The 65,349-nt window shown below is 48.0% G+C and overlaps 1 protein-coding gene across 1 annotated transcript; it reads right to left on the reverse strand.

The window, feature by feature from the left end:
- Positions 1-19,593: 19,593 nt before the first annotated feature.
- LOC125446991 (extracellular serine/threonine protein kinase FAM20C-like) lies at positions 19,594-60,423 on the reverse strand. The gene is made up of 10 exons (XM_048521065.2): positions 59,921-60,423; positions 49,118-49,290; positions 38,064-38,142; positions 37,524-37,616; positions 34,114-34,229; positions 32,831-33,011; positions 32,324-32,433; positions 24,772-24,853; positions 21,179-21,238; positions 19,594-19,834 (listed from the first exon to the last, which is right to left on the reverse strand). Exons 1-10 carry the CDS (start codon positions 60,421-60,423, stop codon positions 19,594-19,596), a joined length of 1,638 nt encoding a protein of 545 aa, XP_048377022.2.
- Positions 60,424-65,349: the final 4,926 nt, after the last annotated feature.

The raw sequence follows: 65,349 nt of genomic DNA on the forward strand, positions 1-65,349 counted from the left end.
GTAGCAAAGTGACCAAAGCTGAACACATTACTCCTAATGCGGCCTCACCAACATTCTATAGAACTGCAACATAACTTCCCAACTTCTATACTCAGTGCTGTAACTGATGAAAGCCAGTGTGCCAGAAGTTCTTCTCTGCCCTTTTTACCTGTGACTCCGCTTTCAGAGAACCGTGCACCTGAACTCCAAGGTCCCTCTGTTCCATTACACTCCTTATGGCCTGACAATTCACCATGAAACTCCTACCTTGATTTGACTTTGCAAAATGCAACACCTCACACTTATCTATATTAAACTCCATTTGCCATTTCTCAGCCCACTTCCCGAGCTGATCAAGATCCTGCTGCAATTCCTGATAACATTCCTCACTGTCCATGATACCGCCTATTTTAGTGTCATCCTCATACTTACTAATCATGCCTTGTACATTCTCATCCAAATCATTGATATAGGTAACAAACAGCAATAGGCCCGAAACATTGGCCTTCCTGCTCCTCTGACGCTGCTTGGTCTGCTGTGTTCATCCAGCCTTACACCTTGTTATCTCAGATTCTCCAGCATCTGCAGTTCCCACCATCTCTGAAGCAATGGGCCCAGCGTTGACCTCTGCAGCCGACCACTAGTCTCAGGCCTCCTGTCTGGTAAACATCCTTCCACTATTACTCTTCCTACCATCAAGCCAATTATGTATCCAATTTGCCAACTTTCCTTGGATTCCATGTGATCTAACCTTCTAGAGCAGTCTATCATGTGGAACCTTATCAAGGGCCTTACCGAAATCCATTTAGACCACGTCTGATGCACTGCCCTCATCAATCTTCCTGGTCACTTCGTCAAAGAACTCTAACAAATTTGTCAGGCATGATCTCCCACGCACAAAGTCATGCTGACTATTGCTAATCAATCCCTGTCTTTCCAAATGCATGTATATCTTATCCCTCAGAATCTTCTGAAGTAACTTACATACCAAAGATTTTAAGCTTACTAGTCTATAATACCCAGGTTTTTCTTTGCAGCCCCTCTTGAATAAGGGCACATTTGCTACCCTCACATGTGCTCACTGCTCACAATGTGGTGCCTTTTATGCTGGTGAGACCAAACACAGGCTAGGTGACCACTTTGCAGAATACCTCTGTTCTGTCTGTAGGAGTAACCCTGACTTTCCGGTTGTTCGTCATTTCAGTAAACCACATTGCTCTCATGTCAATGTTTCTGCCCTGGGCCTGTTCTAATGAATTACAACACAAACTCAAAGAACGGCACTTCATTTCCTTACTGGTGCACTTCACAGCCTCAAAGACTCAACATTGAATTTAATAACTTCATAGCCTGACTTCATGATTTTTGTCCTCTGTTTTTCTCACATTTTCTCCTCCTCACCAACCCCTTGCTCACAGCCTTATCTTGTTGTCATTTTGCTCACTATGCTTTCAGCTAAAAGGACAGATTTTCACTTTTCCACATCAATTTCACATTTTTTTAACCTTTCATCGCAATTAATAACCCGTTTGTCTTTTACACTGAGCCCCAACACCATCTGTTCCTCTCAGTCTTCCTCTGCCTCTGTCAAAAGTATGAAAACCAGCCAGTTTCCAGCGGTTTTTAGTTCTGAAGAAGTGTCATATGAGACTTGAAATGTTAACTTTGTTTCTCTCTCCATAGAGGCTGCATGGCCTGCTGAGATTCTCCACCATTCTCCGTGTATGCTTCAGATTTTCACATCAACAGCAGTTTGCTTTTAATTGGATGAAGAATCTGCCGGGGAATTTTGGGCAGAAAGCAGTATTGTAGGTTAGTAACAGAAAGGGACAAGGATCAAAGTAAAGTAAAGGCTTCGGTTTGCAGACTGGCTAATTTCAATCATTTGTGAATGGATTTAATTAATGAAAGATTAACAGAGAAAACCTTCACCAAAAATTGGTTCTGCTTAAAAAGTTTCTGTCCAGGCAAAGTAGGTTCCCACTTTCCAGGTGTGAGGGTTGGTTAGGGTCAAGAAATCCAGAGCTCCCAAGATAATAAATGAGATGGAGAATAAAACGAAACTGTGTAAAGGTTAGTGAGTAGGTAAACAGCATATGTTAAAACCAGGTTGAATATAGAGCATTCATACAGAAATTAGAGAAACTAATCAGCGAGGCAAAGAGACAGCACGAGAAGCAACCAGCAGTTGACAAAAAGCAGTGTACTGTTGGTCCATAAATAATGATAATGGCTAGAGGAAGGGAATGGGGTTTATCAGGGACCAGAAGGGGTTAACTTGGAGTCCAGTGGAACAGCTGAGATCCTAAAATCCTACATTACATTTTTCTTGTTCAAAAATGGGTGTAAAATGGTGTAAACCCTGTAAATTTAATCCTTGTGGTGGGAAAATTTTCTGAAAAGATCGAGGTAGCAGAAAGAGTTGATAAAGGCAATGTATTGCTATGTAGGCAGTTCCACAGTCCATACAAGCCTGCCTTATCACAGGCTTGTTAACAAAGCTGCAGGTCACGAACGAAAAGGGCCTGTGGCATGAAGTTGACTGAGTTGACAGGTTTTTTTTTGGACAGTAGGAGGCAGAGTGGAGTTCTCCAGGAGTCAGCATTGGGACCTTTGTGAAAAATCAGAAAGGCCAAGACTAGAGTTTGCTGGGCACAATTTCAGCACTTGCAGATAGCACACAACCTGGAAAGATTGTGAGCTGTGAAGAGGATAGCAAGAGAGTTTACGAAGACACAGACAGGCTGTTCAATTGTCAGATATGTGATAGATGAAATTTCATGGAGACAAGTGGGAGTTGATACATTCTGCTTGGAAAAGCAAGAAGAGACAATAGACATGAAGAGTACCATTCTTAAGGGGCTGCAGGAGCAGAAGGGACTGTATATAAGTCACTGAAGAAGACAGAGCAGGTTGAGAAAGAGATTAATAGAGTGTGTGCAATCCTGGGCTTTATAAACAGAACATAGGGTGCAAAGCCAGGAAGTTCTGATCTTCTTTTGTAAAACGTTGATTCAGCCTCAACTGCAAGAAGAATGTGAAGACTTTTGAAAACATGCAGCAATGTTTTACCAGAAAGAGAGACCACAGTGGCATGAAGAGATTGGGGCTGTTTCCTCAGAGAAGAAGAGATTGAAAGGAGATTCGATCAAGGCATTCAAAATCATGAGGGGTCTGAATAGAGGAATGGGGAGAAATTGTTCCTGTTTCTGGGTGGTTCACAAACCATGGGACGCTGATTAAAAACAATTGACAAAGAATGAATAGAAACCTTCACATTCAGGTAAATCCTCCTCTGCCATTTCTGCCAGCTCCATATTACAGACTGCACTCTGGGTCAGGGGCTCCTTCAACCAGCCAATCAGATCTGATCTCTGCAGTCCTGCCACATCCAGTGTGAATGGTGGTGGACAATATACAACTCACCTAAGGAGGACATGCCACAAGTATCCTCATCTTCAACGATCGAACAATCATACAGTCCAGAAGAGGCTGTTTTGTCCATCAGATTTTTTACTTCCAAAGGTACATTAAATTTATACTAGTACCATATTCCTGCATGTGGCCCATAACCTTCAATGGTTTAACATTTTAAGTGCTCAACCAAGTACTTTTTAAATGTATGAGGTTTCCCACCTCAACAACTCTCAGGCAATGCATTCCAGTCCCTATCACCCCCAGAAAAAGGCTTTTCCTCAAAACACCTCCAAATCTCCTGCCTTTCACTTTAAAATTGATTGACCCTTCACCTAAAAGGGACTGTTACTTTCAAGTCACCCTGTCCAAGCGTGTCACAAACTTACATTGCTCTATCAGGTCTGCGCTCAATTTTCTCTGCTCCAAAGAAAGCAACCCAGGCTTATTCAGCCTCTCTTAACAGTGAAACATTCCATCCTAGGTAACACCCTGGCAAATCTCGTTTGCACCTTTCCAGTGCAATCATATCCTTCCAAGAGTGTAGTGACCAGGCTGCATACGGAACTTAAACCGGCCGAACAAAAGTTCTGTACAGCTCCAACATAACATCCAGGCCCTTATAAATCTATGCCACAACTGATAAAGCCAAGTATCTATAATGCCTTCTTAACTACTCTTTTAATCTGTCCTGCGACCTTCAGCGATATGTGGACAAGCGCCCCAAGACTCCTCTGTTCCTCTGAGCTTCCTGTCATTCATTAAATACATCATTGAGTGATGGAGGAGCCGACTACGTCAGTACAAAAGGTAAGGTTGAAGCATTCACAATGGTCTTCAGCCAGAGTGCCAAGTGTATGATCTATCACAGACCCCCTCCAGAGGTCCCCCTATCACAGACACCAGTCTCCAACTAATTCAATTTACTTCATGTCACATCAAGGAACAGTTGGAGGCACCAAATATTCCAACAATATTATTGATCACTTGTGCTCCAGAACTTGCTGCTCCCCCAGCCGAGCTGTTCCAGTATAGTTACAACATTGCATCTACCTAACATGGTGAAAAATTGCCCAGAAACGTCCTGTACACTAAACGCAGGACAAATCCAACCAGGCTAATTACTACCCTATCAGTCTACTCTCGATCAGAAAAGTTGTGGAAGGTGTCCGTAACAGTGCTATCAAGCACCTGCTCAGCAATAACCTGCTCAGTGACGCCCAGTTTGGTTCTGCCAGGGCCACTCGAGTCCTGACCTCATTATAGCCTTGGTTCATACATGGACAAAACAGCTGAATTCCAGAGGTGAGGTGAGAGTGACAGCCCTTGACATCAAGACTGCATTCAACCCAGTGTGGCATCAAGAAGCTCTAGCAAAACTGGTATCAGTGTATATTGGGAACAAACTCCCCACTGGTTGGAGTCGTACCTGACACATAGGAAGATGTTTGTGGTTGTTGGAGGTCAGTCACCTCAGCTCCTGGACATCTCTACAGGAGTTCCTTTGTGTAGTGCCTTTGGCCCAACCATCTTCAGCTGCTTCATCAATAACATTCCCTCAGGTCAGAAGATCAGAAGTCGGGATGCTCATTTGCCAGGATGGTGCAGCGTCAACACTGAAGAAGCTTGAGACCAGCCGCCACTGACACTCAGCAGCAGCAGGCTGTACTATCCACAAGACAGGTTGCAGAAATTCACCAATGATCCCTAATCAGCATCTGCCAAACCCAGGACCACTTCCATCTAAAAGAACGAAGGCATCAGGTACATGGGACCACTACTCCCTCCAAGTTCCCCTCCAAGCCACTCACCATTCTGACTTGGAAATATACCACCGTTCCTTCAGTGTTACTAGGTCAAAATCCTGGAAGAATCTCCACCACCACCCCCCCCCCAACCCCACCCCCGGCCCAGGGCATTGTGGGTCAACTTACAGCACAGGTCTGCAGCAGTTCAAGAAAGCAGCTCACCACCACCTTCTAAAGTGGCAACTAGGTACGGGCAATAAAAGTTGACCCAGACAGTGATACCCATCTCCCAAGAGTGACTAAAAACCTGCCACCATAAATGTTCTTTTCTCCATCCCCTTTAAACACTCAAAGGGACATGCTGCTCCACTCCTCTGTTAACTCAACACCTTATACCCTTCCCTGCAGAGGGAGACAGTGTAACTCCTCATCCTTTACTCCATTCCCCACCCTACCCAGCAGCACTCCCCCCACCCATCCATCCTCACCATCTGAGGCCCCCAACCTCTGCTACCTGGTAAAGTAGCTACCATTGTAAACCTACTTGACAAAATTTTCTGATGAAGGGACTCGGCCTGAAACGTCAGCTTTCCTGCTCCTCTGATGCTGCTTGGCCTGCTGTGTTCATCCAGCTCTACACCTTGATATCTACGATAAAATTGAAACTGTCTTTGACTTTCTAGTCACTGTGTAGATTTTTCTGACACTGACAAGTCTGCGCTCAGTATCTACTTTATGAAGCATATCTGTTCAGCCTGACAGTGTCATCCCAAGATTCCCATCAGCATTTCAACTCATTGTCTTGCTCTCAGACAGTCATCTGTGTTCTCAGCTTCCAAACATGTTCCAAAAATGACCTCCTCCCCCCACTTCAATGGGCAGAACCTTGGTTTACTTCTTGCTAATTAACAGACCCCTAAACTCAACACTGAGTTGCTAACCTCTGTCATATACTGATGAGCTAGTAATCATTAGGCCCAGGATGCTGAGGTGCAAATCCCACCACAAAAGCTGTTGGAATTTAAATGCAGTTGGAAAAGTGAAGCTAGTTTTTTGAATGCTATCGTCTGAATTTGTTGTTTTCCAAAAACCCAAACTAATATCCTCACAGAGAAGAAAATCAACCATCCTTACCCGGTCTGGCCTGCATGAGACATATCGCAAGGTGCTTGAACATTAGCCAACTTCTGAAATAACCCCAGTGAACTATTCAGTTCAAGGAGCATTAACAGTGAGCAATCAAATGCCTACATCTGACTCAGGAATGAATACAGGAAAAAAAAAGTTCCCTTTTTTTATAAACAGAAACAGTGAGTATTTGCTGTGCTGTTTGGTTTCCAACTCTGGTGGATCTATCTTTAGTTATTTGTTTTGTTATCGTCCCGCATTGCTACACCATCACCATTTTCATCATTTCATCTGTCCTGGCTTCTACCATATCACAGAGCTCTCTCCTGCTCCCCCAACTCTCAATGCTATTGTTACTCCACGCCCCTCACTCGGGAGCTGCTTCCCTACGTCCCCTGGTTCTGATGAGAAATCATCATCACCCTGAAATGCAAGCCTTGTTTTTTTCTCTCTCTATAGGACTACCTGATCTGCTGTGTTTTCCTAACGGTTTCCCAGGATCTGTATGAAAGACAAGTGACTGAAAGCTTAGGGAAAGATTTGGGTAGTTTAAGGAAAGTGTTAAGAAAGGAGAGAGATAGAAAGGGAGATGCACAGATTTAAGGAGGGAATTTGAGAGCTCCAGGCTGATGCTGCTGATAGCATGGGCAGGAACGGGGGAAGCAATGGAAATCAGGGAATGCTGAACAAATGGATACTGGGGTACACACTGACCACTAGTGACTGGCCATTGGGGCAGACACTGACCACCAGTGACTGGGCGTTGGGGCAGACACTGACCACCCAGGAGACACAGTTTGATGAACTGCAGACTGAAGTCAATTTTGACTTTGCTACCACCTTGTGGACTGACTCCAAGCTGCATGAAGGAGCTGTCACTGGGAACGCATATCCACCCAGTTCCCTTCCTCTGGCTCTAAACGAGCAGAAATATTTCTAAAATGGTGGAAGGAAACACTTCTGCAGTTTGTGTCCCTCTTTCAGAGTCCGAGAGGAGATTTACCAAGATGTGCCTGGACTGGAGAGTTTTAGATACAAAGAAAGATTGGGCGGACTGGGATTGTTTCCCATGCATCAGGGGAAATTGAGAGGGGTCGTGATTGACTGCATAAAGTTATGAGGGACATAGGTAAGGTAGACAGGCAGAAACATTTCCCCTTGATAGTGGGGAATAACCGGGATCATAGACTTAAGGTAAATGGCAGGATATTTAGAGGAGATGTGAGGAAAAGCTTTTTCACCCAGAGGGTGGTAGGAAACTGGAAAAAAACTGCCAGTAAGAGTAATAGAGGTGGAAACCCCCGCAACATTTATGATATATTTAGATGTGAATTTGTGAGGTTAAGGCAGATAAGTCTATTGGCCAAGCACTGAGAAATGAAATGAAATCCTGTGGGAGGTGTTTGCTCCTGACCAATGTGCACATAATGGACTGAAAGGCTTTTTATGTGCTGTCGGTCTGTATGACTCTATTCTTCAACTTGTACATGTCAAGTCCTCCTAGAATCTTATACATACATATATCAAGTACATCATCTCTGCCTCTTCTAAACTCCAGATCACTTCATAGAACATAGAACATAGAGCAGTACAGCACAGTACAGGCCCTTTGGCCCACGATCTTGTGCTGAACTTTTACTTAATCCTAAGGTCTATCTAACCTCCACCACTACCTTTACACTATCATCCACATGCCTATCTAATAGCTGCTTAAATGCCCCTAACAAGGCCGACTCCACTGCCGTCTCTAGCAATGCATTCCACACCCTGAACACTCTGAGTAAAGAATCTACCTCTGACGTCTCCCCTGTATCCACCTCCACTCACTTTAAAACTATGCCCCTTGTAATAACTACCTCCACCCCAGGAAAAATTAGTCTCCGGTTGTCCACTCTGTCTATACTTCTGATCATTTTGTACACCTCTATCAAGTCACCTCTCATCCATCATCATTCTAAAGGGAGAAGCCCTAGCTCTCTCAACCTTTCCTCGTAAGACCTTCCTTTCCATTCCAGGCAACATCCTGAAAATCTCCTTTGCACCTTTTCCAATGCCTCCCCATCTTTCCTGTAATGAGGTGACCAGAACTGGACACAATACTCCAGATGTGGTCGAGCCAGGCTTTTGCATAGCTGGAGCATAACTTCACATTTCTTGAACTCAATCCCTTTATGAATGAAAGCTAACACACCATACGCCTTCTTAACAACTCTATCCACCTGGGTGGCAGCTTTCAGGAAACTGTGAACATGAACCCCAACATCCCTCTGCTCCTTCACACCGCCAAGAATTTTTCCGTTAAACCCTGTATTCTGCTTTCAAGTTTGTCCTTCCAAAATGAATCACCTCACACTTTTCAGGGTGAAACTCCATCTGCCACTTCTCAGCCCAGCTCTGTATTCTATCAAGATAATAAAATGTGAGGCTGGATGAACACAGCAGGCCAAGCAGCATCTCAGGAGCACAAAAGCTGACGTTTCGGGCCTAGACCCTTCATCAGAGAGGGGGATGGGGAGAGGGAACTGGAATAAATAGGGAGAGAGGGGGAGGCGGACCGAAGATGGAGAGTAAAGAAGATAGGTGGAGAGAGAGTAGGTGGGGAGGTAGGGAGGGGATAGGTCAGTCCAGGGAAGACGGACAGGTCAAGGAGGTGGGATGAGGTTAGTAGGTAGCTGGGGGTGCGGCTTGGGGTGGGAGGAAGGGATGGGTGAGAGGAAGAACCGGTTAGGGAGGCAGAGACAGGTTGGACTGGTTTTGGGATGCAGTGGGTGAAGGGGAAGAGCTGGGCTGGTTGTGTGGTGCAGTGGGGGGAGGGGATGAACTGGGCTGGTTTAGGGATGCAGTAGGGGAAGGGGAGATTTTGAAACTGGTGAAGTCCACATTGATACCATGTGGCTGCAGGGTTCCCAGGCGGAACATGAGTTGCTGTTCCTGCAACCTTCGGGTGGCATCATTGTGGCACTGCAGGAGGCCCATGATGGACATGTCATCTAGAGAATGGGAGGGGGAGTGGAAATGGTTTGCGACTGGGAGGTGCAGTTGTTTGTTGCGAACTGAGCGGAGGTGTTCTGCAAAGCGGTCCCCAAGCCTCCGCTTGGTTTCCCCAATGTAGAGGTAGCCGCACCGGGTACAGTGGATGCAGTATACCACATTGGCAGATGTGCAGGTGAACCTCTGCTTAATGTGGAATGTCATCTTGGGGCCTGGAGTGGGGGTGAGGGAGGAGGTGTGGGGACAGGTGTAGCATTTCCTGCGGTTGCAGGGGAAGGTGCCGGGTGTGGTGGGGTTGGAGGGCAGTGTGGAGCGAACAAGGGAGTCACGGAGAGAGTGGTCTCTCCGAAAAGCTGACAGGGGAGGGGATGGAAAAATGTCTTGGGTGGTGGGGTCGGATTGTAAATGGCGGAAGTGTCGGAGGATAATGCGTTGTATCCGGAGGTTGGTAGGGTGGTGTGTGAGAACGAGGGGGATCCTCTTGGGGCGGTTGTGGCGGGGGCGGGGTGTGAGGGATGTGTTGCGGGAAATCACCCCATCCCCCTCTCTGATGAAGGGTCTAGGCCCGAAACGTCAGCTTTTGTGCTCCTGAGATGCTGCTTGGCCTGCTGTGTTCATCCAGCCTCACATTTTGTTATCTTGGAATCTACAGCATCTGCAGTTCCCATTATCTCTGTATTCTATCAATGTCCCTTTGTAACCTAGAACAGCCCTCCGCATTATCCACAACATGATCAACCTTAGTATTATCCGCAAACTTGCTAACCCATCCTTCCATTCCATCACCCAAATCATTTACAAAAAGCACAAATAGAAGAGGACGCACAACAGGCCCTTGTGGTAAACTACATCAGCTCATCCTTCTGGCAATGCATCAGCCCTTCAACACTGACACTCCAACAGTACAGCACTGCCATGGAACTATCATTCTGACATTGCAGCATGTCCTCAGCACTGACCAGTCAACAGTGTGGCTCCTTTAGCGCTGACCCTCCGACAGTGCGGCGCTCCCTCAGCACTGACCCTCCGACAGTGCCCGCTCCCTCAGCACTGACCCTCCGACAGTGCGGCGCTCCCTCAGCACTGACCCTCCGACAGTGCCCACTCTCTCAGCGTTGACTCTCCGACAGTGCCCACTCTCTCAGCATTCACCCTTCAACAGTGCCCACTCCCTCAGCACTGACCCTCCAACAGTGCCCACTCCCTCAGCGCTGACCCTCCGACAGTGCCCACTCTCTCAGCGTTCACCCTTCAACAGTGCCCACTTCGTCAGCACTGACCCTCCACTAGTTCCACTCTCTCAGCGTGGACCCTCCGACAGTGCAGCACTCCCTCAGCGCTGACCTTCGGACAGTGCGGCGCTCCATCAGCACTGACCCTCCGACAGTACAGAGTTCCCTCAGCACTGACCCTCCGACAGTGCGGCGCTCCCTCAGCACTGACCCTCCGACAGTGCCCACTCTCTCAGCGTTGACTCTCCGACAGTGCCCACTCTCTCAGCATTCACCCTTCAACAGTGCCCACTCCCTCAGCACTGACCCTCCAACAGTGCCCACTCCCTCAGCGCTGACCCTCCGACAGTGCCCACTCTCTCAGCGTTCACCCTTCAACAGTGCCCACTTCGTCAGCACTGACCCTCCACTAGTTCCACTCTCTCAGCGTGGACCCTCCGACAGTGCAGCACTCCCTCAGCGCTGACCTTCGGACAGTGCGGCGCTCCATCAGCACTGACCCTCCGACAGTACAGAGTTCCCTCAGCACAGACCCTCCGACAGTGCCCACTCTCTCAGCGTTGACTCTCCGACAGTGCCCACTCTCTCAGCATTCACCCTTCAACAGTGCCCACTCCCTCAGCACTGACCCTCCAACAGTGCCCACTCCCTCAGCGCTGACCCTCCGACAGTGCCCACTCTCTCAGCGTTCACCCTTCAACAGTGCCCACTTCGTCAGCACTGACCCTCCACTAGTTCCACTCTCTCAGCGTGGACCCTCCGACAGTGCAGCACTCCCTCAGCGCTGACCTTCGGACAGTGCGGCGCTCCATCAGCACTGACCCTCCGACAGTACAGAGTTCCCTCAGCACAGACCCTCCGACAGTGCGGCGCTCCCTCAGCCCTGACCCTCCGACAGTGCCCACTCTCTCAGCGTTGACTCTCCGACAGTGCCCACTCTCTCAGCGTTCACCCTTCAACAGTGCCCACTCCCTCAGCACTGACCCTCCACCAGTGCCCACTCCCTCAGCGCTGACCCTCCGACAGTGCCCACTCTCTCAGCGTTCACCCTTCAACAGTGCCCACTTCGTCAGCACTGACCCTCCACTAGTTCCACTCTCTCAGCGTGGACCCTCCGACAGTGCAGCACTCCCTCAGTGCTGACCCTCTGACAGTGCGGCACTCCCTCAGCATTGACCCTCCGACAGAGCCTACTCCCTCAGCACTGACCCTCTGACAGTGCCCGCTCCCTTAGCACTGACCCTCTGACAGTACAGACCTCCCTCAGCGCTGACCTTCCGACAGAGCCTACTCCCTCAGCACTGACCCTCCGACAGTAGCAGCGCTCCCTCAGCACTGACCCTCCGACAGTGCCCACTCCCTCAGCGCTGACCCTCCGACAGTGCCCACTTCTTCAGCGTTCACCCTTCAACAGTGCCCATTTCGTCAGCACTGAACCTCCACTAGTTCCACTCTCTCAACGTTGACCCTCCGACAGTGCGGCGCTCCCTCAGCGCTGACCCTCCGACAGTGCGGCGCTCCCTCAGCGCTGACCCTCCAACAGTGCGGCGCTCCCTCAGCACTGACCCTCCGACAGTGCCCGCTCCCTTAGCACTGACCCTCTGACAGTACAGAGCTCCCTCAGTGCTGACCCTCCGACAGTGCCCGCTCCCTTACCACTGACCCTCTGACAGTACAGACCTCCCTCAGTGCTGACCCTCCGACAGAGCCTACTCCCTCAGCACTGACCCTCCGACAGTAACAGTGCTCCCTCAGCACTGACCCTCCGCCAGTGCAGTGCTGCCTCAGCACTGACCCTCCGACAGTGCGGCGCTCCCTCAGCACTGACCCTCCGACAGTGCGGCGCTCCCTCAGCACTGACCCTCCGACAGTGCGGCGCTCCCTCAGCGCTGACCCTCCGACAGGGCCTATTCCCTCAGCACTGACCCTCCGATAGTGCCCGCTCCCTTAGCACTGACCCTCTGACAGTACAGAGCTCCCTCAGCGCTGACCCTCCGACAGAGCCTACTCCCTCAGCACTGACCCTCCGACAGTGCCCGCTCCCTTACCACTGACCCTCTGACAGTACAGACCTCCCTCAGTGCTGACCCTCCGACAGAGCCTACTCCCTCAGCACTGACCCTCCGACAGTAACAGAGCTCCGTCAGCACTGACCGTCCAACAGCGCCCACTCCCTCAGCGTTGACCCTCCGACAGTGCCCACTCCCTCAGCACTGACCCTCCGACAGTGCCCACTCCCTCAGCACTGACCCTTCAACAGTACAGACCTCCCTCAGCACTGACCCTCCGACAGCACCCACTCCCTCAGCGCTGACCCTCCGACAGTGCCCACTCCCTCAGCACTGACCCTCCGACAGTGCCCACTCCCTCAGCACTGACCATCCAACAGTGCCCACTCCCTCAGCACCGACCATCCGACAGTACAGAGTTCCCTCAGCACTGACCCTCCGACAGTGCCCACTCTCTCAGCACTGACCCTCCGACACTGCGGCACTCCCTCAACACTGACCCTCCGACAGTGCCCGCTCCCTTACCACTGACCCTCTGACAGTAACAGTGCTCCCTCAGCACTGACCCTCCGCCAGTGCAGTGCTGCCTCAGCACTGACCCTCCGACAGTGCGGCGCTCCCTCAGCACTGACCCTCCGACAGTGCGGCGCTCCCTCAGCACTGACCCTCCGACAGTGCCCGCTCCCTTACCACTGACCCTCTGACAGTACAGACCTCCCTCAGTGCTGACCCTCCGACAGAGCCTACTCCCTCAGCACTGACCCTCGGACAGTAACAGTGCTCCCTCAGCACTGACCCTCCGACAGTGCGGCGCTCCCTCAGCACTGACTCTCCGACAGTGCGACGCTCCCTCAGTGCTGACCCTCCGACAGTGCCCACTCCCTCAGCACTGACCATCCAACAGTGCCCACTCCCTCAGCACCGACCATCCGACAGTACAGAGTTCCCTCAGCACTGACCCTCCGACAGTGCCCACTCTCTCAGCACTGACCCTCCGACACTGCGGCAATCCCTCAACACTGACCCTCCGACAGTGCCCGCTTCCTTACCACTGACCCTCTGACAGTAACAGTGCTCCCTCAGCACTGACCCTCCGCCAGTGCAGTGCTGCCTCAGCACTGACCCTCCGACAGTGCGGCGCTCCCTCAGCACTGACCCTCCGACAGTGCGGCGCTCCCTCAGCACTGACCCTCCGACAGTGCCCGCTCCCTTACCACTGACCCTCTGACAGTACAGACCTCCCTCAGTGCTGACCCTCCGACAGAGCCTACTCCCTCAGCACTGACCCTCGGACAGTAACAGTGCTCCCTCAGCACTGACCCTCCGACAGTGCGGCGCTCCCTCAGCACTGACTCTCCGACAGTGCGACGCTCCCTCAGTGCTGACCCTCCGACAGGGCCTATTCCCTCAGCACTGACCCTCCGATAGTGCCCGCTCCCTTAGCACTGACCCTCTGACAGTACAGAGCTCCCTCAGCGCTGACCCTCCGACAGTGCCCGCTCCCTCAGCACTGACCCTCTGACAGTACAGAGCTCCGTCAGCACTGACCGTCCAACAGCGCCCACTCCCTCAGCGTTGACCCTCCGACAGTGCCCACTCCCTCAGCACTGACCCTCCGACAGTGCAGCGCTCCCTCAGCACTGACCCTCCGTTAGTGCGGCGCTCCCTCAGCACTGACCCTTCAACAGTACAGACCTCCCTCAGCACTGACCCTCCGACAGCACCCACTCCCTCAGCGCTGACCCTCCGACAGTGCCCACTCCCTCAGCACTGACCCTCCGACAGTGCGGCGCTCCCTCAGCACTGACCCTCCGACAGTGCCCACTCTCTCAGCGTTGACTCTCCGACAGTGCCCACTCTCTCAGCATTCACCCTTCAACAGTGCCCACTCCCTCAGCACTGACCCTCCAACAGTGCCCACTCCCTCAGCGCTGACCCTCCGACAGTGCCCACTCTCTCAGCGTTCACCCTTCAACAGTGCCCACTTCGTCAGCACTGACCCTCCACTAGTTCCACTCTCTCAGCGTGGACCCTCCGACAGTGCAGCACTCCCTCAGCGCTGACCTTCGGACAGTGCAGCGCTCCATCAGCACTGACCCTCCGACAGTACAGAGTTCCCTCAGCACTGACCCTCCGACAGTGCCCACTCTCTCAGCGTTGACTCTCCGACAGTGCCCACTCTCTCAGCATTCACCCTTCAACAGTGCCCACTCCCTCAGCACTGACCCTCCAACAGTGCCCACTCCCTCAGCGCTGACCCTCCGACAGTGCCCACTCTCTCAGCGTTCACCCTTCAACAGTGCCCACTTCGTCAGCACTGACCCTCCACTAGTTCCACTCTCTCAGCGTGGACCCTCCGACAGTGCAGCACTCCCTCAGCGCTGACCTTCGGACAGTGCGGCGCTCCATCAGCACTGACCCTCCGACAGTACAGTGTTCCCTCAGCACAGACCCTCCGACAGTGCGGCGCTCCCTCAGCACTGACCCTCCGACAGTGCCCACTCTCTCAGCGTTGACTCTCCGACAGTGCCCACTCTCTCAGCGTTCACCCTTCAACAGTGCCCACTCCCTCAGCACTGACCCTCCACCAGTGCCCACTCCCTCAGCGCTGACCCTCCGACAGTGCCCACTCTCTCAGCGTTCACCCTTCAACAGTGCCCACTTCGTCAGCACTGACCCTCCACTAGTTCCACTCTCTCAGCGTGGACCCTCCGACAGTGCAGCACTCCCTCAGTGCTGACCCTCTGACAGTGCGGCACTCCCTCAGCATTGACCCTCCGACAGAGCCTACTCCCTCAGCACTGACCCTCTGACAGTGCCCGCTCCCTTAGCACTGACCCTCTGACAGTACAGACCTCCCTCAGCGCTGACCTTCCGACAGAGCCTACTCCCTCAGCACTGACCCTCCGACAGTAGCAGCGCTCCCTCAGCACTGACCCTCCGACAGTGCCCACTCCCTCAGCGCTGACCCTCCGACAGTGCCCACTTCTTCAGCGTTCACCCTTCAACAGTGCCCATTTCGTCAGCACTGAACCTCCACTAGTTCCACTCTCTCAACGTTGACCCTCCGACAGTGCGGCGCTCCCTCAGCGCTGACCCTCCGACAGTGCGGCGCTCCCTCAGCGCTGACCCTCCAACAGTGCGGCGCTCCCTCAGCACTGACCCTCCGACAGTGCCCGCTCCCTTAGCACTGACCCTCTGACAGTACAGAGCTCCCTCAGTGCTGACCCTCCGACAGTGCCCGCTCCCTTACCACTGACCCTCTGACAGTACAGACCTCCCTCAGTGCTGACCCTCCGACAGAGCCTACTCCCTCAGCACTGACCCTCCGACAGTGCGGCGCTCCCTCAGCACTGACCCTCCGACAGTGCGGCGCTCCCTCAGCGCTGACCCTCCGACAGGGCCTATTCCCTCAGCACTGACCCTCCGATAGTGCCCGCTCCCTTAGCACTGACCCTCTGACAGTACAGAGCTCCCTCAGCGCTGACCCTCCGACAGAGCCTACTCCCTCAGCACTGACCCTCCGACAGAGCCTACTCCCTCAGCACTGACCCTCCGACAGTAACAGAGCTCCGTCAGCACTGACCGTCCAACAGCGCCCACTCCCTCAGCGTTGACCCTCCGACAGTGCCCACTCCCTCAGCACTGACCCTCCGACAGTGCCCACTCCCTCAGCACTGACCCTTCAACAGTACAGACCTCCCTCAGCACTGACCCTCCGACAGCACCCACTCCCTCAGCGCTGACCCTCCGACAGTGCCCACTCCCTCAGCACTGACCCTCCGACAGTGCCCACTCCCTCAGCACTGACCATCCAACAGTGCCCACTCCCTCAGCACCGACCATCCGACAGTACAGAGTTCCCTCAGCACTGACCCTCCAACAGTGCCCACTCTCTCAGCACTGACCCTCCGACACTGCGGCACTCCCTCAACAATGACCCTCCGACAGAGCGGCGCTCCCTCAGCGCTGACCCTCCGACAGGGCCTACTCCCTCAACACTGACCCTCCGACAGTGCCCGCTCCCTTACCACTGACCCTCTGACAGTACAGACCTCCCTCAGTGCTGACCCTCCGACAGAGCCTACTCCCTCAGCACTGACCCTCCGACAGTGCCCACTCCCTCAGCACTGACCATCCAACAGTGCCCACTCCCTCAGCACCGACCATCCGACAGTACAGAGTTCCCTCAGCACTGACCCTCCGACAGTGCCCACTCTCTCAGCACTGACCCTCCGACACTGCGGCACTCCCTCAACACTGACCCTCCGACAGTGCCCGCTCCCTTACCACTGACCCTCTGACAGTAACAGTGCTCCCTCAGCACTGACCCTCCGCCAGTGCAGTGCTGCCTCAGCACTGACCCTCCGACAGTGCGGCGCTCCCTCAGCACTGACCCTCCGACAGTGCGGCGCTCCCTCAGCACTGACCCTCCGACAGTGCCCGCTCCCTTACCACGGACCCTCTGACAGTACAGACCTCCCTCAGTGCTGACCCTCCGACAGAGCCTACTCCCTCAGCACTGACCCTCCGACAGTAACAGTGCTCCCTCAGCACTGACCCTCCGACAGTGCGGCGCTCCCTCAGCACTGACTCTCCGACAGTGCGACGCTCCCTCAGTGCTGACCCTCCGACAGGGCCTATTCCCTCAGCACTGACCCTCCGATAGTGCCCGCTCCCTTAGCACTGACCCTCTGACAGTACAGAGTTCCCTCAGCGCTGACCCTCCGACAGTGCCCGCTCCCTCAGCACTGACCCTCCGACAGTACAGAGCTCCGTCAGCACTGACCGTCCAACAGCGCCCACTCCCTCAGCGTTGACCCTCCGACAGTGCCCACTCCCTCAGCACTGACCCTCCGACAGTGCAGCGCTCCCTCAGCACTGACCCTCCGTTAGTGCGGCGCTCCCTCAGCACTGACCCTTCAACAGTACAGACCTCCCTCAGCACTGACCCTCCGACAGCACCCACTCCCTCAGCGCTGACCCTCCGACAGTGCCCACTCCCTCAGCACTGACCCTCCGACAGTGCCCACTCCCTCAGCACTGACCATCCAACAGTGCCCACTCCCTCAGCACCGACCATCCGACAGTACAGAGTTCCCTCAGCACTGACCCTCCAACAGTGCCCACTCTCTCAGCACTGACCCTCCGACACTGCGGCGCTCCCTCAGCACTGACCCTCCAACAGTGCCCACTCCCTCAGCATTGACCCTCCGACAGTGCCCACTCTCTCAGCGTTCACCCTTCAACAGTGCCCACTTCGTCAGCACTGACCCTCCACTAGTTCCACTCTCTCAGCGTTGACCCTCCGACAGTGTGGCACTCCCTCAGCGCTGACCCTCCGACAGTGCGGCGCTCCCTCAGCACTGACCCTCCGACAGTGCGGCACTCCCTCAGTGCCGACCCTCCGACAGTGCGGCGCTCCCTCAGCACTGACCCTCCGACAGTGCCCGCTCCCTTAGCACTGACCATCTGACAGTACAGAGCACCCTCAGCGCTGACCCTCCGACAGAGCCTACTCCCTCAGCACTGACCCTCTGACAGTACAGACCTCCGTCAGCGCTGACCCTCCGACATAGCCTACTCCCTCAGCACTGACCCTCTGACAGTACAGACCTCCGTCAGCGCTGACCCTCTGATAGTGCCCGCTCCCTCAGCACTGACCCTCTGACAGTACAGACCTCCCTCAGCGCTGACCCTCCGAAAATGCCCACTCCCTCAGCACTGACCCTCCAACAGTACAGAGCTCCCTCAGTACTGACCCTCCAACAGCACCCACTCCCTCAGCGCTGACCCTCCGACAGGGCCCACTCCCTCAGCACTGACCCTCCAACAGTGCCCACTCCCTCAGCACTGACCATCCGACAGTACAGAGCTCCCTCAGCACTGACCCTCCGACAGTGCCCACTCCCTCAGCACTGACCCTCCGACAGTGCCCACTCCCTCAGCACTGACCCTCCAACAGTGCCCACTCCCTCAGCACTGACCATCCGACAGTACAGAGCTCCCTCAGCACTGACCCTCCGACAGTGCCCACTCCCTCAGCACTGACCCTCCCACAATGCCCACTCCCTCAGTGCTGACCCTCCAACAGTGCCCACTCCCTCAGCGCTGACCCTCCGACAGTGCCCACTCCCTCAGCACTGACCCTCCCACAATGCCCACTCCCTCAGCACTGACCCTCCAACAGCACCCACTCCCTCAGCGCTGACCCTCCGACAGTGCCCACTCCCTCAGCACTGACCCTCCAACAGTGCCCACTCCCTCAGCACTGACCCTCCGACAGCGCCCACTCCCTCAGCACTGACCATCCGACAGTACAGAGCTCCCTCAGCACTGACCCTCCGACAGTGCCCACGTCCTCAGCAATGTCGCCCCAACAGTGAGCACTCCCTCAGTAATGTACCTCCGACAGTCCCCACTCCCTCAGCTCTGACCCTCCGACAGTGCCCACTTCCTCGGCACTGACTCCCCAACAGTGCCCACTCCCACAGCACTGACCCTCCGACAGTGCCCGCTCCCTCGGCACTGACAGAGGCATTGAATCCGTGGCAGGTACAGCTTGGACAGCGTGCTCTGTTGTGTGAGTCTCCAAGTTGGCAGTATGAAATTAGCAACTGAGACAGTAACACAAATCATATTTTATTTTGAGTTCAAACGTGATGTTGCTGCTGAAATCCAGATATTCCTGCATGCATCCACCCCAGCATTTATCTGAGTGTGTCAGTCCGGGGTTGGAGAGTTGCCTCTGTGATGCTGATGGAGCGGGGTCACACAATGGGGACAGTTCCTACTAACCAGTTTGGGGGAGGGGTCCAGAGCCTGAGATGGAGTGATAGAAGTGGACAGGAGTTGGGGGCGGAGGGTTACATGGTGTGTGAGAGACAGGGATTACTGGAAATGGGGTCGGGTATATGGTACTGGGGAGTTTTGGTGTGTGTGTGGTTGGGGGGGATGGTGTGTTTAATGATGCAATGAGAGAGCTGCAAGACAGAGTAACTGTGTGTCCAGGCTCTGGTTCACTCTGGCAGATAGACAGAGTGTAAACAGAAAAGCCCTTACCCCATCCCGGTGAGCATTACCCTCACCGTGTTAGTGGCTGACCGGCCATGCTCCCATCTCATTTTGCAGGACCTTGTGTCCACCCTGCTGCTGGAGACAATCTCTGATGGTCTGCAGGATGGTGTGCAGTCTGCGGTTCAGAGCTGTGAGGTGTTGCTCACTCAGGACCGGCTCCAGTCGGTCACTCAGCAGAGACTCCCGCATCACATCACTCAACTTGTAGTGGTCAGTGGCCAAAAGCTGCAGCCGGTGAAATGTCCCTCTGCGGATCCTGTCGGACAACATGAAAGATCAAACCTAATGCAGGACCAGCATGGAAAGCTTTACCATCACTGAAGACCAATCTCGCCCTGCGCCCAAGGTCACTGAGTCACTGGGGTCATGGTGGGAAGACTGTGTGGGGGTGGCAGGGTGGGGTCAAAGGACAGTAACTGCATGGGGATGTCAAAGGTCAGTGACTCTGGGGCCAAAGGACAGTAACTGAGGGGGGTCAAAGAGGACAGTTGGGAGGTCAAAGAGCAATAACAGTGCAGGGGTCAAAGGTCAGTGGCTGTGGAAGATCAAAGGTCAGTGATTACAGAGGAGTCAAAGGGCAGAGACTGGGAGTCAAAGGGCATTGACTGTGGGGGTCAAAGGGCAGAGACTGTGGGGTCAAAGGTCAGAGACTGTGGGGGGTCAAAGGGCAGAGACTGTGAGAATCAAAGGGCAGAGACTGTGGGGGTCAAAGGGCAGAGGCTGTGGAGGGACAAAGGGCAGTGACTGTGGGAGTCAAAGGGCAGAGACTGTGGGGGTCAAAAGACAGAGACTGTGGGGGTCAAAGGGCAGAGACTGTGGGAGTCAAAAGGCAGAGACTGTGGAGGGTCAAAGGGCAGAGAGTGGGGGGGCCAAAGGCCAGTGACTGTGAAAGTCAAAGGGCAGTGACTGTGGGGTGGTCAAAGGGCAGGGACTGTGAGAGTCAAAGGGCAGAGACTGTAGGGTGGTCAAAGGGCAGAGACTGTGAGAGTCAAAGGGCAGAGACTGTGGGGGGTCAAAGGGCAGACTGTGAGGTGGTCAAAGGGCAGAGACTGTGGAGGGTCAAAGGGCAGAGACTGTGAAAGTCAAAGGGCAGTGACTGTGGGGTGGTCAAAGGGCAGTGACTGTGCGGGTCAAAAATCAGAGACTGTGGGGGGTCAAAGGGCAGTGACTGTGAGGGGTCAAAGGGCAGTGACTGTGGAGGGTCAAAGGGTGGTGACTGGACGGTCAAAGGGCGGTGACTGTGGGGGGTCAAAGGGCAGAGACTGTGGTGGGTCAAAGGGTAGTGACTGCTCTCTGAAAGAATGAAATAAATTGTGACCGAGCTGATCAAGGACAAATTTACTTAGCGTCTAGAATCAATGGGTTGATTCTAAGGAGTGACTTCTTAAATTCTTGAGTGGGATGTGGACATTAGTGACAAGGCCAGCTTTCATTACCCATCCCTCCTTGCCCTTGAGTGAAGAACAGACTGAGTCATAAAGAGCTTGCTCCATCTGAGCAAGACATGAGGAGCCCTGAGCAGAGCACGAGCTCCTACCTGCACTGGTTGTAACCGGGAAAGAGGGAGCTGTGCAGAGGGCAGGCGTGCAGTTAGCCTTACCTGCAGCATTGTCTGAGAGGGGCCAGGATTGAAGGTTCATCTTGAGAATGCCGTCCAAACCTTGAGAACAAGAGAAGATACTGATAGATCATTTTACAGATCCACAGTCACACTCCTCCCAACACAAAGTCACACATAAAAACTCAACAAGAAAAGCACAAACTGAGAAACTCATTGCACCAGTTCTGTTAATGAAACACTTGCAGGAATTTTCACAATGAGATGGGACTTTGTGGGAAATGGGTGAAGCGAAAGTCATTGCTAATCCATTCATCCAGTTAACGTGATTACTGTCATCAAAATGGAAAATGCTGGAAATACTCAGGAAGTCAGGCAGCCTCTGTGAAGAGAGAAAGCGTGTAACCTTCTCAGTTGGACAAACCTAACAGCTTCAAGTAGGAGCTGGGAGGGAGGAGGGATCTAAATTTCACTTTCTCTGCTTTGTCCATATAGAAATTCATCTGCACACGTTCTTGTCATATAAAAGATAATTACAAATGAGGGAAGAATGGCAACAAAAGAACGTTGCTGAAAGGAAACAGATCCTGTCGAAGTTTGTCATCTTGACCTCATCAGGATTCATCAGCAATTCACAGCAAATACTAAAGTATAGGGAAAAAGACAGCAGAACAGGGTCTGAGTGATATGGGTCACAGCAAGATTTCAGGCAGAAACAGATGTGAAATCGAGCAAGGCCTACCTCAGCATGGGGAGCATTTTATTCCATCGTTTCTGTTTTTGCCAGGCATTGAGGTGAGTTTCTCACTCAGATGGGTAGTTACATAGAAGGCAATGGGCCCTGACAACATTCCAGCAATATTACTGAAGTCTTGTGCTCCAGAACATGCTGCCCCCCTCGCCAAACTGTTCCAGTACAGTCACAACACTGGCATCTACCCAACAATGTGGAAAATTACCCAGGTATGTTCTGAAGAAGACCAAATGCAGGATAAATCTAACCTGGCCAATCATAATCTACTCTCAATCATCAGTAAAGTGATGGAAGGTGTCAGTAACAGAGCTATCAAGCAGCGCCTGCTCAGTGATGCCCAGTTTGGGTTCCACCAGGGCCACTCAGCTCCCAACCTCATTACAGCCTCGGTTCACACATGGACAAAGTTTTGAATTCCAGAGGGTGAGGTGAGAGTGACAGCCCTTGATATCAAGGCTGTGTTCGACCGAGCGCGGCATCAAGGAGACCCAGCGACCTGGAATCGATGGGAATCGGGTGGAATACTCTCTGGTGGTTGGAGTCATACCTGACAGATAGGAAGATGGTTGTTGTTGGAGGTCCATCATCTCGGCGACAGGACACCTCTGCAGAGCTTCTCAGGGCAGTGTCCTAGGCTCAACCGTCTTCAGCTACTTCATCAACGACTTTCCTTCCGTCATAAGGTCAGAAGCGGGGATGTTCACCGAGGATTGCACAATGTTCAGCACCATTCGTGACTCCTCAGATACTGAAGCAGTCCGTGTTCAAATGCAGCAAGACCTGGACAATATCCAGGCTTGGGCTGACAACTGGCAAGTGACATTCGCACCACACAAATGTCAGGCTATGACCATCACCAATAAAAGACAATCTAACCACCATTCCTTGACATTCAATAGTGTTCCCATCACTGAATCCCCCACAGTCAACATCCTGGGGGTTATCATTGACAAGAAGGTCAGCTGGACTCACCATATAAACACAGTGACTACAAGAGTAGGTCAGAAGCTGGGAATACTGCTGCATGTAACTCACCTCCTGACTCCCCCAAAGCCTGTCCACCATCTACAAGGCACAAGTCAGGAGTGTGATGGAATAGTCCCCACTTGCCTGGATGAGTGCAACCCCAACAACACTCAAGAAGCCTGACACCATCCAGGACAAAACAGCCTGCATGATTGGCACCACATCCACAAGCATCCACTCCCTCCACCACCGACACTCAGTGGCAGCAGTGTGTTCTATCTGCAAGATGCACTGCAGAAATTCACCAAAGGTCCTCAGACAGCACCTTTCAAACCCACAACCACTTCCATTTAGAAGGATAAGGGCAGCAGGTACATGGGAACACCACTACCTCCTGCAAGGTCCCCTCCAAGACACCCACCATCCTGCCTTAGGAAAAAAATCTCTGTTCCTTCACTGGCGCTGGGTCAATATCCTGGAATTCCCTCCCTAATAGCATTGTGCAGGTGGACTGCAGCAGTTCAGGAAGGCATCTTACCACCTCCTCATCAAGGGCAAACTAGGGAAAGACAATAAATGCCGACCCAGTTAGTGGTGTCCATGTTGCACAGGTGAATAAAAAAAATTACTAAGCCCACTGTTTTATTGCTAAATCTTTGCTTTATTACTGGACCTTTCATTTTATGACTGAACTTTCTGTTTTATCACTGAGCCCGCTGTTTGTTACTGAGAGCTGGTTTTTCTTTGAACTTCCCATAGTTACCAAGACCCATTTGTTATTTCTGAGCCCTGTGTTTTATGACTTTTTTTCACATATTTTCGCAATCAACTTGTTCAAAGGTGATATTACACATTTCAGGAATAGCTGGGACTTGTACCCAGCCTCCTGGTCCAGAGGTGTTTTATTACTGAGCCCTGTTTTTATTACTCACACCTGCATTTTGTTACACAGTCCTGCCTTTTACAACTGGCCCTGTGCTTTACTCTTCTGTGTCTTGCTTTTTTTCTCATTTCAGTACATTTGGAGGCCCGTGGAAACCAGGTCCCTTGTGGCCTCAAACAAAACTTCAATGAGGATGTTTAGACAAGGTGGATAGCAAGAAGCTTATTCCCAGAGTGGGGGACTCAATTACTAGGGGTCATGAATTCAAAGTGAGAGGAGGAAAATTTAGGGGAGCTATGCACGGAAAGTTCTTTACGCAGAGGGTGGTGGGTGCCTGGAACGCATTGCCAGCGGAGGTGGTAGACACAGACACGATAGTCTCCTTTAAGCTGTATCTGGACAGATACATGGATACAGACCCTTAGAAATCAGATGACAGGTTAGACAGAGGATCTCGATCGGCGCAGGCTTGGAGGGCCAAAGGGCCTGTTCCTGTGCTGTAATTTTCTTTGTTCTTTGTTTGTCCCAGTGATGTGCAGGAGAGACACATATCAAAGTCCCAACTCTGGGTTAACATCCCTGCAGCTTTGCGGGACGTCTGAACTCTGACAGAAAGTTTAGAATGGAGCCCAACAATGGACCAAGATCTAAATATGTCACCCTTTCGACCAATGCCACAGTTAACTTGCATCACATGTGTTATGTTGTAATTGTATTCCTTTGGATTCAACTGGGACAATCGAGAGGAGTTCCCAGTTTTGGGGCAGTCCAGGGTTTCTTTAAATGTCACCTCAGCTTGCAGCCTGGACAGAACATTACATTTTTCTTCAGCGCTTCCACACTGAGGAACACTAAGCCCAGAGTGAGCCACCACAGTCAAACACATGTTCCAACTGGATAGAAGATGTTACTGTGACTACGGTGTGTTTATGACTGAGCTCTTAGCCTTGGTGTACTGTGTGGTACAGTCTCAGAGACACCCACAGTGGCATCATCGGATCCTGGGAATGTTTAGTCACGCCTGGTACTCACGCTCGACCGTTGTCCAAGTGAAGGATGAAGCTCTCATTCCCAAATTTCTGGAATGTTTCGTAGTGATGTCGGTCCATGTTTCCTGCAGAAGGGAGAAAGACCAGGGAGAGCAGTTAGTCCTGATTGGGAATGGAGTCAGCACAGAATAAAACATGCTGCATTCAGGGATTTACTACAACAGGAACACTCCCAGCTTGGATCATGTCACCCCTTCACAACAGGAGCCTGCACACAGGGTCTGTTTGGAACAGGCCTCTGTTTGACTTAGTCATTTTTTTCTCAGTTCATTCACCAGATGTCAGTGTCACTGGCTGGACCATCCTTTACTGCCCTGGAAAATGTGGCGCCAAGCTACCTTCTTGAAGCACTGCAGTCAATGTGCTGAGGGGCACCCACATTTCAATAGCAAGGGACCCAGAGACATAGGTAACAGTGATATAATTCCAAGCTGGGATGGTGAGTGGATCAGAGGGGAACTTGCAGGTGGCTGGTGTTCCCACATATCTGCTGATCTTGTCCTTCTAGATGAGTTAGTAATTTTGGAAAGTGCTCTTGGAAGAGTTTGGACTGATTGTGCTTGGTATTTTACAATTTCCTGACCCTTATTGGCTGATGGGTAGGCCATTCAGCTGATCAAGTCCATTTACCATTCAACGAGATGATGGCCGATTCGATCATCATCAATCCCACTTTCCTATCTTTTCCCCATAATCCTGGCTCCCCTCACTCTTTAACATCAGTCTCTCTCAGACCTGACTATGTTTAACTACCCATCCTCGACAGCCATCTGCAGTAAAGAATTCCACAGATTCCCTCCCATCTGAGAGGAGAAATCTCTCCTCATCTCTGTCTTAAATGGTGACCCCTTTAATCTGAAATTATCTCCTCTGGTCCTATTTTCTCCCACAAGGGGAAATAGCCTATGCGCATCTGTTATGCCAAGTGCCCTTTTATGTTTCAGTAAGTTCACTTTCTCATTTTTTTAAATCATAATGAGTACAGGTCCAATCTAATTAACCTTTCATTATGGGATATCCCTCCATACATGGGAATAGCTGAGTGAACGTTCTCAGGGCTGCCTCCGGTGCCAGTATGTCTTTCCTCAGATAAAGAACTAAAACTGTTCACAGTATTCCAGCTGTGCTCTGCCTAGTGTCTTGTATAGCTTTGGTAAGACCACCTGTTTTTATACCCCATTCCCTTGAAATAAGGGGCAGAATTTCTCTTGCCTTTCTTACTCACTGATCTAGGCTGCTAGTTCTTCGTGATTCAGCAGTGAGACCTCCCAAATCCCTCGCTGCTGTGGCTTTTTGAAGTCCCTCCACAGTACAATTTATAGTACATTCACCTCCCTCATCCAATTCATTTAAATATAACATTTAAAAACAGTGATCCCAGCAATGATCCCTGTGTTACTCCACCGGAAACAAGTTTCCATCCTGAAGAACGTCCCCCTTGATCCCAACTCTCTATTTTCTATCAGTTAGGCAATCCTCTCTCCATGCTGATGTACTATTTCCAACATGATGGCTCTTAACTTATTAAGTAGCTTTATGTGTGGTACCTCATCAAATATCTTCTGGAAATCCAAAATATTACATCTACTGGTTACCAATTTTCTATGCTGCTTGTTACTTCCTCAAAGATCAGTAATAAACCCAGCCAGCGCAATTTCCCTTTGTGATGCCTTCTAAATGTTCTGCTATTATATCCCCTAAAGTAGACAGCAACACTTTTGTAATGACAAATATTAAACTAAATGATGTATGTTTACTTGAATTTTCTCTCCCTCCCTTTTCTAAATAATGGTGGTTTTCCAATCCTCTGGAACTTTTCCAGAATTGAAGGGCTTTGGGTAGTTTATTGGCAGTGCGTCCACTGTCTCTGTCGCTACTTCCTTTAATGTCCTACAATGCATCCCATCAGGTACAGGAGACTTAAGCTTCATTATTTTTCTTAGTGTTTCTCTCTAGTGAGTGGTACTCTGTTTATTTCCTCCCCACCTTTCGCCCTTTGCAACAGTATTTTTGAAATGCTGTTGGTGGCCTCCACTGTGAAGACTAATGTGTTTGTTGAACTTTTCTGCCATTTTATGGTTTCCCATTATTATTTCCAAACTGTTATTCAATCAGTTCACTTTGGCCTCTCACTTGCTTTTTGATTATCCAAAGAAGTTCTTAGTGTCCATTTGCACATTCCTTGTTAGTTTACCATCATAGTTTAATTTCTCCCTATACATTTCTTTTCAGTCATCTTCTGTTGGCTTTTAAAACATTCCTAATCCTGTGGTTTGCCACTAATCTGTGCACATTGTATGTTTTTCCTTCAATTTGATACTATCCTCAACTTCCATGGTTGGTTTACCCCATGCTTAGAATGCATCTTCTTCACTGGGCTATATCTTTGTTGTGGGCCATGAACTACTTTCCAAAATATTTGTCATTTTTCATCAACAGTCTCCACTGCTTAACTCCTTTCCCAGTCACCTCTGTCATTATTCCTTTGTACTTCCACTTATTTAAGTTTAGCACCACTGTTTCCAAACCAAGGGTTTCTCTCTCAAACTGAATGCTAAATTCTATCATCTTATGGTCACTGTTTCCTAGGAGAACTTCTCACACTGAAACATAGAAAATACGGCAGAAGCAGACCATTTGGCCCCTTGAACCTGCTCTGCCATTCTGCATAGTCGTGGCTGATCATCAAACTCAGTACCTTGTTCTTGCTTTCTCTCCAAACCCTTTGATCCCTTTTACACTAATCTATATGAATCTGTATCTATAAGTCCTTCCTAAAAACCTCAACCATTTTCCGTACAAGGAATACCATAGGGTCACCACTCACAGGGTGAAGAGGTTTCTCCTCATTTCAATCCTAAATGGCCTACTCTGTATCCTTCAACTGTGATCTCTGGTTCTCGATTCCTTGGTCAACAGAATATCTATCCTGCACTTACCCAATCTAGTCCCGTTAGAATTCTATAGGTTTCTAGGGAATTTCACCCTCCCTCATCTACCATTCTTCAAAACTCCAGTGAATGTAATCCTAACCAATCCATTCTCCCATCGGATGTTAGACATGTCATCCCAGGAATTAGTCTGGAAACCTTCCTTCCACAGCCAGAATGCTCTTCCTTAGATAAGGAGACAAACTGCGCACAATATTGCAGGTGTTGTCTCAACAAAGTTCTGTACAAAAGACATCCTTGCTACTGTATTCAAATTTTCTCATTAAAAATACTGACATATCTGATAATGTGTATCTATAAGAGGGACTTGTTCATTGAATAGGATCCCTACAGTGTGGAAACAAGCCCTTTGGCCCAATAAGTCTACACTGACCCTTGGGGCACCCCACCCAGGCCCACGCCCCTATAGCCCACCTCATCTACACATCCCTGAACACTATGGGCAAGTTAGCATGGCGAAACCACCTAGCCTGCACATCTTTGGACTGGGGGAGAAAAGGCACACAGACTCAGGGACAATGTGCAAACTCAGTCACCCAAGGGTGGAATTGAACCCAGGTCCCTGGCACTGTAAGGCAGCAGTGTCAACCACTGAGCCACCATGCCACTCCATCTGTCCTGTTTCTTTTACAAAGAAGTGTCATAAACCTGTCTGCTGCACAGAAAGCAGAGTTTTTTGGGGTTTTTTTAAACAAGATAAAAGAAGCATGAGTGGGTGGAGTCAGACTGACACAGATTTTAGCCTTCAGTTGAAGTGGTTGGGGTTTTGGAGTTGAAGATGCCAGACACAGCTCTCTCTGTGCTACTGCAAAAGTTTGTGCTTTTTCTCTGCTGCTTGACTTGTTCTGTCGATGTTTCTCTTCCTGCACTGGATTGGATAGCAAGTGAAGGGAAATCTGTTTTGCTGAACTTGCCATTCCTAAAGGTGTATGTATGGAATGCTGTTACATTGGAACAGCTGATGAGCAGTAGTTAAATCATGTATTATTTTGTTAAGTATTTTGACAGAATTAAAGTTATGCCAATTTTTTTGTTTGTATTTAAGTGTGGCATAAGGATAAAGTGAATTTTGCTTAAAGCCTAGTAGCTTGACCAATCAAATCACATCTGGAACGCTGTACCTTCTGCTCGCCTTTAAATAAGGTAAAACTTGGGCTCTAGGCTATCTGCTTGATTTGTTTAGTGAGGGATTGGCCCGGCCCATTACACATATCATTTGCCTTCTTCACTACCCACTGAAGCTACATATTCACTTACAATGACTGAAGAATGACAAGACCCAGGTCTCATTGCATCGCTCCCTTTCCCAAACTATTGCCATTCAGATGGCAATAGTTTTTGCTAAGTGAATAATCTCACATTATCTGCACTTCACCTGCTATTCATTAACCCACTCACTTCAACTTGTCCATATCCCACTGAAGCATCTCTACATCCTCCTCACAGCTCACCCTCCCACCCAGCTTTGTGTCATCAGCAAATGTAAGATACTATGTTTGGTTCCCTCATCTCAACCATTAATCAATATTGTTAATGGTGGAGTGCGAGCACTGACCCTGCAGTACCCCACGAGTCACTGGCTGCCGCTCAGAGAGACCAGTTTATTCCTGTTCTTTACTTTCTGTTTGCCAAACAGCTCTCTATCCATGTTAATTCTGTGCCCTTTAATTTTAAATGTTAATCTCTTCTTTGGGACCTTACCAAAAGTCTTCTGAAAGTCCAAGTGAACCACATCCATTGGTTCCTCCTTTTTTACCCTACTGTGTACATCCTCAAAAAATACCAACAGATTTATCAAGCATAATTTCCCTTTTGTAAATCCATGCTGACTGTGTCCAATCCTGCCACTATTTTCCCAGTGTTCTGCTATTAAACTTTTTATGATGAACTTCAGCATTTTCCCCACTACTGATGTGGTCGATAACTCCTTCCTTTCTCTCTAATCTACATCCTTTTTTAAATAGTGGGATTACATTAGCTACTCTCCAATCCATAGTGACTGTTCTAGAGTCTATGGAATCCTGAAGGATGACCACCAATATATGCATTCATTTTCAGGAATTGCCCAGGAATGTAGATTATTAGGCCCTAGGGATTAATTGGCCTTTTTAGAATAGAAACCCTACAGTGTGAAAACAGGCCATTCAGCCCAACATGTCCATACCGACTCTCTGAAGAGCATGTCATCCCAACTCACCCCTTAATCTAATCCTGTAACCCTGCATTTCCCATGGATAGCCCACTTAACCCACACATCCCTGGGCACTATGGGCAATCTGGCATGGCCAATCTATCTAGCCTGCACATCTTTGGACTGTGGGAGGAAATCCACACAGATACAGGAAGAATGTGCAAACTCCACACAGGCGGTCACCCAAGGTGGAATAGAGCCCGGGTCCCTGGTGCTGTAAGCCACTGTGCTGCCCATTCCTTCTTGCCTGTTCTTTCGAGGGTCACGTAACATGAATATTAACTTAACAAAGTGTGAAGCGGGATGAACACAGCAGGCCAAGCAGCATCTCAGGAGCACAAAAGCTGACCTTTCGGGCCTAGACCCTTCATCAGAGAGGGGGATGGGGAGAGGGTTCTGGAATAAATAGGGAGAGAGGGGGAGGCGGACCGAAGATGGAGGGAAAAGAAGATAGGTGGAGAGGGGAGTGTAGGTGGGGAGGTAGGGAGGGAATAAGTTAGTCCAGGGAGGATGGACAGGTCAAGGAGGCGGGATGAGGTTAGTAGGTAGAAAATGGAGGTGCGGCTTGAAGTGGGAGGAGGGGGTAGGTGAGAGGAAGAACAGGTAAGGGAGGTGGGGACAAGCTGGGCTGGTTTTGGGATGCAGTGGGGGGAGGGGAAGAGCTGGGCTGGTTGTGTGGTGCAGTGGGGGGAGGGGACGAACTGGGCTGGTTTTGGGATGCGGTGGGGGAAGGGGAGATTTTGAAGCTTGTGAAGTCCACATTGATACCATTGGGCTGCAGGGTTCCCAAGCGGAATATGAGTTACTGTTCCTGCAACCTTCGGGTGGCATCATTGTGGCACTGCAGGAGGCCCAGGATGGACATGTCGTGTAAGGAATGGGAGGGGGAGTTAAAATGATTCGCGACTGGGAGGTGCAGTTGTTTATTGTGAACCGAGCGGAGGTGTTCTGCAAAGCGGTCCCCAAGCCTCTGCTTGGTTTCCCCAATGTAGAGGAAGTACCTCCGCTCGGTTCACAATAAACAACTGCACCTCCCAGTCGCGAACCATTTTAACTCCCCCTCCCATTCCTTAGACAACATGTCCATCCTGGGCCTCCTGCAGTGCCACAATGATGCCACCTGAAGGTTGCAGGAGCAGCAACTCATATTCACCTTGAGAACCCTGCAGCCCAATGGTATCAATGTGGACTTCACCAGCTTCAAAATCTCCCCTTCCCCCACTGCATCACACAACCAGCCCAGCTTGTCCCCGCCTCCCTAACCTGTTCTTCCTCTCACCCATCCCTTCCTCCCACCCCAAGCCGCACCTCCATCTCCTACCTACTAATCTCATCCTGCCTCCTTGACCTGTCCATCCTCCCTGGACTGACCTATTCCCTCCCTACCTCCCCACCTATACTCTCCTCTCCACCTATCTTCTTTTCCCTCCATCTTCAGTCCACCTCCCCATCTCTCCCTATTTATTTCAGACCCTCTCCCCATCCCCCTCTCTGATGAAGGGTCTAGGCCCGAAAGGTCAGCTTTTGTGCTCCTGAGATGCTGCTTGGCCTGCTGTGTTCATCCAGCTCCACACTTTATTATCTTGGCTTCTCCAGCGTCTGCAGTCCCCATTATCACTGATGAATATTAACTTCCCAGCTTTGATCACTTTGTAACCTGACACCAGAGGTGCACCTGAGATCTGGAGTCAATGTCGAGATTGCTCAAAGCCACTGCCCTGCATCACAGACAACCCCTCCCCTTCACAGACACCCTGTCCCCTTCGCAGACACACCTTCCCGCTCACAGACACCCCTCCCCACACAGGTCACCCAACCCCCTTCACAGAACCTTACCCCTCACAGACACCCCTCCACACATCAGATACCCATCCCCCTTCATAAATACCTCCCCACAACACAGACGCCCCCTCCACCTTCAGAGACACTCCCTCCCTACATTGGACACTTGTTCCTCTTCATAGACACCCCCTCCCCACATCAAAGACACCCCCTCCCAACATGACAGACAACCCCTCCCCACATCAGATGCACCTTCCGCTTCAGAGACGCCCACTCCCCACATCAGACAACCCCTCCCCACATCACAGTTACCCCTTCCAACATCACAGACAACACCGCCCATTCACAGACAACCGCTCCCCACATCACAGACAACCCCTCCGCACATTACAGACACCCCTCCTCTTCACAGACAACCCCTCTCCACATCACAGACACCCTGTCCCCACATCAGATAAACCCTCAACATCAGAGACACCCACCCCCCACTTAACAGACATCCCTCTCACATCACAGACACCCTTCCCCACATGCACACACCTCCATCACACTCTTACAGACCCCCTCCCACCCTCACTGACCCACTCTGCCCCAGTTGGAAGCGCTCTCACCCATCAGGAAGTCCAGGACGGTCATGTCGATCACGTCCAACAGTCGGCTGCCATGTTTGTAAGGTGGTGTTTTCTGAACATGGTCACAGTAGGAGGGGTTCACTTCCCACCTGAAACAGAGAGAGAGCTCAGAGGATGAGCAAAAAGGGGGAGGGGAGGGGGAAAGTGAGAGATGGATGCGGGGACAGAAGGCCAAGTGAGAAGGGAGGAGGTAGGAGGGGAGAGAGAGAGAGAGAGAGAGAGAGAGGGAGAGAGATAGAGAGAGAGAGAGAGAGATGGGGGGAAAGAAACAGAGAGGGGAGGGGAGATGGGGCAAGTGGGAAAGAGAGCGGGTGGGAAGAGAAAGGAGGGGAGAGATGGGGACAGGGAGGGGAGATAGAGGGATTAGGCACAGAAGAAGGGGAGGGGACGGTGAGGGAGGAACTGAGGTTTCCTGAAGGTGGAGTGAGCTGGATTGGGGTAGAGGTACTTATCAGCGTGTCTCGGGAGCTAAGGGCCTACACTCACTTGGCCTTCTTACTCTTGTGGTAGGAGCGTCTCCAGGGATTCCTCCAGGAGAGGCGTTTAGCGATTTTCACGTCAGGCAGGTAGGCAGCCATTGAGCCCTCCATCAGCTCTGGTGTTCCACACAGAGGGTGTTCCATGTCACAGTAATAGGAACACTCACCATAGAAACAAACGTTGTTCGCTAAGAGAGTGAGAGAACTGTTAATGCCTACACCAGCAGCAGATCTCTATACCCCTGCATTAATCCATTGTCCCCACATCCATCCCGTAATCCACATATTCCTTTAACCGTGTCCCCATACACACCCTTTCTCATGACCTCATACCCCTCCCTGTGTCCCCATCCCCTTCCCCATGTCCCATCCCTGTCCCTGTATCCAAATACACCCCTTCCCCATGACACCAACCCCCACCCCATGTTATTATACACCTGCTCCCCAAATCTCCATACACACCCTGTCCTTGTACCTATACACCTTCTCCCCGTATCCCGACATACTCACGCCAACTTTAACCCCATCCATCTCCCCGTGACCCCAGCCCCTCCCCATGTATTCAATTACCCTCCCTGTGTCTCCATACATCCCCCCATGTCCACATAAACCCCCTGCTCATACCCTCATTAACCCATCCTAACCTTAAACCTATTCCCCTCCCTGTATCCCCATACAGCCCCTCCCCATGTTCCCATATACCCACCCTTTCCTTAACACTACCCTCTTTACCGTGTCCCAAAACACCACCCAACCATGCCCCCATCCCCCATCCAAGGTCCCCATGTCGCCAAATACTTCCCCCGTGTTTTTGCCACTTAGTGACCAACCCTCTCAATTTCTCCACAGACCACACTCATCCCATGTCTCCACATTCCCTTTCCAGTGACCCCACAAGCACTGGGAAGCCAACACCTGTTTCCCAGCCCTGGACATCGCAACGTTCTCAGTGTCTGTACACCCTGTGTCCTGTAATACCCACCATTTATTGCAACCATCCCTGCCCCAACATTGTCTCTATTCCCTCAGTGTCCCTGACCTCCCCCATCAATGTCTCACAACTTCATCTGGCCTTACTGTAGAGTGTCACCCTCAGATATGACTCCATTTCCCTCCCACTCTATCTCTCTGTCTCCCAGTCTCTCTCTGTCTCTCTTTCTTTTGTCTGTCCATCTGTCTCTTTCTCTCTCTTTCATTCCCTTGTCTCTCTCTCCTCTATCTCTCTATCTCTGTTGCTCTGCAACACCCCCTCCCCACCAACCACCTCGCTTCCCTCTCTCCCTGTCTCACCTGGGGAGATGAAGAAAGTCCTCTCGAGGTGTTTGTCAAATGTCCGCTCTCTGATCTCCTTCACCACATTGACCAAACGACCTGAAACAGGAGGAATTCTTCGGAAACCTAAAATTCTTCAAAGCATAAACACTGAGGATTAACCTTCCCTCAATGCTGTTCCTCAATAACCCTCCACCCTCCCTACATGCACATAGACATAGACACACACGTAGAGTCTTAGAGATATACAACACGGAAACAGACCCTTCAGTCCATCTCGTCCATGCTGACCAGATATCTTAAATAAATCTAGTCCCATTTGCCAGCATTAGGCCTATATTCCTCTAAACCCTTCCTATTCATATACCTATCCAGATGCCTTTTAAATGTAATTGTACCAGCCTCCACCACTTCCTCTGGCAGCTCCATCCATACACGCACCACCCTCTGCGTGAAAAAGTTGTCCCTAGGTCCCTTTTAAATCTTTTCCCTCTCACCTTCAACGATGCCCTCTAGTTTTGGACTCCCCTACCTCAGGGAAAAGACCTTGGCTATGCACCTTATCCATGCCCCTAATGATGTTATAAACCTCTATAAGGTCACTCCTCAGCCAATGATGCTCCAGAGAAAATAGCCCCAACCTATTCAGCCTCTCCCTATGGGTCAAACCTTTCAGTCCCGGTAACATCCTTGTAAATTGTTTCTGAGCCCTTTCAAGTTTCACAATATCTTTCCTATAGCAGGGAGACCAGAATTGCACACAGTATCCCAAAAGTGTCCCTAACCGATGTCCTGTATAGCCACAACATGACTCCCAACTCCTGTACTCAATGCACTGACCAATAAAGACGTGCATACCAAATGCCTTCTTCAGTAGTGAGAGATAGTAGGAGGGTCTAGGCCCGAAGCGTCAGCTTTCCTGCTCCTCTGATGCTGCTTGGCCTGCTGTGTTCATCCAACTCTACACCTTGTTATCTTGCCTTCTTCACTACCCCGTCAACACGCGACTCCACTTTTGAGGAACTATGAACCTGCACTCTGAGGTCTTCTTGTTCAGCAACACGCCCCAGGACCATACCGTTAAGTGTATTAGTCCTGTTCTGATTTGCCTTTCCAAAGTGCCGCAATTCACATTTATCGAAATTAAACTCCATCTGCCACACCTTGGTCCTTTTGCCCAACTGACCAAAATCCCATTGTACTCCCAGCTAACCTTCTTAACTATCCACTACACCTCCAATTTTGGTGTCACCTGCAAACTTACTAACCATAACTCCTATGTTCGCCTCTGAATCATTTATATAAATGATGTAAAGCAGTGGACCCAGCACCGATCCTTGTGGTCACAGTTCTCCAGTCTGAAAAGCAACTCTCCACCACCACCAGAACTCTATGGGAAGCTAGGGAAGTAATTGCTGGGCCTCTTACTAAAATATTTTTACCATCGATAGCCACAGGTGAGGTGCTGGAAGCCTGCACATTAGCTAAAGTGGTGCCACTATTTAAGAAAGGTGGTAAGGGCTAATAGTTGGAGCAAATTCTGAGGGACAGGATTTACGTGTATTTGGAAAGGCAAGGACTGATTAGGGATAGTCAGTATGGCTTTGTGCACGGGAAATTGTGTCTCACTAACTTGATTGAGTTTTTTGAAGAAGTTACAAGGAGGATTGATGAGGGCAGAGATGTGGGCATGATCTATATGGACTTCACTGAGGTGTTTGACAAGGTTCCTCTTGGTGGGTTGGTTAGCAAGGTTAGATCACATGGAATACAGGGAGAACTAGTCACTTCCCTAGCTTCCCATAGAGTTCTAGAGTACACACAATCAGGGTCCAGGGATTTATCTACTTTTATGTATGTTAAGCCGTCCAGCACCTCCTCCTCTGTAATATGGACACTTTTCAAGATGTCACTGTTTACTTCCCCATGTTCTCTATCATCCATATCCTTCTCCACAGTAACACTGTTGGAAAATGCTTGCTTAGTATCCCACCCATTTCCTGCGGTTCCACACATAAGAGGTCTTGTTGATCTTAAGTGGGCCCCATTCATATATTTGTAGAATCCCCACACACACACAGACACACACAGACACACACACACACACACACACACACACACACACACACACACACACACACACACACATGCACTCCAACGTACAGTCCTTAAAATTCCAACGGGAACTTATTAAATTGAAATAAGTTTATTGGTCAGCCGGGTAATGATGCACTCCAGCCCCAATAGTGTCCACCAAATACACAGAGCTTGAAGCATGCTTGTGAACCACCATGTACACCTGGCCCCGATCACCCAGGCTCAGTCTATCTGTGAAGGAGAGGCAGGCAGACGGGTACAACAACCTGTGGCCCACCCCCCTTCCCCACATTTACTGCATGAATTACAATAGCCACGTGTGCAGGTCAGTTTTTACTGACGTAAAGGGAAAGCTCACTGATCTCATTATTATTCTTATATTACCACTGATCCAACCTCAATCTCCCCAACGCCTACTAATACAGTTACCATGGTTACTGACCTTCAGGTTGAGCAGTTGTTCCTCATTTTCTCCGCTAAGGTGGTGTAATTTTGAACTATTCAGTCAAACATAATGCTGCAAAACTTTCACCATCTCTGTCCGAGACCAATCGCTCAACCCCCTCTTGCCAGAGAATTCAGCCTCAACACTGCCCAGGCCGTAGCGCCCAGAACTTATCACCACGTCCAACCAAGGCCTAAAGGTCTCCTCAGCATACGGGTTCTTAACGTTCATTGTTACTCCTTCAGAAACTCGCACTGTTGTATTATTTCTCCTTCTCAACTTGTCCTGCTCCCTTCAACAACTTGTGCATAAATACACCCACAGTCTTCTTTACTCCTTTTGAAAGTGCCCTTTATTTAGATCCTCTTCCCACTCAAAGACTGATACACTGACCACTTGGAGACCATCTCAATACATCTCACAGACAGAGGAACAATTATTACCCAGGTATTCCCACAGCTTCTCAAGTCCCAAATCCAAGACCCCTCCACCGGATTAACTGGACTGATCTCTCCCCTTCACAGACTGATCCCCTCCCTACAAACTAAACCCCTCCTCAAACACTGGCCCCCATCCTACAGACCCATCCCTGCCCCATGGACTGAGCTCCCCCACATAACAAAGCCCCCTCTCCATAGGCCCCAGTCCTCCCGACAGACAAGCCTCTCCCCATGATCTGACTTCTCCATCCCACAAACAGAACCCTTCCCCACAGACATCACTCCTTCCCATAGACTGGCCCTCTCCTCCCCAAAACCTGACCCGTATATGGACCGAGCACCTCCCTCCCACAGACTGACCACCTCCACTGGCATCTGGCCCAAAATGACAATGGGGGTGAGCAGCTGGTTGCTCAGAGTTGTGGAGCAGGTCTTGGGTCACTCACCGATCCAAGTGAAAAGCAGCAATCTCCGCATTGTGACGTTCAAAATCCGAAAAGTAGAACAGGTTGACAGAGGTTTCCTCTTCCCGAGTCTGCCTGAAAGGGTTAAAACTGATTAACCAACGCGAACAGGCTCAGAAATCAGGGACACTTCGACACTGCAACGTGTTTTGGGGAGCAGAGAAGCACAGTGGATGAGTGTCATTGGCCCAGCTCAGGCCAGTGACCTCTGGCAGGTCCATGTACGGAATCCAGTAACCTGAACCCAGGGCAGCCCAACGTCCATTCTGTCCAGGGCTGGGGAGTCCCCTGGTTATTCAGAGATGTCTGCACTGTCTGGTATACCCTGAGCGGGATCAGGTCAAACCTGGGTCTTGCCAGGGCCTATCAGTGTTATCACCTGCCATCAGGCCAACTGACAGTGACGTGAGGCCTGTTCTCAGGCCAACAGCATGGACCAGGCCAGTTGTGAGGCTGATTGGGCCTGTGCTTGGGCAGGCCAGGCCTGTCTTCCTGTTCAAGGCTGTCATCTGGGTGACTTACTTTATTGGTTTAAACAAAGCTTTGCCATGATCCTCCAACGTTATTGTCAACTTCAGCTGGGTCCCGCCATGTTTTTGAACTAGAAAAGCAAAGTTCAGTTCATTACTTTCATATAAACGCTGCTAACCACGGTTCATTGCGCAGCAGCACTCTGTCTCCACAATACCACCTCCCCCCCGCCGGGTACCCACTGTCCAGCAGCACTCTGTCCCCAAATTACCCCTTCCCCACTTTGGTACCCACTGTCCAGCAGCACTCTGTCCCCAAATTACCCCCTCCCCTCTTCGGTACCCACTGTCCGGCAACAGTCTGTGTCCAACATTACACCGCCCCCACTTCGATACCCACTGCCCAGCAGCACTCTGTCCCCAACATTACCCCCTTCCCTCTTCAATACCCACTGCCCAGCAGCACTCTGTCTCAAAATTACCCCCTCCCCACTTCGGTACCCACTGCCCAGCAGCACGCTGTTCCCAGCATTACCCCCTCCCCACTTCGGTACCCACTGCCCAGCAGCACTCTGTACCCAAATTACCCCCTCCCCACTTCGGTACCCACTGTCCAGCAGCACTCTGTCCCAACATTACCCCCTTCCCACTTCAATACCCACTGTCCAGCAGCACTCTGTCTCAACATTACCCCCTTCCCACTTCAATACCCACTGTCCAGCAGCACTCTGTCCCAACATTACTCCCTTCCCACTTCGGTACCCACTGCCCAGCAGCACTCTGTACCCAAATTACCCCCTCCCCACTTCGGTACCCACTGCCCAGCAGCACTCTGTACCCAAATTACCCCCTTCCCACTTCAATACCCACTGCCCAGCAGCACTCTGTCTCAAAATTACCCCCTCCCCTCTTCAATACCCACTGTCCAGCAGCACTCTGTACCCAAATTACCCCCTCCCCACTTCGGTACCCACTGTCCAGCAGCACTCTGTCCCAACATTACCCCCTTCCCACTTCAATACCCACTGTCCAGCAGCACTCTGTCTCAACATTACCCCCTTCCCACTTCAATACCCACTGTCCAGCAGCACTCTGTCCCAACATTACTCCCTTCCCACTTCGGTACCCACTGCCCAGCAGCACTCTGTACCCAAATTACCCCCTCCCCACTTCGGTACCCACTGCCCAGCAGCACTCTGTACCCAAATTACCCCCTTCCCACTTCAATACCCACTGCCCAGCAGCACTCTGTCTCAAAATTACCCCCTCCCCTCTTCAATACCCACTGTCCAGCAGCACTCTGTACCCAAATTACCCCCTCCCCACTTCGATACCCACTGTCCAGCAGCACTCTGTACCCAAATTACCCCCTCCCCACTTCGATACCCACTGTCCAGCAGCACTCTGTCGCCAACATTACTCCCTTCCCACTTCGATACCCACTGCCCAGCAGCACTCTGTCCCCAACATTACTCCCTTCCCACTTCGATACCCACTGCCCAGCAGCACTCTGTCCCCAACATTACTCCCTTCCCACTTCGATACCCACTGCCCAGCAGCACTCTGTCCCAACATTACTCCCTTCCCACTTCAATACCCACTGTCCAGCAGCACTCTGTCCCAACATTACCCTCCCCCCCGACTTCAGTGCCCACTGTCCAGCAGCACTCTGCCCCCAACATTATTCCCCCCGCTTTTGGTACCCACTGTCCAGCAGCACTCTGCCCCCAACATTACGCTCACACCCCCCCCCACTTCGGTACCCACTGTCCAGCAGCGCTCTGTCTCCGCTTTGCCCCAACCCCCTTTGGTGCTAGCGCCACTCATGTGCTAACAGGTTATCAAGGATATGCAGAAATGTCAAGTGGAGGTTAAAATCAGATCAGCCATGATCTTATTGAATGTCAGAACAGGCTTGAAGGGCTAAGTGGCCTACTTTTGCTCCTTATTTGTATATTTCTAGATATAAAATAGTTATTTAATAGATAAAGCCTCACTCACACCACATCCAAACATGGCATTCTTTACCCTTGTGCCTGGCCCTCCATGGCACTCCATCCCTGGTCCAGCCTCATTTCCTCTCTGACCCGGTCTCACTCTCCTTTGGCTTGTCCCTTCACTCTCAAAGCCACTCAGACTTGGTCTCATTCCTGGGCCTTGTTTCTCAGTCCCCTCATGGTCAGGTGTCACTCCTCTCCAGCCCCAATAGGCCTCACTTTCCCCTGGGTCTGACTCTTTGCTCACCAACACCCACCAAAACCCAAAACCAGGCCTCATTCCCCCCACTGCAGGCCTGGACTCCTGATTCTGGATGGCAACAGAAGTTTCTTGATCCATGGCAGCACGGGTAATATACACACTGACCCAATGCATACCCAGACATGCACACAATTCACATGAGTAAAAATATCTGCACCTGAAAATCACAGCTGAGCATGTGCACCCAAACCCAGTTGTTCACCCACAGTGTCCTGCTGAGTGATATAACCAGGGCCGTCGAGAGATGCATTAAATTAAATAGTCATTGGGATGGTGGAAAGACACTTGATGTGAGTGGAGATAGGGTAGTTCATAATAACTATGGCTTACAGGTGAGTGATGTTTCTGGGCTTGAAATGCAGTTAGTTTAATAAAACATCATCAAGGCAGTAGGGCAGGTGCAGAATGTAGGAGACGGTAAACGTCCATGTCATCTACAGCAACCACATCTATACTGAGTGTCAGCAGCTCAAGGAACTTTGGCTCTGAGATAATAAGCCAGGGTCTGAATTTTAGACATTGCGATGTGCCAATGAGGTGAAAAGTTACTAAGACACTTCCTTCCAGGAAGTAACCGTACCCTCTTTGCTCAATACTTCAGATCTGGTGTGTGGTCAGGGCAGGAGGGTGTGAATGTAAAGCAGGCATGGAGACCGAGAAGGCGGTGTGGGAAGAGCCTGTGTCCTTGCAGTGCGTGTGGGCAAAAGCGGGGCCTGCAGAAAAGTTGAACAAATTGACCATAGCACCAAGGTGTAGGAAGCCATTCAAGTACAGGGGGTAAAAAGGAATGCAGTTGTAGTTCAGGGACAGGAAACAGTGAGAGAGACGCTGCGCAGCTAAGAGCATGTTGCCTTCCCAGAAACTGGATTAAAAATATTTCTTTTGAGCGGAGAGGAGCCTGGAGTGGGAGGGGGATGATCTAGATGTTGTGATCCATGATGGCTCTGATGGTACCAATAGGACTAGGAAACAGGGATCATGAGCAGTTAGGGGCTAAATTAAAAAGCAAGGTGTAGAATCAGTTTGGACAGAGACAAGAAATAGGATGGCCAAAATTCACTTATGGGAGAGATTTATAGGCCACCTGACAGGAGTTACACTGTGGGGCAGTGTCTACAGGAAGATATAACTGGGGTGTGCAAGAAAGAGACCACAAAAGTCATCAGTGACTTTCATCCTCATGTAGTTTGGGCAAACTAGATCGGCAAATATAGCCTGGAAAATGAGTTTGAGTGTATTTAAGTCAATTTCTGAGTGATACGTTCTTGAGCCAACCAAGGAGCAGGCTGTTCTAGACAATGAGACATGATTACACAATAGCCTCGTGATTATAAGTCTAGAAGACAGCAACCTTAACATAATAGAATTTTGTGTTTAGTTTGAAATGGAGAAGTGTGGGTTAAAGGCCAGTACTTTAAATCCGAATAAAGTTAATTACAGGGGCATGAAGATAGACCTAAGCTAAAGTGAATTGAAAAACTGGGTTAGAAAAGGTGAGGCATCAGAGATGCAGTGGCAGACTTTTATGGAGATACTTAATAACTCTCAACGGTGATTTAACCCAAACAGAAAAGGATTTGTGGCTAAAAAAGAAAGTAAAGAACAATGTCAACATGAAAGAAATACTATGATTCTAAAATAATGGTGGGTCAGAAGAATGATCTGATTTAATGAGCCAGCAAAAAATAACTAAAAATAAGACAGATATAGAAGAAGACAAAAGAAAATTAGTTTGATGGTAAGAGTATTCATTAGTATTGAAATCTGGAAAAATAAGTAAAGCTAGTGCTGGTCCTCTAGAGGGATTCTAGGTCTGTAGCTCTGCAAAACAAGGAAATGGCAGAGACATTGAACATATTGTTTGTTTTCAAAATATTTCCCAGAGACACTAAAAAATCAAGTGGTGAAGGAGGGGGAAGAATTTAAACAATGATTTTTGAAATAATTCCACAGAGGCCACTATCCTCTCACAAAGTCGCTTTTTATTTACACGCGGAGAGTCCTTGGCACTGATCCAGCTCCCTGAGAGCCAGCTCTCACAGTAAAAAAGATGTCTGACATTCCTGTTCTTATCTGTGAGCCAAGGCTCTCTGACTAAACCAGGTTAAGAGCCCCAATCAGGGAACTCATACTCTATGAGGTCCACCTGGCTGACCTTGTTATAATCACTACAGTCCCTCTTAAACACACATAATTTGGTATTCACCCATGTGTTGAACTTTCTCTTACCTCATTGTATCTCCTAAAACATATTACTTCACATTTATCCAGAATGAATTCCATTTTCTACTTTTCTGGCAAACTGACTAGATGATCTATATCATTGCTGCATTTTGCACCTGGAGCACTGGATGAACTCACTGTGGAGTATCCGAGGCTGAGAATACCATGGATAGCATGTTTTTCGAGTTGGCCACACCACCACTCAGGGCTACACAGACAGAGATGAGTTGGGTGACCACCAGAAAGACGAAGCCCCCTCTCACATTGATATTCCACGTTAGATACTGTTAGAGAAGAAGAGTGGCCTCCCAAGGGAAAGCAGCAATAGTTGATCAGTGGCACCATGACATTGTATAGCAGGAGGTGACGGTTACTGATAGGCGACTCTATAGTCAGGGATACAGATGATCAAGGCACCAGGATGGTGTATTGCCTCCCTGGTGCCAGGGTCAAAGGTGTCTCAATGAGAGAGGGTGAGCAGCCAGATGTCATTGTCCATACTGATACTTATGACATAAGAATAAAGAAAAATGAGGTCCTGTAAAGTGACTTAGGGAGTTAAGTAGAAAGTTGAAAGCAGGACCTCTAGGGTTATAATCTCAGGATTACTCCCTGTGCCACAAATGAGTGAGCACAGAAGTAGGGAGCTAGTACAATTGAATGGGTGGCTAAAGAGCTGGTGTAGGACTTAAGGATTCAGGTATCTGGATCATTGGGATCTCTTCCAGGACAGGTGGGACCTGTACAAGAAGGACAGGTTGCACCTAAACAGAAAGGACTATTTGAAAAAGCATAGCGTGATTAAAGGGAGTCAGAATGGCTTTGTGAGGTGCAGGTCATGCCTCACAAATCTTATTGAGTTCTTTGAGGAGGTCACAAGACAGGTTGACGAGGGTCGAGCAGTGGATGTGGTGTACATGGACTTCAGCAAGGCATTTGATAAGGTTCCCTACAGCAGGCTCATTCATAAAGTCAGGAGATATGGGATACAGGGTGATTTGGCTGTCTGGATTCAAAATTGGTTGGTTGACAGGAGGCAGAGAGTGGTTGTAGATGGTAAGTATTCTGCCTAGAGGTCAGTGCTGAATGGTGTCCTGCAGGGCTCTGTTCTTGGGCCTCTGCTCTTTGTAGTTTTATAAATGACTTGGATGAGGAGGTTGAGGGGTGGGTTAGTATGTTTGCTGATGACACAAAGTTTGGAGGTGCCGTTGATAGTATCGAGAGCTATTGCAGGCTTCAGCGAGACATTGACAGTATGCAGAGCTGGGCTGAGAAATGGCAGATGGAGTTCAACCTGGATAAATGCGAGGTGGTGCATTTTGGAAGGTTGAACTTAAATGCTGAATATAGGATTAAAGGCAGGGTTCTTGGCAGTATGGAGCAACAGTGGGATCTTGGTGTTCCAGTGCATAGCTCCCTCAAAGTTGCCGCCCAAGTGGATAAGGTTGTTAAGAAAGCCTATGGTGTTTTGGCTTTCATTAACAGGGGGATCGAGTTTAAGAGCCGCGAGGTTATGCTGCAGCTCTACAAAACCCTGGTGAGGCCACACTTGGAATATTGTGTCCAGTTCTGGTTGCCCTTTTATAGGAAAGATGAGGAGGCTTTGGAGAGGGTGCAAAGGAGGTTTACCAGGATGCTGCCTGGACTGGAGGGCTTGTCTTACGAGGAGAGGTTGACTAAGCTCGGACTTTTCTCTCTGGAGAGAAGGAGGAAGAGAGGTGACCTGATCGAGGTGTACAAAGTAATGAGGGGCATGGATAGAGTCGATAGCCAGAGACTTTTCCCCAGGGCAGGATTGACTGCCACAAGGGGTCATAGTTTTAAGGTGTTAGGAGGAAGGTATAGAGGAGACGTCAGATGGAGGTTCTTCACCCAGTGAGTTGTGTGCGCATGGAATAGTTTGCCAGTGGTAGTTGTGGAAGTGGAGTCATTAATGACATTTAAGCGACTGCTGGACATGCACATGGACAGCAGTGAATTGAGGGGAATGTAGGTTAGGTTATTTTATTTTTGGATTAGGATTATTCCACGTCACAACAAGTACTGTGCTGTACTTTTCTATGTTCTATGTTCTATGTAAATCCTGGCAGGGAGGTTTGCTTGTGGCACTCAGGAGTGTTTAAATTCATGTGGCAAGGAGCAGGAACCAAAGCAGTATTTCAGCATGTGGAGTGTTTGAGGAGAAAGTGAAGGTTAAGTTTAGTACATCTAATAGGAAGAACTGACAGGGCCAGGCTAACATACATCGCAGGACTGGCAGTCTGAAGTGTATTTATCTTAATGAAAGGTGTTTCACAGGTAAGGTAGATAAGTTTAGGACCTGGATTAGTACATGGAACTACAATGTGTTGGCCATTGCAGGAACTTGGTTGCGAGAAGCGCGAGACTGGCAACTTAACAATGTTCCACGGTTAGACATTTCAGATGTGATAGAGAGGGATGTAAAAGAGGTAAGAGAGTAGCATTACTGATTGAGGAGAATGTCACTGCTGTACTAAGACAGGATACCTGGGAGGACTCATCTAGTGAGGCCATATGGATAGAACTCAAGAATAAGAAAGGTGCAGTCACTAGGTTAGGGTTATAATATAGGCCTCTCATTGGCCAGCAGGAGACAGAGGAACATGTCAAATACTAGGGGGCATAGGTTTACGGTGAGAGGGGAAATGTTTAAAGGAAATGCAAGAGGATTTTTTTTACATGGAGGATGGTAGGTACCTGGAACATGTTTCAGGGGACAATGTAGAAGCAGCTACAACAGCAACTTTTAACAGGCATTTAGACAGACACATGTACAGACAGGGAATAGAGGGCTCTGGAGCATGTATAGGCAGTGGAATTAGTTTAGGATAGTATTATGGTTGGCACACACATAGTGGGCTGAAGGGCCTGTTCCTATGCTCTACATTTCTATTAGCATGTGTAAGCAGATCATGTAAAGATGCAGAGGATGTTAAAAACAGGGTGCTGTTAAAGTGGATAATTCTTATCTTCTTAAACATTGACTTGGACTTCCTTTGTACCAGGGACATAGATGGGGAAAAAATTGTTAGGTGCGTCCAGAAGGGTTTCTTGAAACAATATGTAGATAGGACCATAAGAGACTTTGTACTGGGGATTGAGCCATGGTCAGGTAATCAAAGTCCCAGAGGGGGAGCATTTTGGCAACAGCGATTGTAATTCTTCAAGTTTTAAGATAATTATGGATAGGACTGAACCTTAGGTGAAAGCGCAAAATTGAGGAAAGGCTAATAAAACAGTATTAAGCCTCTGGAGAGGTGCAAGAGACTGGAGGACAGCCAATGTGGCACCATTATTCAAGAAGGGAGCAAGAAATAAATCAGGAATTTTAGGCCGGTCATTCTAACTTTGGTGATGGGGAAACCATTAGAAATAATTCTGAGGGGCAGAATTAATTTGCATTTGGAGAGGTAGGGATTAATCAAGAACAATCAGCATGGCTTTATTAAGGGGAGGTCAAGCCTGACCGACTTGATTGAATTTTTCGAAGAGGTGACCAGCTGTGTATATGAGGAAATTGCTTTTTATGTAGTCCAATGGATTTCAACAAGGCTTTTGTTAAGGTCCTGAGTGGGAGACTGACAGTGAAGGTAAGAGCCCATGGGATCCAAGGAAATTTGGCAAATCAGATCCAGAATTGGCTGAGAGGCAGGGAGTACAGTGATGTTTGAAGGGTGTAGTCTGACTGGAAGTCTGTATCCTGTGGGGTCCCACAGGGGTCAGTGTTGGGGCCATTGCTGTTTGTGGATTATGTAAATGTTTTAAACCTGAATGTAGGAGAGTTGACCAGTAGGTTAGCAGATGATGCTAGGCATTTGTGGGTTGGTAAATGATAAGACTTGGACGATAGGAGGATATAAGCAGGCTGATCAGATGGGTTGATTAGTGGAAAATGGAATTCAATCCAGATAAATGTGAGGTGATGCACCGGGGCAGGATGAACAAGGTAGGGGAATACATAATGAATGGTAGGACCCGGGATGTACCGATGATCATGTACACCGTGTGCATGTATACCAATCCCTTAAGGTATTAAGACAGGTAGACAGCGTGGTTAAGAAGGCATATGATGTACTTCCCTCTATTAGTTGAGGCACAGAGTTTAAGAGGAGGGAGGTCATGCTGGAACTGTAAAAAACATTGGTTAGGCCACAGCTGGAGTATTGTGTGCAGTTCCGAAATCCACATTACAACACATAATAGCACTGGAGCATGTGCAGAGGCGATTTACCAAAATGTTGCCGAAGCTGGAGAGTTTTAGGTGTGAAGAAAGATTGGACAGACTGGGGTTGTTTTCCTTAGAGCAGAGGAGATTGAGGAAACATGATTGAGATGTCTAAAATTAAGGGGCATAGGCTGGAAAGGAAGAAAATGTTTCCCTTGATGGAGGGATCAATGACCAGGGGATGTAGATTTAAGGTAATGGGTGGGAGGTTTGGATGGGATGTGAAGAAAAAGACTTTCACCAAGAGGGCGGTGGGAATCTGAAATTGGAGTGGTAGAGGCACAAACTGTCATATCAATTAAGAAGCATTTGGACATACACCTGAATGCCAAGGCATTCAAGGCTAAGGTTCAAGTGCTGGGAAATTGGATTAGTATAGTTAGCTGGTGTTTTTGACTGGCATGGACATGATGGGCCAAAGGGTCTTATTCCATACCGTATATCACATGACTTTCTGAACCTGGCTATTGCATCTAACAGGAAACCATAGGGATAGATGTATCTTTTCCAGGTTGGTAATCTGTAACTAATGGAGTGTCACAGTGCTCAGTAACTTGGTCTCCACCGTTTGCAATCTGCATCAGTAACTCAAATGAAGAGATTGAACGTAAATTATCTAAATTTATTGTTGACACCAACATAGTAAGTACAGACACTGCAAAATGATATCAACAAAACATGGCAGGTGGTGTATAATGTAGGAAACAGTGAGCTTGTCCAATTTGTCAGAAAGAATAGGAAAGTAGTACATTATACAGCTGGAGAGAAATTTCAGAATTCAGAGGATTCAGGGTGTTCTGGTATATGAATCACACAAAGTTAGTGTGCAGGTACAGCAAGTGATTAAGAAGGCAAAAAAATGTTTGCACCAATTGCAAGAGAAATGGATCCAAAGGGAGATTTACTGCAGCTGTACAGAGCTTTAGTGAGACCACATGTGAAGTGCTGTGGACAGTTTTAGATTCTGGTAATTGGTCTGTAATATCCTATTTTCTGCCTCACTCTCTCCTTGAATAAGAGCAATAAATTTGAATTTTTTCAATCCACTGGAATCTTTCCAAAATCCAGGGGTTTTTAACCAATGAATCTCAGCTGTCAGTTCCCTTAAGACCCTAGGATGTAGACATTCATGCCCTGGGGACCTATCTGCCTTCAATCCCAATAGTTTGCTCGCTACTTTTTTTTCTCTCATGATGGCAATTCTCTGGAGTTTCAAAGAATGAGGAGTAACCTCATTGAAACTAACAGACTCCTTACAGGGTGTGACAGGGTACACCATAGATAAGATGTTTCCTCTGCCTGGTGACTCAAGAATCAAGGACATAATCTCAAGTTGAGGGGCAGGCCATTTCAGACCATGCTGAGGAGGAATTTCTTCAATCAAAGAATCGTGAAACTTTGGAGTAATCTATGTCCCAGAGAGCTGTGGAAGAGCAATCATTGAGCAGATTCCAGACAGAAATAAATAGGTTTTTGGACACTTAAGACACCAAGGGTTGTAGAGATTATGCGGAAAGTAACATTGAGATAACCTACCATGACTTAATTGAATGGTGGAACCAGTCGACGTACTATATGGAGATAACAAGGTGTAGAGCTGGATGAATACAGTAGTCCAAGCAGCATCAGAGGAGCAGGAAAGCTGACATTTCGGGATTTCTGAAGAAGGGTCCAGACCTGAAACGTCAGCTTTCCTGCTCCTCTGATGCTGCTTGGCCTGCTGTATTCATGCAGCTCTACACGTTGTTATCTCAGATTCTCCAGCATCGGCAGTTCCTACTATCTCTGCTGTACTATACTGGATTTCCAAAAGGCATTTGGTATAGGGCCAGATGAAAAGTTATAAGGAAAAGCAAATTCTCATAGTTGTGGTATCAAATGAGTATGAAATGAGGAGAATGGACAGAAAGCAAAGAGTGGGAACATACGGGGTATTTTCAAATTGGCAGGCTGTCTAATGTATTAACGATTGGATATTTACAATTATATTCCTTATGAGCTATATTATTTACCATATATATTAATGACTTGGATGAGCAGACAGCAGGATCTATGGCAAAGTTTGTTGAAAATACAAAGGGAGTGTGAGCTCTGAAGAAGACACCAAGAAGCTCCAAAGAAACATGAACAGATTATTTACCACCTTGTTGCTAATCACTTAGAGGATAATATGGGGGAATGTGATGATATTTACTTTGGACGTAAAGAACAGTCGTGTAGAATATTGCCAGGTGCAAAACTCGTAAATGTTGATGTTGAGAGACCTGGGCAAGTTTGCACAAGAAGCACAAACAGTGAGCAAACAGGTACAACTAGCAAACAGAAATGCCAATGTTCTCATCACATCAATAACAAAGGAGAAAAAAAATCCCTCTTACCAACATTGACAATCTTGCTGGTGCAGAGCTCTTTTAATAAAGGGGCAATGATGCTGCTGTTCTGTGAGTACAATTCATAACGATTAATTCCAAGGAAGAATTTCATCCAATTTGTATAACTACCAGGCGAAGAATCATGAACTGGAAAGGCATATTCCTGCTCATGACTGACCCTGGGAAAAGAGAAAAATGACTTCAAACTCTGCAAAATGTAACAGGCATCAGAATACTAAATATCAAAATGAAATGAGCAGACAGTACACATACTGTCATATGTAAGAACATCATGCACAGGCCAAAGTATAATTGAGCTCCATGGACATGAGGTATGTGAGGTGACCATACACAGACTGTGGCGTATCAGGGTATCATGAATAAACTATGGTATAAGGTGACCAAGAACAGGAGATGGTAAGTTAGAGAAACGTGGTGTCTTAGTGTATGACAATCAGAATGTGATTTCTTTTTCAATTCATTCGCAGGACATGGGTGTTACTGGCTGGGTGAGCATTTGTTACCTGTCCCTAGTTGTCCCTCAAGAAGTTGGTGGTAAAATGCCTTCTTGAACTGCTGCAGTCCATGCATTGTACCTAAACTCACAATACCTTTAGGGAGGGAATTCCAGAAATTTGACCCGGTGACACTGAAAGAACGGTGATATATTTCCATGTCAGGATGGTGAGTGGATTGAGCAGGAACTGCCAGGTGGTGGTTCTTCTTTGAATCTGCTGCCGTAGTCCTTCTAGATGGTTGAGGTCATGGGTTTGGAAGGTGTAGTCAAAGGATCTTCAATGAATTTCTGCAATGCATCTTGTAGAACACATACATTGCTGCTACTAAGCATCAGTGGGGGAAGGAGTGAAGCTTGTGGATATAGTGCCAATCAAGTGGGCTGTTTTGTCCTGGCTGGTGTCAAGCTTCTTGAGTGATGTTAGAGCTGCACTCGTCCAGGAATTGAGAGTATTATACAGGAAGGAGGTGGAGTGTTTAGTGACATGCTGTCAAGACAACAATCTCTCTGTCAACATCAGCTGGTCATTGACTTCAGGTACCAGAATGGAGGACACACCCCTGACTGTATCAATGGAGCTGAGGTGGAGATGGTCGATAGCGTCAAGTTCCTGCAAGTGATGATCACCAACAATTTGTCCTGGACCTCACATGTCAATACAATGGCCAAGAAGGCACAACAACATCTCTACTCCTCAGGAGGCTAAGGAAATTGGCACGTCCACAAAGATGCTTGCCAATTTTTACTGACGCACCATAAAAAAAATTCTATCTGGATGCATCACAGCATAGTATCGCAACTGCTCTCCCCAAGACTGAAAGCAACTGCAGAGGGTTGTGAGCACAGCCCCATTCAACGCACAAACTAGCCTTTAGTCCATTGACTCCATTTATACTTCCCACTGCCTCATGAAAGGAACCAACATAACCGAAGACCGCTCTGATCCCAGTTGGACTCTCTCTTCCACCCTCTTCTGTTGGGCAGAAGATAGAAAAGTTTGAATGCACGTATGTTTGAATAGCTTCTTCCCCACTATTATCAGATTTTTGAACAGACTTCTCAAATGTTAATTCTGATCTCTCTCTCTCTCTCTCTGCTCTGTCTCTGCGGCTGGTAACACTACACTCTTCTGCTATAACAAAGTGTGGGGCTGGATGAACACAACAGGCCAAGCAGCATCTTAGAGCACAAAAGCTGACCTTTCGGGCCTAGACCCTTCATCAGAGAGGGGGATGGGGAGAGGGTTCTGAAATAAATAGGGAGAGAGGGGGAGGCAGACCGAAGATGGAGAGAAAAGAAGATAGGTGGAGAGGAGAGTATAGGTGGGAAGGCAGGGAGGGGATAGGTCAGTCCGGGGAGGACAGACAGGTCAAGGAGGCGGGATGAGGTTAGTAGGTAGGAAATGGAGGTGCGGGTTGAGGTGGGAGGAAGGGATAGGTGAGAGGAAGAACAGGTTAGGGAGGCGGGGATGAGCTGGGCTGGTTTTGGGATGAGGTGGGGGAAGGGAATGAGCGGGGCTGGTTTTAGGATGCAGTGGGGGAAGGGGATGAATCTCCCCTCCCCCTACCTCATCCCAAAACCAGCCCAGCTCATCCCCGCACCCTAATCTGTTCTTCCTCTCACCTATCCCCTCCTCCCACCTCAACCCGCACCTCCATTTCCTACCTACTAACCTCATCCCGCCTTCTTGACCTGTCTGTCCTCCCTGGACTGACCTATCCCCTCCCTACCTCCCCATCTATACTCTCCTCTCCACCTATCTTCTCCTTTATTCATCTTCAGTCTGCCTCCCCCTCTGTACCTACTTATTTCAGAACCCTCTCCGATGAAGGGTCTAGGCCCGAAACATCAGCTTTTGTGCTCCTGAGATGCTGCTTGGCCTGCTGTGTTCATCCAGCCCCACACTTTGTTATCTCGGATTCTCTAGCGTCTGCAGTTCCCATGAACTCTGTTCTGCTACCTTGATGCACTTTGTATGGTACGATCTGCTTGTATAACACACAGAACACCACTTTGCACTGTATCTTCGTCCTTGTGACAACAATAAATCAAACTCAAACTCAGAATTGTACCTGATGGATGGCGGACAGGGTCGGGGGAGTCAGGATGTGAATTACTTGTTACAATATTCCTAGCCTTTGACCAATTCTTGTAGCCACTATATTTATATGGTGAGTCAATAGTAACTCCCTGGATAGTAATAGTAGGGATTCAGAGTTGGTAACACTATTGAATGTCAAGGGCCAGTGGTTAGATTCTCCCATTGGAGATTATCGTTGTCTGGCACATGTGTAGTGCAAATGTTACTTGCCACTTGTCAGCCCAAACCGCGATATCATCCAGATCTTGCTGCACTTCAACATGGACTACTTCAGTATCTGAGGCATCACAGGTGGCCCTTCACACAGTCAGGAAGGAGGAAGCACATCCAAAATGAGATACAGCTCAAGACAGTGTTTATTTTAGCGATTTTGGAACAGCATGAATTGGGAAATCTTTCTTTTCTTTCTCCATTTTAAACTTTTTTAAAAGTAAGTATTCCAGGTATAAGTGTAATAAGGTAGCCAACTCAGCTAACTGAGATAGAGTTATCAGTCAATCACCTGAAGCCTGAATAGGGCCTCACTACTATTGAAGTGAGAATTATTTCATCTTACCTCAGCTGTAGTTAAGAGAAGGTCTGTTGAAACTTCAGAATCAATGAGCTCTGCAAGGCCAGAAAAGACAGTTCGCATCTCATCCAAAAGGAGGGACAGTCTGAGTCAAGATGTATTTTGGAGATTTTGGAGCAGCATGGGAGTCCAGGGAAGAGCTGCTTTTTGCTCGCTTGATTGGTTCATAGCCTATTAATGGCCCAGGAATGGGGGCTCAACAAAGCAAAGAGTGACATCAGAGGAAACCCACACTGTTGAGACAATCAGTAGGAATCAGTCTCGGAGCAGAACCTGTGGGCAAGGATCTTGCACCAAGTGAAAAACATCCTCATTCTGAACAGGGAGAAACAGTCAGGGTGAAGTCACAGGGAAGCAGTGAGATGATTGGCTGCTTAGGAACCACCTTTAGGGACTGAGTGACTAGTATCGGGAGGGAGACAGTGTGTGAAGTCTTTATCTTTGTGGGTTGCAGTTTGTTAGGAGAGGTGACAAATTTGATTTGGTGAGTAACGGGTAATGTTAACTAATTTGTTCCTAATTTATTGTTTATAGATGGTAAGGATCACAATGGCAGGAAAATTTGGTCCCATGAAATGTTCCTCTCACAATACTTGGGAAATCAGGGACACTTCCAGTATTCCATTATTGATAAAGAAAGCCATCACTGTAGCAATGAGGGAGGATGTCCGAGAAGGCTCTTCAAATGAGGCCATTTGTGTAGAGCTTAGAAATAAAATAAAGGGGTAACTACTTTGCTGAGATTATGTTACAGGTCTCCCAACAGGCAGAGGGACATAAAGAAGCAGATATGTTGGCAAATCACAGACAGAGGAGAAGGGAAGGGGGTTATAGTAGTGGGAGATTTCATCTCTGCTAACATTAACTGGGATTGCCTTAGTGAGAAAGAATTAGAAGGGATGGAATTTATAAAGTGCACCCAGGACAGCTTTTTGAGCCATTACGTAGATAGTCTGATTAGGGATTGGGTAGTGCTAGACCTAATCCTAGAGAATGAAGTGAGTTAAGTTTTTGAAGTGTCAGTGGAAAAGATTATGGTCAATATCCGCAAAGTCTGTACATTTTAAAGGCAGTATAGGAAGGGGATAAGGATAGTGGGTCAAAATTAGGAGAAGGTCAATATCAATATCATTTGACAGGATCTGGCAAACATGGACTGGATGCAACAATTTACAGGCAAGACTATATTTGGAGATCCAGAATCTTCTAGAAGTGGTATAGTGATGGTTCAGGATCAGCATATTCCTTTAAAAGTGAAAGACAAGGGCAGTAGGTCAAGGGAAACCTCGGTTGTTAAGGGATATTGAGAGTTTGAAAAAGAAAAAGGAACTATGTGATGGTACAGAGCATTAAAATCAGAGGAGGCCCTTCAGGAGTACAGGCAGCGTAGAGGGGTTCGTCAGACACCGATCCTGTCTGGTTAATTTAACTGAGTGCTTTGAAAAGGTGACCAATTATATTGATGAGGGTAATGCAGTTGATGTAGTTCACATGGACTTCAGTAAGGTCTTTGACAAGATCCCACATGGAATGATGATCCAAAAGCTCATGGGATCCAAGGCAAGTAGGCAAACTGGATCCAGAATTTGTTTGCAAATAGTAGGCAAAGGGAAGAATTGTTGTTGTGAATGGAAATCCGTGACCAGTGATATAGCACAGAGATCAACACTGGGAGTCTCAACAATTTGGATATGAATGTAGAAGGTATAATTAGCAAGTTTGCAGATGACATGTAAATTGATAGTGTTGTTGATAGTGAAGAGGACAGTCTCAGGCTACAATCTGATATTGATCAGCTGGTAAATTGGGCAGAGCAATGGCAGATGGCATTTAATCCACATAAGTCTAAGGTGATGCAGTTTGGGAGGTCTAATACGGGAAGGATTTACACAATGAATGATAGGATCCCAGGGAATACTGAGGAATAAGGGAACCTTGGTATACGCGTCCATTCATGCCTGAAGTGTCAACACAGGTAAACAGGGTGATGAAGAAACCATAACCCACAGATAAGACACAGAGCAGGAAATCAAAGGGTCAGCACAGTGCCACAGTGGTTAGCACTGCTGTCTCACAGTTCCGGGGACCCGAGTTCAATTCCAGCCTTCGGTGACTGTCTACATGTTCTGCGTGGGTTTCCTCCAGGTACTCTAGTTTCCTCTCACAGCCCAAAGATGTGTAGGTTAGGTGGATTGGCCTTGCTAAATTGCTCCATAGTGTTCAAGGATGTGCAAGTTAGATGAGTTGGCCATGGTAAATGTGGGGTCTGGAGTGGAGTATGCTCTCCAGACAGTCAATGCAGACTTGGTGGGGCTAATGGCCTCTTTCCACACTGTATGGATTCTATGATTCTTGCAGTGTCATGGCCAGAACTGTACTTAATATTCCAAATGTGGCCTAACTAAAGTTCTGTACAGCTGCAACATGACTTGCCAAGATGTGGCAAGCTTGCCTTCATTAACCTGGGTGTATGAGCCAGGAAATCTTGTTACAACTTTATGAAACATTGGTATTTATCTTTGACCCTCATAATTTTCTACATCTAATCATATTCCCTCTGCTCTATGGCAAGCGGCACAGTGGATCAGTGGGTAGCACTGCAGCCTCACAGTGCCAGGGACCCGTGTTCAATTCCAGCCTCGGGTAACTGTCTGTGCAGAGTTTGCACATTCTCCGCATGTCTGCATGGGTTTCCTCCAGGGTCTCCGGTTTCCTCCCACAGTCCGAAGATGTGCAGGCTAGGTGGGTCGGCCATGCTAAATTGCCCATAGTGTTCAGGGGTGTGTGGGTTATAGGGGGATGGGTCTGGGTGGGATACTTCAACGGGCAGTGTAGACGTGTTGGGCCGAAGGGCCTGTTTCCACACTGTAGGAAATCCAAAAAAATGCAACCCCAGTGTGACCAATCTCTCTTCTTAATTAAAACTCTCCAGCCAAAGCACCTCCTCCGCATCCTCTCCAGTGCTATCACATCCCTCCTAAAATGTGGATTCCAGAACTGTATACAATACTCTAGCTGCAGCCTAACCAATGTTTTATCCAGTTCCAGAGAATTTATCCAGAGAATTGATAGGGCATGTGGACTTGATCTGTACAGACTTCAATAAGGTGTTCGACAATGTTCTTCACTGTAGACTGATTAGCAAAGTTAGATCAATGTTAGGAATACAGGGAGAACTAGTCTTTTGGATACAGAACTGGTTTGAAGGTAGAATACAGAGAGTTGTGATGGAGGGTTGTTTTTCAGACTGGACCAGCTGAATGCCATGAGGATCAGTGCTAGGCCCACTGTTTTTCATCATTCATATAAATGATTTGGATGTGAACGTAGGCGGTATGGTTAATAATTTTGCAGATGGCAACAAAATTGGAGGTTTAATGGACAGTGAAGAAGGTTACCTCAGGATACAATGGGATCTTAATCAGATGGACCAATGGGCCGAGGAGTGATAGATGGAGTTTAATTTAGGTAAATGTGAGGTGCTGTATTTTGGAGAGCAAATCAATACAGGACTGATACACTTAATGGTAAGGTCCTAGGGAATGTTGCTTAACTAAGAGGCACTGGAGTGCAGGTTCATAGTTCCTTGAAAGTGGAGTGGCAGGTAGATGGAATAGTGAAGATGGCATTTAGTATGTACGTCTTTCTTGGTCAGTGCATTGAGTATAGGAGTTGGGAGGTCATGTTGCGGTTGTACAGAACATCGGTTAGGGCCACTTTTGGAATACTGCATGCAATTCTGGTCTCCCTGCTATAGGAAAGATATTGTGAAACTTGAAAGGGTTCAGAAACAATTTAGATTAGATTAGATTCCCTACAGTGTGGAAACAGGCCCTTCGGCCCAACAAGTCCACACTGCCCTATGGAGCATCCCACCCAGACCCATACCCCTACAACCCACACACCCCTGAACACTACGGGCAATTTAGCATGACCGATCCACCTAGTTTGCACATCTTTGGACTGTGAGAGGAAACCGGAGCACCCAGAGGAAATCCATGCTGACACGAGGAGAATGTGCAAACTCCGCACAGACAGTTACCCGAGGCCGGAATCGAACCTGGGGCCCTGGTGCTGGAAGGCTGCAGTGCTAACCACTGAGCCACCGTGCCACTCAAAGGCGGCAAGGATGTTGCCAGGGTTGGAGGGCTTAAGCTATAGGGAGAGGCTGAATAAGCTGGAGCTATTTTCCCTGAAGTGTCAAAGGCTGAGTGGTGACCTTAAAGAGGCTCATACAATCATGAGGGAATGGATAGGGTGAATAGACAAGGTCTTTTCCCTGTGGTGGGGGAGTCCGAAACTAGAGGGCATAGGTTGAGAGGGGAAAGATTTAAAAGGGTCCGAATGGGCAACTTTTTCATAAAGAGTGCAGTGTGTGTATGGAATGAGCTAGCACAATCACATTCACAAAATTTAAATGGCTTCTGGATGGGTATATGAATAGGGAGGATTTAGAGGGAAATATGCCAAAAGATGGCAAATGAGATTAGATTTATCTAGGATATCTGGTCGGCATGGTTGAGTTGGACCAAAGGGTCTGTTTCCGTGTGTATATCTCATGATTCTGTGACTATACCATTTGCCTTCATGACTACTTTATCCAAATGATACCTTAAGGGACCAGTGGACATGCACACCAAGGTCCCTCTGATCCTTGGTGTTCCCCAAGGTCTTATTGTTCATCACACATTCCTTGCCTTGTTGCCATCATGTACTCCTCCTGCCCTGTGTGGGAAGTTGGGCACATGTGGCAGCACAGTGGCTCAGTGGTTAGCACTGCTGCCTCACAGGTCAGGGACCCAGGTTTGATGCCACCCTCAGGCAACTATCTGTGTGGAGTTTGCATGTTCGCCCTGTGACTGCATGGGTTTCTTCCGGGTGTTCCAGTTTCCTTTCCCAGCCCAAAGATGTGCAGGTTAAGGTAGAGTGGCCATGCTAAATTGCCCACAGTGTCCAGCGTGAGATATGCAGGAATAGGGGAGGGCGTATCCTTGATATACTTGGCCATTGAAGATGAAGTGTTTGGTAGGGCATAAGTATATTAATATGAACGAAATTAATGGAAAACCCATGGGCTCACCTATCTCGGGGCTCATAGCGAAAGCAAAGATTGGAGTGCACAGTCCTCCCCCACAATCTGGCCTAATCTATGGGCTAGATACATGGACAATACCTTTGTGGTCATTAAATGAGCAAAGTTGGAAGAAAGACACCACCAGGGATCAAGATCACCAGGGAAGAAGAGAACAACAATCAACTCCTGTTTCTAGACATAATGGTGGAATGAACAAACAATGAGGAATTCCTGACCAGCATACACAGAAAGACGACACAGGCAGATCAAATCCTGTATTACAAAAGTAATCACCACAGCATCCACAAACAGAGCTGTGTCAAGACTCTGTTTAAACGGGTGATAACCCACTGCAACACCCTGGAGTAGCACAAAAATGAATAGGAACACCTAAACAGAGTCTTTGCAAACAAGGGTTATCCTAATAGCTTTGTCTGCCGATGTCTGGCAAACAAACAACACCAAGAAGGCACTGTACGCCCCAACACACTAGCCATCCCATTCCATGTTAGAAACACATTAGAACTGACTTTCAGACTCCTATGACCTCTTGGAATAAGGATAGCACACAAACCAACAGCCACTCACTTCACCAGTTACACTCAAAGACAAAATACCCCATACCCACAATGAGCAGGACAACTGTGATACATAATACAGAAACTGCGAGGCACACTACATAGGACGAATGGGCTGGAAACTTGCCTCCAGGATACATGAACACCAATTCACAGCAAAACAGCACGACCAACTCTCCCTCGTTTCAATACGCTCTGACATAGAAGGACATCAATTTAACTGGGACAAAGTTACAGTATTTGGACAAGCAAGACAAAGACATGCACAGGAGGCCTGGTTTTCAAACACCGATGCAATTGACAAAAATGTTGACATAGACGCCATCCACATACCACTATGGTACAAGACTGGAAACATAGCTGCCCACCATGACAGACCGAGCCACATAAATTCAGGGCAGGGTAGGGCAAAACAACAGTGTTTCAATTAAGGCTATACAGCACTGACAACGTCACCTAGAAGGGAGATGAAGTGTTTGCATGAAAACCAGTCAGCTCAGTGAACCAACCAACAACTCCAACCACAACCCAAGCTACAGATCTTTGTTAAAAAGATAGGTTAAGTAAGTGGGATAAAATTAACTGGGACATTGAGTAAAATGAAGGAAAAATTCAAGCTGTTCATTTTGGAAGGGAGAACAGAATATTACTCAAATAAATAAAAACTGCAACACAAATGAGCTTGAGGGTACTTGTGCATAAAACATAGAAAGCTAACACACAGAGGCAGCAGGTAATCAGGAAGGCTGATGGAATATTGGCCCTTATTTCAAGGGGTTTGCAGTATAAAAGTAGGGAAGTCTTACTGCAACTGCGCAAAGTGCTCGTGAGACCATGTCTGGAGTACTATGAGCAAGTTTGGGCCCCCTATTTAAGGAACTATTAGATGATATTAGGGCACTGTGCACATACTGTGTGAGCATACATTACATACAATGTGCTCTCAGTGTAGTGTACACTTTGTTTTATGCAGGAGTAATTGAAGACATTGGCAGGAGAATAAAAAACAGAACATGGTTTCAGTGGTGAGAGATTGCAGAGCTCTGAGATGCAGAAGGACTTGGGGATCCTAGGGAATGAATCATCAAAGGTTGATATACAGGGCATTGGGACAACAGTAGTAGGTTTTATTTTACTGGGGGGATTTGTAAAACAAAGTTGTGAAGTTATGCTTCAGTTATTGGTAAGATTATATCTGGAGTACAGTATAAAGTATTAGTCTCCCTATTTCAGGGAGAATGTGAATGTGTGGCAAGCAGTTCAGAGGAAGTTACTGGGCTGTGGTGTGGAGGGTATTGACATATAAAGAAACTTGCTGCATATGCTGTTTGGCATGCAGGTAGTTCTCTTCAGTACCTTCAACAAGTTACCTCTCAGCTTTAGGTATCCCTGGTGCTGTGCCTGACATGCCCTCCTGCAGTCTCCATTGGACCAGGGTATTGTCTTATAAGGAAACATTGGACAGGCTAGGCTTGTATCCTCTGGAGTTTTGACTTGATTGAAACATACAATATCCTGAGAGGTCTGGCCAATGTGTAGAAGGTTTCCTCCTGTGGGAGAATCTGGAACTATGGGTTACTGTTTAAAAATCAGGGGACAACCAATAGAAAAAGAAATGATGTGAAACATTTTCTCTTCAAGGGTGGTGAGCCTTTGGTGAGTCTTTTCCTGAAAATGTGGCAGGTACAGTGTCCGTAATTATTTTCAAGGCGGAGGTGTATAGATTCTTGCGAAGTAAAGGAGGTGAAAGGTTACCAGGGAATGAAGAATGTGGATTTAAGGCTACAAACAGATCAGTAATGAGCTTATTAAATGGCAGAGCAAGCTTGAGGGACTAACTGGTGTACTCCTGCTTCTTTTTTGTATGGTTTGTCCTTCAGAGTATCACACTGTCTCTGTTATCATGATGCCTGTGTAGTATCAGACTATCTCTCCTTATGCAAGTTAACTGAGTTATGCCCCACTCACCAGCCATCACTGTCGCTGATTTTTGGATTGAACTTTTCTGCTGAGTTCTCAGAGAAGAGCTGATCATCTGGTGTCAACGGTGGGATTGGGATGTTGTACAGTGGATGTTGAAACAGTGCCGTCAGTTTAGAGATGCTTGACTTTAAGTGCTGGCTCTGGGGTTTACTATCCATACTAATGCCTGACTGTGTATGTTTCTTTTGATGGAATGCCTGGCTCTTATCATTTGAATCCACCACCTTTTCTAGGAATTGAGATCTGCGGCTTGATGTCCTGGTGCTGGCATAATTCTGAAGTTCTCGGTTTGTCTTTGATAGCTTGCTCTTCGTCAGTGGTCGGTTCGGGAGCAGAGGAATGTCCTGGCCAGCAGTCTGTTGGTGATGAGCACACTTTTCTTGACCACTCAGCTCCTTAATGGGCAGCAGAGCAATCAAGACATGCAGTACCAGGCTGATCACAATCAAAAGCAAGAGCGTTAACCTGGGCCTCCAAAACGTCATCATTGGCAAACTCTTCAGAGTTCCGGTTCTTCAAAAATTCCAGTTCTGAATCTCGATGATGAATCTGTGAGTTGCTATTGAAATTTGGTTTACCAGTACTGAGAGACAGTCCTTGATTCACATAGCAACTGGCTAACCCCTTGGCTGCACAGTTAGGTTTGTTCACAGGAGCTCTGATCACTATGACCGTTCTGGCTTATCACACAGCAAACAGGGGTCAGTCAATGTCCAAAGGTGTCCTGGAAACAACCAGACAGACTGTGCTTCGTGTCAGGCTCCTCATAACTGTAGATAAGGACAGATTCAGGAACGGGCCAACAGTTTCACATCAATACTTTGTTCAATAGTCATCAAATAAGCTCAGGATCACATGAAAAGCATACCATGTTCACTTGATCCAGGATTGTAGTTACTCCAAAACCTGCCCTTACCCAACATACAGCACCTGAAATCCCCATCAAACTCTCCTAAGACAGAAACAGCACCAAGTTAGATACCGAGTACAACTCCCTCTACATCGTCCCCAAACAATTCCAGGACAGGGATTGCATGGGGTTAGATATACAGTAAAACCTCCTCTACTCTTTAAAATTGGAAACAAAGCTTCCTCAACACTGTCCCCATTAAACACTCCCAGGATAGGTGCAGCATTGGATTAGCTACTTACTAAAGTTTCCTCTACTCTTTTAAACTGAAAACAAAATTCCTTTTACACTGTCCCCATCAAGGATTTGACAGAGTTAAGCATTGTCTAAACTGTCCCCACCTAATATTTGCATGTTAGGGACAGCACAGGGTTACATACAAAATATAATATTTTCTACTCTGTCCCCATCAAACACTCCCAAGTCAGGAGCAATTTTTAAAAATTCTATCCCAGTTATCTCGATGATTTGGGAGTGAAATTTTATTTGAATCCAGAGTGCCACACTGAATTGGTCTTTAGTTCAAAGTATGAATGGAAGAAAGTGCTACATGTGAGAATCCCCCATTCACCCATTACCACCAAGCCAGGAGAGTAACCCTGGTTCAACGCAGAGTGCAGGAGGGCATGCCAGGCACAGCACCAGGCATACCTAAAGCTGGGAGGTAACTGTTGAAGGTACTGAGCAGGACTACCTGCACGCCAAACAGCATATGCAGCAAGTGATAGACAGAGACAGGCAATCCCACAACCAATGGATCAGATCTTAGTTCTGCAGTTTTATCACATCAATCACGAATGGGGAGGACTATTAAACAACTCACTGAAAGAGGAGACTGCATAAACATCCCCATCCTCAATCATGGAAAAGCCCAGCACATCTGTGCAAAAGACAAGACTGAAGCAATCTTCAGCCAGAAATGTCAAGTGGGTGATCCATTTAAGCCTCCTCAGGGATCTCTAGCATTGCAGATGCCAGTTTTCAGCCAATTCAATTCACTCTACGATATCAAGAATTGCTGAAGCCACTGGATAGTGCAAAAGCTATCCAGTCCAATAAAATTCCAGCAATTGTACTGAAAACATGTGCTCCAGACCTTACCGTACCCCTAGCCAAGCTGTTCCAATACAGTGAAATTACTGGCATCTGCCTAACAATATGGATAAATTGCCCGGGGTGTCCTGTTTACACAAAGCAGGGCAAATCCAACTTATTTACTATTATCAGTCTACTCTCAATGTGATGGAAGTTGTCATTAACAGTGCTATCAAGCAGCACCTACTCAGCAATAATCTGCTCAGTGACGCCCAGTTTGGATTCTGCCAGGGAAACTCAGCTCCTAACCCCATTACAGCTTTGGCTCAAACATGCAGATGAGAGCTGAAGAGATGAGATGAGAGTGACTGCTCTTGACATCAAGCTCATACTTGACCAATTGTGGCATCAAGGGGCTCTTGTGAAACTGGAATCAATGTGAACCAGGTGGGAAAACTCTCTGTTGGTTAGAGTCAGACCTGGAAAAGGGAAGATGGTTATGATTATTAGAAATCAGCTGTCTCAGTTCTTCAGGATAGAGTCCTCAATCCAACCATTTTTATCCGTTTCACTTCCCACTATCATAAGGTCAGAAGTAGGGATATTCATTAATGATGATTGTACAATATTCAGCATCATTCACAAACCCTGAGATACTGAAGCAGTCTATGTTAATATGCAGAAAGACCTGAGCAATATTCAGTCTTGACCTAGTAAGTGGTAAACAACATAAGTAACATGCAGGCCAAAACAGCCCACTTGATGCCATCCAATCCAACACCTTGAACATCCACTCCCTGCATCATCAATGCTCAGTAGCAGCAATGTGTACCATCTACAACATGCACTGCAGATATTCACCAAAGTCCTTAGACAGCACATTCTAAACCTGTGACCTCTACCACGTAGATGAACAAAGACAGTAAGGGAACATTGTTACGATCCTGAGTCACTTGTGACTTTAATTTTTGCACTGGAACTATAGGCTAGCTTCTTCCTGAAGCTTTTTACACCTGATTTTAAATATACTCAGGCTTTAAGTAACCTCTTTAGAGGTTTATCCCAACACCTCCGTTCTGACATTAACATGAACTCCTCATACTAGTTCACTGTGTAGCCTTCCTTTCCTAGGACACAGCTATCGTCATCCAAGAACTTCACAGGACTGCCCCAAATCCCTAAGTGAACAAAAAAATACCTCTGCAAGCAATGGATATTAAGCTTTAAAAAGTCAAGTTCCAGAAGTCTTGAAAACCTTGAGGGCCCATTATTTACCTTGCCTGGTCCCAATACAAACTAAGATATACAAACATCAGTGGTGCGGAAAATATCATTCACTCTAGAGCTAGGTCTCAAAAACTATCTAATAACCGTCAAACTGTAGAAATATTTACAAGTTAAGTTTTAACTTCAGACACAAGAAAACCCATCAGTTACTAATTTAAAATCCAGAAAACCAAACATATAATAAATAATCCCACAGTTCAGATCACAACACTACCACCCGCAAGTTTCCCTTCATTCCAATTTGGAAAGGTATCACTGTTCCATCTCTGCCACTGCATCAAAATCTAGGAGCTCCCTCCATAATAGGAGTGTGGATGACCCTACACCCCTGGACTACAGCAGTTCAAGAAAGCAACTCACTGCCAACTTCTCAAAGACAATTAGGGATGGGCAATGAATGTCTGCCCTGCCAAGTGACCCATAGATGAAAAGATAATATAAAATATAAATATTTTAAAATTGGGAACTTTTTGAAAAGCCTCTACATGCTGATATGCTGCTCTTGACTTTGAATTATGAAAGATTCCATTTGTGATTTGTTTTCCATGCTGTTAACATTGACTAAAATTTACAATGTTGAACACAGTTAAGCAGCAAAACATCAGTGGAAACTTCAAATCACTAAATAATACATGAATTCAGCTGTCCAAATATTCACCCAAAGGTGAAACCAGGCATTCAATAAGCAGGCAGCACAAGTATCAGGAACATGTCACAACTGAAATCCAATTCCTTTGGGGACCCCTTGGTCATAACAATATTGTGTAGGATTACCATGGGGAAAGTTAAATGGTCAGGGAGAACCACAGAAACCTGCCACCAAAGTGAACCAATCACAGGGAAAAGCAGTCTGGCACCAAGTCTGTTTCTGTACAAAAACAACTACTGGAATCGAGGCAGCTGCCTTGCAATCAGCGGGTCAGTGTGACCAGCCTTGTACTTTGCATATCTCTCCAGTTAACACAGTTACTCGTTTAACCTTGTGATAGTCTTTATTTTTAACTGCTCAGTTGGTGGGAGATGGTGCTGAGAAATACATAGGCAGAAAAGATGATATTCATCGTACACATTTGTAAGACCTTGTGTACTGATCCCAGAGCACAAGCTTACACAGAAGTACAGAAACGTTATTTCAGAGTAACACGCCATTTGGCCCACTCTGTTTGCACCATACATGTGCCTGAACAAATGGTCTCCATTCCTGTATCTTCCTATATCCCTTTCACCCTTTTCCTTCATTCACCTGCACAATCTTCAATTTGATTATTACTTCTGCTTCAACCACTAAAAGGGGAATGTGAAGTCAACAGCCTGCCAGCTCACTGTATGAAAAGGTTTCTCTGACTCTTTGTTTTCAGTCTTGTATCTATAAATGTGTATTTAATCTGTCAAATTTAGTCTGATTTTATCCACCCTATTCCACCCAGTTGTTATTTTTCTGAATCACATTGTCCACAATTTGTGATGTTCTAACGAAAAACTCCCAATATTTCTTCCATGAATCATCTTCTGTGAAATGTCAATAACCTTGCTGGCCAATTTTGCACATATACTATAACAAACCTCATACCCAATTCCAGCACAGGTTGAGAAGAAAAATTGCCTCCAGTTAAATAATGGGAGGATTGAAGCCATTGTCTTTGGTCCCCAAAACTCCATTTCCAAGTGTTCTCCTAGCCTCTGTCAAAAATGTCTGTCCACTGCCATCAATTCTATCCCTCTCCCTGCTGATTGTCTGAGGCTGAAACATGGAAACTAGGAGGAGGAGTAGGCCATTCAGCCCTTTGAACCCACACTGCCATCCAATATGATCATGTCCGATCCTCTTGTCTCAATGCCATATTCCCACGCTATCTTTATATACCTTTATGTCTTTAATATCTAAACATTTATGAATCTCTTCCTTGAATATACACAGTGAGCTAGCCTCTATTTCCTTCTGTGGTAGTGAATTCTGCAGGTTGACCACCCTCCAGATGAAAAAAATGTTTCTTCATCTCAGTTCTGAATTGTCTGCTGTATATCATGTGACTGTGACCTCTGGTTCTAGACTTCTCAGACATGAAACATCCTCCTTGCTTCCAGTCTGTCTAGCCCTGTTAGAATTTTATATGTTTCAATCAGATGCCCTGTCATCTTTCTGAACTCTAGTGGACACAGGCCCAGCTGAACCCAACTCATC

Source organism: Stegostoma tigrinum, chromosome 38 (genome assembly GCF_030684315.1).
Source record: "Stegostoma tigrinum isolate sSteTig4 chromosome 38, sSteTig4.hap1, whole genome shotgun sequence".
Classification (NCBI taxonomy): domain Eukaryota; kingdom Metazoa; phylum Chordata; class Chondrichthyes; order Orectolobiformes; family Stegostomatidae; genus Stegostoma; species Stegostoma tigrinum.

Coding starts and splice junctions, on each gene's coding strand:
- LOC125446991 (XM_048521065.2), bottom strand. CDS start 60,423: ATGATGACGTTTTGGAGGCCCAGGTTAACGCTCTTGCTTTTGATTGTG. Junction 37,617..38,063: donor GCTTTGTTTAAACCAATAAA/GTAAGTCACCCA, acceptor TAACCCTTTCAG/GCAGACTCGGGAAGAGGAAA. Junction 32,434..32,830: donor CACAAGAGTAAGAAGGCCAA/GTGAGTGTAGGC, acceptor TCTCTGTTTCAG/GTGGGAAGTGAACCCCTCCT.